Here is a 72,089-nt window from a genome sequence, read left to right as displayed (position 1 = left end):
GGCATGATAGCTCATTTATTTTTAGTGCTGCCGAAGAATACCTCATTATCTGGATGAACCCCATTTTGTTTGTTATTCACCTACTGAAGGACATCTTGGTTGTTTCTAAGTTTTGGCAATTATGAATAAAGTTGTTATAAACACCCTTATGCAGTTTTATGTAAAGGCTGTTTTCAACTCCTTTGAGTAAATACCAAGGATCAATAGCTGGATCATGTTAACAGGATGTTTAGCTTCATAAAAAACCCTCTAAACCAGGGGTCCCCAAACTACGACCCATGGGCCACATGCGGCCCCCTGAGGCCATTTATCTGGCCTCCTCCGCACTTCCATAAGGAGCACCTCTTTCATTGGTGGTCAGTGAAAGGAGCACAGGATGCATCCGTGTCCTGTGCTTCTGGAGTACTGTCGCTCACGTACAGTACTACTTCTGGTGACGCGGGACGCATGTGTCAGGGCTCTGGAAGCGTCATATCACTTGTTACAGCTAGCAGTGACAAATATGGAACTGGACATTGACCATCTCTTAGCCAAAAGCAGGCCCATAGTTCCCATTGAAATACTGGTCAGTTTGTTGATTTAAATTTACTTGTTCTTTATTTTAAATATTGTATTTGTTTCCGTTTTGTTTTTTTACTTTAAAATAAGATATGTGCAGTGTGAATAGGGATTTGTTCATAGTTTTTTCTATAGTCCAGCCCTCCAATGGTCTGAGGGACAGTGAACTGGCCCCCTGTGTAAAAAGTTTGGGGACCCCTGCTCTAAACTGTCTACTGAAGTGACCGTGCCATTTTGTATTCCCATCAGCAAATGAATTCGAGTTCCAATTGCTCCACATCCTCTCCAGCATGTGGTGGTGTCAGTGTTCCAGACTTCGGCCATGCTAATAAGTGTGACATCTTGATGTTTTAATTTACATTTCTTCAATGATTTAAGATGTAGAGTATCTTTATATAAGCTCACTTGCCATCTATATATCTTCTTCGATGAGGTATCTTTTGAGATCTTGACTCATCTTTTCATTGAGTCACTAATTTTCTTACAGTTGAGTTTTAAGAGTTTTCTGCATATTTTGGAAAAGAGTTGCAAAAATTTTTTGCCTCCTCTGTGGCTTTTCTCTTACCAGTGTCTTCGTGAGGTGAACTTTACATTTTAACACAGTCTAGTTTACCAACTATTTTTTGCATGGCTTGTGCCTTTGGTGTTGTGTCTAAAAAGTCATCACTATTCCCAAGGTCATCTAGGTTTCCTCCTATGTTATCTTCTAAAAATATTATGATTTTGCACTATAAATTTAGGTCTGTGACTCACTTTGAGTTAATGTTTGTGCAGGGTAAGGTCTCTGCCTAGGTTCAATTTTTTGCATGTGGATGTCCAATTGTTCCAGCTCTATTTAAACTAAAAACTTCTTTGTTCATTTTATTGCCTTTGCTCCTTGGTCAACTATAGAATTTTAATAATATTGTATTAATATTGGTTCATCAATTGAAACAAATGTCCCACATTAATGTCAATAACAGGGATAAGTGTGGGAAAGAGTAATGTGGGAATTGTCTCTACTTTCAACTAATTTTTTCTATAAAATTAAAATTGATCTAAAAGATTCTTAACTAGCTGCAACATTCCATCTTTCCATTTTCTATATGATCATATAAAGTACTGAGAGTAAGAATTGACTTGTATTCAAAGATGAAAATAATGATAAAAAAGTGGGAGTAAGTTTAAGTCACATGGTCTAATTTTTATTACTGTTTGAGGGACTAAATTGTACAGGAGATTAAAAGTTTAGGCTTTATCCACACGTTTTTTTTTGTTGTTGTTTTTTTTGTTTTGTTTTGTTTTGTTGTTTTTTTTTTTTCTTTACAGAGACAGAGAGAGAGAGTCAGAGAGAGGGATAGACAGGGACAGACAGGAACGGAGAGATGAGAAGCATCAATCATTAGTTTTTCATTCCGCGTTGCAACACCTTAGTTGATCATTGATTGCTTTCTCATATGTGCCTTGACCGCGGGCCTCCAGCAGACCGAGTAACCCCTTGTTCGAGCCAGCGACCTTGGGCTCAAGCTGGTGAGCTTTTGCTCCAACCAGATGAGTCCACACTCAAGCTGGTGACCTCGGGGTCTCGAACCTGGGTCTTCCGCATCCCAGTCTGACGCTCCATCCACTGCGCCACCGCCTGGTCAGGCCACACATGTTTTAAATACAGAAAACATTTTCTTTTCCTGGGACATAAATGATAATCTGGAAAATAATAAAAAGATATAGCATTTCAAATATTCTGTGGTTGGGCACAAGGTATATTTGAATTGGCACAAGCCTTTGAGAAAAGCTTTATAAGAACTGACTTTCTACAGTTTGAATCTACAATATTCCTCTCTTCCTCATTATTATAATCCATGTGAAACATCGGCCTCTGCTACAAAAAATAAAATAGGAAATGACACCTATGTCGTTGACTTAAAAGTGTTAAAGAGTTAGTAAGCATATTAATTTGTCATCTTCAACCAAAGGAGTAATTAAGCTCCAGAGGAAATCTGATTCATAATTGGCAATGAGTAATGAGCAAGTAAGATGTGAACAAAAGTCAGTAAGTGTAGTCATTAAGACAGGAAGTGAATTTAACAAGAGGACATAATGTCAAGTGTTTGTCACCTACAGCACAGTAATGTTGTGTATCTCTGGAGTGGATGGAAAGTGTAGAAGAAGACACACATTATGGATCATGGTTAAAATTTTATCAGGAAGGAACAATGCTGCTTTGATGCATAGGTGACAGGCGCTTGGGGCACCAATCACACTTAGTCCTGGAGTACAATAGAACGCTCTCACCACCAGCAACGAGGCATTTGTTAAAAATTACATGCAGCTAACTACACCAGCAAACTGTATTAAGGTATCTTATTTGAGAATACTGACTAGAGCCTGCTAAAGTTTTCATCAGACTTACAAAGAAGGCCAATGTCATAAAATTAAATCTGGAGTTCCTGAAATTTTAACCAGATTTGACATGTCTGAAGATGAAAATACATGTCTGTGTCTTTTCATCAATTCATGTCAATTTAGCAAGATATTGATAGCATAGTCTATTCACAACACTGTATAAGAATCTTGCAATTTTAATAAAATAAAATAAAAAGGGAGAAGTAATTGGGGTAAATTAAAAGATAAAAGTAAATAACGCACCAAAATAGTAAGTAGGTAATATATTAATTGCCAAGAAACGGCAGTTTGGATTATTGAGGATTATTTGGATAAATTTCTTGAACAAGAGGTGAATATAGAGATGCTTTGAGGGATGGGGCAATAAAATTACAATATACAAAGCTGATTTAATAGGAGCAGGTGCACATAGATAGCAGTAAGGGCTGTCATTTTCTGTGAACAAGACTAGTATGGATTCAGGTGTGAGCATTTTCAGGTGGAACAGGAAAAGGAAGCACAGACCTAAGAATGGGATATCCCCTTGAATTGACAGAAAGAAGCAATTCCATCTTAAATTCACTATTGTTTTGTTACAGATCTTTACTTAATGGCAGCCAGAACATAACTTGTCTATCTTAGTTAATTGATTTCTGATTGCATTATGACCAGTTACCTAATTAATGCAGAGATGAAAAAATATCTGATAAATTATTCCATTTTCTCTGTTGATCAGTTATATGTGACTTTTTCATCCCAACATTTCTGTTCTGCTCATCTGGAACAAATTGTTGGCACCAGGGAACTAGCGACATGCTATTTTTTTTCTCCAGTTATGACTTTGGGATGCAGCACAGGGACTAATCCCCTTTATCACATGATAACTTTGACCTCCCATCTCATAGGCTCTCCTTTTCTGAGTTCTTTGTTTGGAACTTGTCTCATGTTTTAAACAGTCTTACGTTATTCATTTTATTCAATAGTTTAAATTTTTATTTGTTATTTATTGCTTTATGCTTTTAAAAAATGTATATTTTAAATAATTTTTTCTGTTAGAATTGCTTTAGATATATAGAAATTTACAATGATATTACAGAATCACCCTTTAACCTATAACCACTTTTCCTTGTTTTTAACATCTTTTATTATTATTATTATTATTGTTGTTGTTGTTGTTATTATTATTATTATTTTTTTTTTTTTATATAATTTTATTTTTTTAATGGGGTGACATCAATAAATCAGGATACATATATTCAAAGATAACAAGTCCAGGTTATCTTGTCGTTCAATTATGTTGCATACCCACCACCCAAAGTCAGATTGTCCTCTGTCACCTTCTATCTTGTTTTCTTTGCCCCTCCCCACCCCCTATCCCTCTCCCATTCCCCCCTCCCCCCCCCGTAACCACCACACTCTTATAAATGTCTCTTAGTTTCACTATTATGTCCCACCTACGTATGGAATAATACAGTTCCTGTTTTTTTCTGATTTACTTATTTCGCTTCGTATCATGTTATCAAGATCCCACCATTTTGCTTATTATTAAATGAGAGGAGAGGAAGCAGAGAGACAGACTTCTGCAAACACCAGGACCAGGATCCACCCTGCGAGCCCCCTACTTGGCAACCTAGCTATCTTTAGTGCCTGATGAGAAGGCCACAGAGCTATCCTCAGCACCTGAGGCCAACCTGCTGGAAACAATTGAGCTATGGCTGCAAAAGTGTGTGTGTGTGTGTGTGTGTGTGAGAGAGAGAGAGAGAGAGAGAGAGAGAGAGAAGGTGGAGGGGAGGGGTGGAGAAGCAGATGGGTGCTCTCCTGAGTGCCTTGACCGAGAATTGAACCCAGTACTTACACATGCTGGCTGACGCTCTACCACTGAGCTAACTGGCTAGAGCTGTTATCAACATCTTACACGAGCATTGTACATTTGTCACAATTGATGAGACAATGTTGAATATTATTGTCAACTGAAGTTCATAGTTTATCAGATTTTACCTTCTCTCCTATTTCGGTCCCAAGATCTCACCCAGGACACCATATTACACTTAGTGGCCATGTCTATGTAGGGTCCTCTTGGCTGTCACCTTGAAAATTTTGCAGAATACTAAGGTATTTTTTACAATATATCCAGTTGATATTTGGTGAGCTTTCTCATGATCCATCTGTAGTCCTAGGTTTTGGGCAGAAGATAACAGAGGTGAATTCTCATTTTCATCACATTTTATCAACACGAAATATTATTGTTGGTGTCAACCTTGATCACCAGCTGAGTGTGTTTGTCAGCTTTCTTTACTGTAAAATTACTCCCTCCAACCCTTAATACTGTAGGTTTTGGCAAGAAGGAAGTCTGCTCAGCCCACACTAGATGAGTGAGGAATTAGGCTCCATATTCTTGCTAGTCAACTATCTACATAAATTATTTAGTCTTATTCTGAACACAGTTTTTTAGTCTCTGCCATTTATTTACTAGATTACTGATTATCAACCTGGGCACAAGGGTATTTATTTTTTATTTTGGAAAACAATCCAATACTACTACTTTATTTAGTTGTGCTTCAAATTATTCCAACCTTGGCTATTGAAAGCATATGTCAGCTCCTATGGTTTTTTTAACATATCATTATCATTGTTTTTTCCATTTAGTTTTTTTTTAAATTTCTTACTTTCTGGAACTACAAGATACTCCAAGATTGTCTTCTGTATTAAACAATAATATTATTAACTAGTGTCCAGGGTTTATTCAGATTTCCTTTGTTTACACAAATACATACATAATATCCTCTTTTCTGGCCCAGGATCCTCACCAGAACAACAGGTAAATGTGCATTTTCTTTTGCTTTTAGCTGTAAAGACTCCAATCATTTCCAAAATTACCTAAGCAACACTTTTTGCCATCATCCTCTTCAGTGAGGTTGCTTCATGTATCTGTATTATAACTATACTATGTTGTCATAGTCTGTATTCTTGAAGTTATTCAACCTTCTAAACTTTTTTAAATTTGCATATATTAAGATTCACTTTTTGTGCTATAATCTTATAAGAGATTAACAAATGCATGATGCTGTGTATCCACCACTAAATTATTACACAGAATCATTTTACTGTCGTTTAAACCTCTGTCCTTCACCCCCATCCAATTCCACCAAATAACCAGTCATCGTTGAATATTTTATTGTTTCTCTTTTGCCTTTTTCATAATGCCACATAGTTGGTTTTATACACCCTACAGTCTTTTCAGACCAGCTTCTTTCACTCAGCAACATGCCTTTAAGGCTTCTCTCTGCCATTCCATGGGTTGGTAGTTCATTTATTTTTATCCCTGAATAATATTCCAACATGTGGATTCATCACAGTTTGTTTATTCAATCACATATGAAAGGACAACTCAGTTGTTTCCAGTTAAGGGGCTCATGAAAAAGGCACTGGTACCACATTTGAGTGTTTTTTGTGTGTGTGGACATACATTTTCATGTCAATCAGGTAAATACCAAAGAATGTTTTTTTGAATTTTGTGGTGAGGTACTGTTTAGTTTTGTAAGAAGCCTCCTTTCTGCTTTATCTGGTTATAATTGGTCGCTATATATAAATATAATTTTATTTCATCTCTACCTTATGATTTTATGAGCAAAGTATAATGAGCACCAGTCTGTTACTAGCTGTGTTCATGAAGTATTTCTAATAGAAAACTGCTTTATAATTCATTTCCTCTAAAGCTGCTTTTTTGTGTGTGTTTAGAAAATTCTTTGAAACATTCAGAAAAAAACTGTTCTGAAAATTTGCCTGTTTATAAAAAATAAACTGAAATTAACACACATAGAAATGCCCCAGCTTTAACATATATGGTAGCTCTAAATCACCTTTGTTTTTGTTGAAATAAAATAAAAACATAATTAGTAAATTAGGTGAGAGTAACAAAATAACGGTCTCCATCTTTAACTTAGTAATATCCAATAAGCCAGTTGTGAGTAAGAATCATAAAAGATTGATCTAAACACAAATGTAAATTCAGTAAGTGCTTAGTATATTAGATATGCTCAATTCGTGATCATTACAGCCTTGTTCCAGTTATTATTATTAGTGCATTAGTGCAAGGCAGATTTGTAATTTCCAATTATTTGCTGTTGGGGAAAATATTTTGAAGTGTGTTTTACTTTAAATTGTACATGTTTGTTGTTTTGATGCACTGAGAATAACACAGCATCACTTTTGTTAAAAATATGTGACCTCATTCTAATCGTGATGGTGTCTAAATCAAATACAGATTGAGGATATTTTTCAGAATAACTAGCTTATTCTCTTATAAACTACCATACTCACAATAGAAGTCAGGCTGGGTGGCTGCTCTGTATTAAAGGAAACTGAAGTGTCATGAACACTCTATGCAACATGAGGTCTTAGACTATTAAAACCTCTTTTTCTCTAAAAAAATTATTGTGCAATTGGCAAAATATAATTATGGTCTGTAAATTAGATAACAGCGTTATATTAAAGTTAATTTCCTGATTTAGCTCATTGCACAGTAACGCGCTTATTCTTAGGAAAAAGTATTTAGTAGGTAGGGGCAAAGGGACATAAGCTTGCAATTCATTTTTAATGATTCATAAAAATAATTTGAATATACAAGAAGAAAAATGATAAAGAAGATGTAGTGAGCAAAAATATTAACAATTGTGGGATCTGGGTAAAGTTATGTGAGGGTTCTTTTTACTATCTTGGAACTGTCTATAGTTCTGAAGTGATTTGAGTGTAAATAATAGTATAAAAATATATCCCAACACAAATGTGTTTTTTCTTGAATTCAGAAATAAAAAATCTTGGCATGAAGGTAGCAGAACATTTATTTCTCTATGTTCTGTAGCGATGTTTTCCTTTTGATGAGAACATTGGTCACCCCTGGGCTTCTGACCATTGCATATGTAAAAAAAGGGGCATTTTATGTAGCTCATGTTTAATAAGAAATATACCTTCAGAATTTTGCTAAGTTTGTTGACAATGTGATTGTGATTTGTCATAAATATAGATCAATGACTTATATTAAAACAGGTTGGCTCTGATGAGAACAAAATTTCTGTTTTTATGTAATTTACAATGGCATCCTTTAATTTTGCGTGATTTTGTCACATACCAGCTAGGTTACCTTGCCTTGGGTAAGATCCTTCCCTTCTCAAACTTTCACTTTATATATGTCTGGAGTCTGTAGATTCACTGTCAAGATTTAGGGAAACTTCCTCTGTATAGGTGAGAGGAGTGTGAGAAAAGATTCCCACAGATTACTATCACAGGCAAAGCAAAACAAACCTCATGGCTACAGAGAATCTTTGGAAACAAAACCAAAATAAAACACTTTTTCTTGGCTATAGGGCATAAGCTACTTTTAGGTAACCAAACTGTCCCAATTCTGAAATTGCAATAAATGAAGGTATTAAAAACACTTTATATAAATAATTCCTTAAAAGCAACAAGTTATCTACAAAGTCATTCCTAGTTTTAAAAGCTTATTTTTTCCTCTTTTTGTGTTTTGAACTATTTCACTGTAGCCTGACTAAAAGGTTACTGGAACTGATAAAAGTAAAATAAATGAAAAGGATAAGTAATGGAACCATGTGAAGAGCTGTATTCTACTTCATGAGACAGCCATGTCTACATAGATGACAATCGTATTCATGTAGAAAAGGTGGCCAGTATAAGATCTTCCAACCATTTAAACATAATAAACACATGGATTTTTATTTGAATTCCTAATGCTTAAATGGTAGAAACTTATTTTTAAACCTGTTTGCAATAGCAATTAAAACCAAAAAGAATAATAGTAAAGCTAATCTTTTCTATACTAATATTTTCTAAAGCTAATATTTTTTACTAATAATAGTAAAGCTAATAGTGATATAAAATTTCTAGAAAAAAGATCAGATTTGTGGTTACCAGAGGCAGAGAGTGGGGAATGAGGAACTGGAGAAAGGTGGTTGAAAGGTACAAACTTCAGTTATAAGATAAGTAAGTAGGACTAGGGATACAAAGCACAGCCTGATGACTAGCGCTAACACTGATGTAGGATATACAGGAAAGTTGATAAGAGAGTTTTTCTTAAGAGTTCTTTCTCATCACAAAGAGAAACGCTTCTTTTTTCCCTTTCTTTTTTGTTTTATTTTTAGTGTGCCTACATGAAAAGTAGGATGTTATCTAAACCTTTGGTGGTAAGCAGTTCACAACATATGTAAACTGAACCATAATGCTGTAGCCTTAAACATATATAATGATATATGTCATTTATTTTTTAATAAGACTGAGGGAAAAGAATACTTATATTAAAGATGTTTCTATAAAAGTAAAAAATAATTTTGGAACTTATTTGAAAAATATTCCTGACCATATAATAAAAATTGAAAAGCTTTTCTAAACAATACTTAAGAGAGTTATGTATACAGGCATGAATACAAAGCTATCATTTCCTTAAAGTTGTCATTCACAAATTGACATGTGGACTTACTACATTTCTAATCCTTACCCAGCTAAATCTAGTCTATATATATGTATGTCATGGTCCGTGTACACGTTTGTATAAAATTTAATGGATTGTTCCTTAAATTTATATAAAAAGCCAAGAAGTCAAGAAAAGCAAGATTCTTTCCCCAAAAAATGAATAAAAAGTCTGACTTTAAAAACAATTAGACATTAAGATAGCATAGTATCAGTAGCACAAGGATAGACATAATTTATAGACTGTGGAGCCCAGAAATATATCTGAAACTTGAATATATGACAGCAAAATCAGGATAAATTACTGAGGAACAGAAGTTGTTTAAAATTGGAGATGGAAAAAGTAATTATCCATGTAGAAAAGTAAATACAAGATACATATATATATGTAGCATCATACATATACATTCTCACCAGAAAAAAATATTTTGAATGTGGAAAGCAAAAAAATTTAATTTTATAGACAAAATGTCATCTATACATTATATATACATGATATATATTCTATATATATTGTGATCTTTATTAATTTTTGTGACATGCATATGCAATTATTTCTTTAAGCATAAGTATATAAACATTAAGGAAAAGACTGATCAACACAAACCAATTATAATTAAAAACTTTTATCCATGAAATCACAAGTTAAGAGACAAGACAAAAAAAGTCAAAAGATAAGAAAGTATTTTCCACATGTCTAACTCACAAAAGATTAGTATGTAAAATATAAATAAGAAAAATAAAAACCAAGTAGAAAATGGTAAAAATCATGAATAGATATTTCACAAATGGAAACAGAGAACATAGGCTGTTATTTACACCTGTTTCATTGACAGAGTAACAAGTATGATAATATTATAGAGAAAATATGAATCAATTAAATCTCTTATACATTGTTCGTGATAGTAAACTTTTATGAAGGCATTCTGCAATAAAATATGGTGCTGTGTTTTGAAGTTAAATGTATGGCCAGGAAACCCATTCCTTGTAAAACACATAGAACATTTGTACTAGTGCTCTTTGTAATTGAAAAATGCTAAAAAAAAAATGCATTTGCAGAGAATGAATAAATAAAATATAATCAATTGTAGAATACACCAGAATATTTAAAGTAAATGATTTACAACTCCATGTTAAAATTTGTATAAACTTAGTAGCAGAATGTTGAATGAAAAAAGAAAATGTCTATTAATAATATATAATATTGCATCCTTTTTTAAAAGCTCAAACACTTGTATAATTTAATAATATATGTTATATTTATTGGTGAAGAGAAGGCTTCTTGGATTAGAAGAAGACCTGAAAGATGAGAAGAAACCAGTCATGTATAGAGTGAAGGAAAGAACATTGTAAATCAACACACACACACACACCATTAAGCATTTTGAAGGGATTGAAAAGAGACACAAATGGGCACATAATGTTTTAAAAAGTCTTGCTCTTACAGTAACCAACTTTAATACTTTTAGTTGCCTTCTTCTTTTGTGAATAACACTATTTTTCTTCTCTCTTAGATAAAAATGTAAATCTGATATATCTTGAGCTTTTATTTCTATGCATTGTGAAATTGTACAGGTATCCGGGGACCTGTTAAACCAATAACTTCCACACTTTAGGATAGTACAATCATGGAGGGAGAGATCAGAAAAGAAATCCCTAATGTTTTGGGAAGCCAGAAGTCGCAACCAGCCCAGCATCTGCTCACCCCTCTGGGGAAGAGGCTATGGGGGTGGGGGGAATGTGCAGCCCCAGAAAGCCTTTTGGGTGTGGCATCAAAACAGCATGTACATCTCTGAAAATATCAACAGAAGCTCCATCATACATCTCTGTGTGCCTCAGCCTCTGATTGATAGAAAGACAAATCCTCCCAGATTTTTGCTCTACACAGTATTTTGGAAGTAAGTCCCCAAAATGCTAATAAAAATTATCTGGGAATATTACTATTAACTCCAACTCTGGACCCTTGACATTTTCTCTACTTGCAGTCATAGCTGGGATCTGGCTTTCTGCTGAGAACAGCACTTCCTTGCATTGTCTTATGTCAAGGCCACATTTTCCTCATATAGACTGAATAGTCAGATAGCTCCTAGACCTGGTCATGTCCACACCCTCTGTGCAAAGTACCATGGTAGCAATGGATTTATCTGCTCTTTTTTTTAAAAAAAAAAATTGTTTTATTGATTTTATAGAGAAAGGAAGGGAGAAAGAGACAGAAACATCAATCTGTTCTTGTATGAGCCCTGACCAAGGATCGAACCCACAGCCTCTGTGCATTGGGTTCATGCTCTAACCAAGTGAGCTATCTGGCCAGAACTATCCACTCATGGGATAACAGTATCCACTGCCCTTTTAAGGAAATGTCTGTCTTCCAGCCATGTTATTGGAACAAAAAACCCTTCTCCTTTAAGACAGTTTTCTAGATTCTTTCACATAAAAATACTTTCTTTTTTCTCCACTTCATTTGGTAAATATAGGCATAATGTCTTTTTCAAAGTTGTGAATCTAAAATTTTTTTTATTTATTCATTTTAGAGAGGAGAGGGAGAGAGAGAGAGGAGAGACAGAGAGAGAGAAAGGGGGGAGAAGCTGGAAGCATCAACTCCCATATGTGCCTTGACCAGGCAAGCCCAGGGTTTCAAACCGGCGACCTCAGCATTTCCAGGTCGACGCTTTATCCACTGTGCCACCACAGGTCAGGCCTGAATCTAAAATTTTTTAGGAGAATCAGTTAAATGCCATGTTATCATTCATTATTATTTTACTCTTAACATTTTGAAAAGTATGATTTGAAATTGTCTAAAATTCTCTAGAAAATTGATAGTTCACAGGAACATTTTAATATATATATATATTATATATTATGTATATTATATATATAATTTCTAAAAAAATTATGGTGTTCACAATTTTGGCTCATATTTTTCATTTTCAACTTCACAGACCATAGCTTTTTTGACATTGATGCTAAGAAATAACCTCAGAAGTAGAAAATTGAAAAATAGTGTATTCTAATTTTATTCTGTTACTTAATAAAAATATTTCTAACTGGTGATTGTTTTATTTCTCATGGTTATATTGCCATTCTAGGGCAAATATCAGGGATGAGGCCCTGGCCGGTTGGCTCAGCAGTAGAGCGTCGGCCTGGCATGCAGGAGTCCCGGGTTCGATTCCCGGCCAGGGCACACAGGAGAGGCACCCATCTGCTTCTCCACCCTCCCCCTCTCCTTCCTCTCTGTCTCTCTCTTCCCCTCCCGCAGCGAGGCTCCATTGGAGCAAAGATGGCCCAGGCGCTGAGGATGGCTCCTTGGCCTCTGCCCCAGGCGCTAGAGTGGCTCTGGTCCCGGCAGAGCGATGCCCCGAGGGGCAGAGCATCGCCCCCTGGTGGGCAGAGCATCGCCCCTGGTGGGCGTGCCAGGTGGATCCCAGTCGGGCGCATGCGGGAGTCTGTCTGACTGTCTCTCCCCGTTTCCAGCTTCTGAAAAATACAAAATAATAATAATAATAATAATATCAGGGATGAGTATGTATAGATACTTGACTCAGAGAGAGGAGCTTATATTCCAGAAGAAAGAGAACCACAAAGAATTACTTCCATCTCTTGAAACTTAATCATGGAACTCTCAACATGAGCCTAACTGGATTTCAGAACTGTTACAAATGCCAGTGTCTCCTTTTACTTTTTCTTTTCCCCTTCTTGACTTGACATCTCCATAGCTATTATTGCTCTTAACATATGCCTGGGCCATCATCATATGTTGGATGGGATGGGAAGATAACTTGTCTCTAGTTTCTCATAGTCACAAAAGAAGAGAATTGTGCCCCAGTAGTCATACTTAACAGGCTATACCTAGAAGCCTCCTCTACACTGAGACCTGACTTAAAAGACGAGATTTTGGAATCTGAGTTTGTGCTATAATGGGATGAAACTCTGAAGGTCTTGGGAGGAGAATAAATATACTTCCATGTGGGAAGGATGTGAGCCATTGGAGGCAGAGGGTGCACTGTGAGACAGACTGAAGGTTGTGCCCACAATCCCCACCTCTTGATGTTCACATCCTCGCATATCTTCTCCCCTAGAGTCTGGGAGCAGCCTGTGATTTGCTTTCAACCAATAGAACATGGCAAAGTTGATGAAGCATCACTACTATCATTAAGTCACATTATATGGCAAAAGTAATGAGTTGTCCCTGCCATAATTACATGATAATTTTATATAGAATTTTATGTTGCTAGCAGACTCGTTCTAGAGTCTTGCTCCCCATTCTTGCTCTGAAGAAGCAGGCAGCTATGGGTCCTTTAGATCTAAAAACATGAATTCTGCCAAAATGACTAAGTAAGCTTGGAAGGGGACCCTTCCACTCTTGAACTCCACATGAGTCCTGCCTGGCACCTTGACTGTGATCTTACAGCAGACACATCTAACTAAGTCTTGTCAGGACTCTTGGCCCAGAAAGACTGTGGGGTAGTAAATGTGTGTTGTTCTAAGCAACTACATTTACTGTAATCTGTTACAGAGCACTGAACACTGATATGATATTTGTGATGGTGCCAGAGTGAATAATACTGCCCACTGTTTCTTGCTTGTACTCAGGGGACATATGTTGCCTAAGGCTAACCACAGTTGAGCTAAGCACTATTTTGCTTCTAATAAGTTTTCTATATTCTTTAGAGAGAAAGTACTGTTCTGATTGATTTCTGCCTATGAGTTTGGGCTTAATATAAAAGAATCTCTAGGAAGTCATTGAAGCAATCAGCACATGCAAAATGGCGGCACAAACACATTAGATTAACAACTCATCTCCTTCAAGGATACTATCAGAGAAAACAGCTGTAAACATGGCATAAATTCAATTCAAGTTAAGCACAGCAATCTAGTTCAGGCTATTGATCTTGTCCCTAATAAATTAGTGGGTGAATGCCTGGCCAGGCAGAACAAAGGCTGCTGAAAACTCCTTACCTGTAAACACTCTTGGATGATTCCCAGCCCTGATTTTATAAAATAGAGCTCAGGACCTAATTCCTCATTATCCAGGCAAGAATTTGGTGTTAAACAAAGGAGTGTATTTAGCACCAATTAATGCCTGGTTTACAGGGTTCCGTCTGGTGTACACACTGATGGAAGAAATGAAATGCATAGATTAAAACAGAGATGAGATTAAGTGTAAGGCATAAGTAAGCACCACTTTTACTAAACGAATGTGTGCATACTTGTTTAAGCATTTTGAGGCAGGACACAATTTAAAATATATATAAAATATTTTTCTAGTTTATTTATTATAAAAATAGATTTGATAAACTATCACTAATGAGATTATCTGGTGAGTAGAAATATACCTCCTGGTCTATTAGATTCTTCTAGAAAATGGGCAAATGCTGCTGTAAATAACAGAACACTATATAAGCTTAGATGTACAGCAGTAGTTACTCTTCAAATGTGGCCTTCAGCAATTTATTGACTACTGAAAAAAACATATGACAGCAAGAAGCCAGCAAGCCGCAGATAATAGACTATCTTGAAAGAGGATCCTTTTATTCTATACGCAGCAGTAGGTGATAAATGGCTCTAATGTCAGAGCGTGCTATTCCCTTCTCTTCCTCCCACCCCCGCCTATCTCAGATCAGAGACTAATAGCCCCCCAGGAGAAGATATCTTGACACAACCCCTTCTCATGTGAGATAGCCACAGTTATCAAGTTTGCATCAGTAAATTCCAACAGGGACCGGGGGATAGCTTGATGTTTGTCTACAAAATCACTGGGTATTTCCAGCTATAAAACAGAAGAAAGGAACATAATGTAATTTACTTCTCTAAATGGGAGAGGTTTTATGGTCCTGGAGCCAGAGTTCAGCCAAAGGCCTTCCCAGTTCTACCTATTTCTCTGAACGCATACACTAAATGCTGATGTCACCATAAAGGTTTCCCACAGTGAATGGGAAACTCCTATTGAAACTACCTCACAGCAAGGCTTATTCCAATCTGGTGCTTTGAAAAACAAAAACAACACTAATTTTGCTATGATGTTGCATCATATGAAATTTCTAGTGTACAGGCATGCTGTGTCTGAGTATAAGCATTTAGCATAAACAGCTTTTAATGTCATTTTGACACAGTTGCCTGAAAGTTTTCACCAGTCTATGCATGTCAGCCTAATGGCAAATGGACACACCTCGTATGGGCTGAAAATGGGTGTAAAGCCAGTAGCCACGGCCAGCATCACAGCCACCTGGCCCGTGCAGGTTCATATTAGATTCAGACAGACGGTAATGAAACAATGGAGCCAAGAACTGGTGGGCCTTTAGCTTTAATCCTAGCTTGCACTCAGTGGGCAGGAAATACACAAAGTGGGAAAAACACTTCCCTTTCCATTCAGGGCTCCCAAAGCCACTGATTTGTCCAAGTTTCCAAGTATCAAAGGTTTCTAACCTCACTAGTCTTATTCACCTCTGTTCCCTATCTCCTTCTCTCTACACAAACTCTGCACAAACTGGCTTCTTTCTCACACTCCGCCATCTTGGCTGCTTTTTCTAGCCTCCTCCACGTGGCCTTTCTCTGCTCTCCTCTCTAATGCTAATCTTAGGAACCGAGAGAGAGCACGCTCCTGGTCTGCCCCATTTATAGTGTAGAAATCAAAACCTTTAATCCAATATACAAACAAGGAAGTCTCTGATACAAAGTTACTTAGGGTGGGAAAGGCTTAGTCTTAAAACTAAGCCTTAGAGTATAATGACCCTGCCTGCTTACAGCCTGTCCCCCACACCCAACACAAACTATAAGCGAGCAAACCTATATATCATATTTACAAACTTATTTGACCAACAATGGGCTTCCTTTCAAGGCTACTGCCAAAGTCTCACAAATACTAAATTTCCCCTTGTTAAGAAAATATTATAACCAACACTTGTTTGCCTGTCATTAAGAATAGAGTTTCTTTAAGAACTTGATGATAAGAGGTAGAAACTTCCAGTTATAAAATAAAAAAGTCATGGAGATGTGATGTAGAGAATAGGGAATATACAATAGTATCATAAGAATTTTGTACATGACAGATGATTCCTTGCTTTATCACGGTGATCACTTTGTAAGGTATATAAACATTGAATAACCATGTTGCACACCTGTATCTCATACAATTCTGTATGTCAACTATAGTTCAGTAAAAAAATAAAAAGTAAATTTTAGAAAAGAAGAGAAAGGGGATCTCTTTCCTTATTTGAAGAGGAAGAATAAAACCTCTTTTTTAAATTTGTATTTGTTCCCGGGTTCTATTCCTGATCAAGGGCACACTGAAGAGGTGCCCATCTGCTTCTCCACCCCTCCCCCTCTTGCTTCTCTCTCTCTCTCTTCCCCTCCTGTAGCCATGGATCAGCTGGAGTGAGGATGGCTGCATGGCCTCCACCTCAGGTGCTAAGAAGAGCTTGGTTGCAAGCATGGCCCCAGATGGGCAGAGTATCACCCCCTATTGGGCTTGCCGGGTGGATTCCAGTTGGAGTGCACACAAAAGTCTGTCTCTCTGCCTCTCCTCCTCTCACTAAATAAAATAAGTAAAATAAAAATAAATTTTATTTGTTTTTTTTTTAATTTTTAAATTTATTTATTCATTTTAGAGAGGAGAGAGAAAGAGAGACAGAGAGAGAGAGGAGAGAGAGACAGGGGGGAGGAGCTGGAAGCATCACCTCCCATATGTGCCTTGACCAGGCAAGCCCAGGGTTTCGAACCAGCAACCTCAGCATTTCCAGGTTGATGCTTTATCCACTGTGCCACCACAGGTCAGGCAGTTCTTAACACTTTATAATAAAAAATGCCTTCTAAAATTTTTCTACAGGCTTAAAATGTGCACTTAAAATTATAATTATTGCACTATAAAATTAGTTATTTCTCTTAAAAACACAAGAATGACTATTTAAAAATTATTAATCAATGTCACCCCAATAAATTTAATAATAAATTAATTAATATATAAGATGTGGCACATATACACTATGGAATACTACTCAGCCATAAGAAATGATGACATCGGATCATTTACAGCAAAATGGTGGGATCTTGATAACATTATACGAAGAGAAATAAGTAAATCAGAAAAAACCAGGAACTGCATTATTCCATACGTAGGTGGGACTTAAAAGTGAAACTAAGAGACATTGATAAGAGTGTGGTGGTTATGGGGGGGGGGGGGGGGAGAAAAGGGGGAGGGGGAGGAGCACAAAGAAAACTAGATAGAAGGTGACAGAGGACAATCTGACTTTGGGTGATGGGTATGCAACATAAGTGAACAAGATAACCTGGAGTTGTTATCTTTGAATATATGTATCCTGATTTATTGATGTCGCCCCATTAAAAATAAAATTATTTAAAAAAAAAATTAAAAGAATTTAAAATAAGGGGCCAATTCCTTGAAAGGTGCTGAGAGTTGTTTAGAGAGAAGTTGTGAAACCATTTTGACAAAGTGGTTTAAGAACCATAATGATAACAGATAGCAATTAGGGCACATGAGTCATTTAATAAAGAGAAGAGATTAAGGAAGGCTACCAACCTTCGGGGGGAAAAGTGGAGAGTGGTGTGTTTGGTAATTAGTGGCAGCTACCCTGCTCTGAGGTCGAAGTGGATAAATACTGCCCAGGTTCATCTGGAGGAGCAATGGACTTATTATCACCCCACAGCTGGGGATAATACCAGCACAGGCTTCAGCTGTCCGGCCCTAGGAGGGTCTCCAAGCTAAAGAGTTAGTAGGGAGGTGCCTTTTTGGGGGGTGTGCATTCAGATATAGGTCAGCAGGGAAAGGAAAGCCTGGCCCTTTGCTCCAACTGTCATGTTGTGTGAAAGGTTCTTTTCTGCTCCAGAAAGTCCCACTGGCCTGGCTGAAGATTCCACTGACTCCTCATTGCAGAGACAATAATCAAAGGGCCATAACGGGCCCAAGGATGTGTCTGGGAGCATTCTGCCACAAACTTGCTGGATCTAATGGATGGAGCCCCCTGACCTCAGGAGGTGGAGGGCAGTGAACCACAGCCACTCTGACCCCCGGAGCTCCCGGCTCCCAGCCTTCTCTAGAAGTCTCTCTTGTTGGTTGTACAGAAAGTTGTCCCAGGTAGAAGCAGCCTCTGTACAGGCTCTGGGTGGGGGCATTTTGGGGAATCTTCTTGGCTTATTGCAGGCACTTTGGGAGCCTGGGGCAAAAGCAGGCTCTTCTAGAACATGGGCCTGGGGCACTAGCTTGCAACCCGAAGCCGTTCCTGGCAGGCAGAGCAGGCGTGCGGAATGATACCCAGTTCTTCCTGATTCCTTTGTGCAGAGGCCAAAGGCTCCAGCCAATGTACCCAAGACTGAGCTGCAGTGATCCTCCACAAAGGCCAAAACCCCAAACAGAGGACAGGACTGCCCTCTGGAGGTGGAAGGGACCTCACAACGGTGCGCAGGGCTCCTCTGGCCAGACAGCTCTTACAGCTTCTCAGGGCTCTGGTGGCATTTCAGCCACTCTGTTCAGTCTTTCTTTTGTTGTCCGAAGTTGTTCATCTGGTGCTCAGTTGTTTGGCAGGAGTAATTGCTCTCTGTAGATGTGTGTTTGATTTTGCTCACAGCGGGCCATCGTCCCCCAACACTGCCGCCATCTTGGACCTCCACAGAGTAATCTGGAATTTATCAATTGGCGAATACATCCCCAAGGAAAGAAGAGAAATGTTGATTTTTTGACATGTCCTTTTCATAGTTCTTGTTTTCTTTTTTCATTCTTGGAATAATGACCTCAAGCGTAAACTGTGTGGTGCCCTACAGTTCAGCACCTGTTATGCCAGAATCACCATGTGGTATTTAAAATATGACACGTTTCACTTCTCGGAAATGTCTAACACTGTTGATAGCCCAAAGTGAGGAAATGGGTAAACACTGACATCCAGCTCGGCAGGCTTGACTCGCCCTGGGGCATCTGCCAGGCTTTCTGTTCTCAACTGGAAAGGAACTAAAGAAATAGTTTGGGGCTGTAAGATCTCACTGTCAGAGGGAGGACACATGTCAGAGATTTTTCTTTTTCGAAGCTTAGTCATACTGTGTGAACTTGAACTGACTCACCATCAACTTAAAGATGTCCGTATACTGACTAGAAAAAAATGTGTGTGTGTATGTGTGTGTTACAGATTTGGTGTGAGTCACAAATGTTTGTTCTCTAAGTCATTTCAAATTTATTCCCCCGCTTTATTCCTTCAATGACTTTGAATAAAGTAGTTACAATTTGGAGCACTTAAATATATGGTAAATTTTTTAAAAAGTCAAAGAATCATGGAATGGCTATATTTGGTTGCAATCATTTCATTCAATTTATAAATAAGAATATTCATCAGCCATTTGCTGCCTCTTAGATATGCACTATGTTAGATATTTGAAACATAAAGGAAATATTGAGGTCTCTTCACTTGAATTTACATAATAATGAGCAAGGTTCTTATAGTACATAGAACAATATTATAAGGCAATGATTTTCAAACTTTTACATTTTGTGCCACACATAAACTAATTTCTAAAATTCTGTGGCACTCCAAAAAATATATATTTTGCTGATCTGACAAAAAAAATAGGTATAGTTTTAATTCATTCACACCGGATGGATATTTTTGTATTGGCTGTTGTCATTTTTTCACTTGACAATCTAAAGAAAAAGAGGTCAGTGCCCTGACTAAATAGGTATTGCATGTTTTAAAAATTCTTGCGCAAATCAGCATGCCTTTTGCAGCACACCAGTTGAAAATCACTGTTTTATGGTAAAAAAAAAAAAAAATGGATAGGCAAAATGCCAGGGGCAGTCACATACTCAGTGTGACACTCTCAATTGCTATGATCACAAAAGTAAAATAATTCACAATTCCATCATTGAGTCATCATCCTTAAATGGACATAGGCTTATTCAGAAATGACTCGGGGAAACCTAGATGTCCATAGATAGACAAATGAACAAAGAAGATGTGGTACATTTATATAATAGAAAATTACTTAGCCATAAAAAAAGAAAAAAGATCTTGCTATTTGCAACAACATGGATAGACCCACAGGGTATTATGTTAAGTGAAATAAGTCAGACAGGAAAAGACAAATACCATATGGTTTTACTTATATGTAGAATCTAAAAATGAACAATATAAATAAATAAAAAGAAAACAGACACAGGCATATAGATATTTAGAAAAAGAGAACAAGGTTCTGATAGCCAAAAAGGAATGGGTGGAGAATGGGAATATAAACAAAAAAAGGGGTAGAGAGACAGAGTCTTCACACACACATACACAAAATAAGAGAATAGAAATGACTTGGGCCATGTTTTGTGTAAATACTCTGCCTTCAGGGGAAGGCACCTCGGACATCCATAGCTCTCCTGCAGACCTCCTGTTTTCTTTGGTGACATGAGCTCAAATCTGCTAGAGGAGAACAAATGTTTCCTTTTTTCTCTTTTTTCTTTTTTTCTCCCAGTAAGAAGAATGGTCACCCAAAGCCCTCCCTTCTCTCTGAGGGACACAATTATGCCACATACTTTCTGATGTGTGTTAAATGAAGCTTGCAAATTGGTGGATGCTTGTTTTGCTTGTGGCCCTTCTGCTTGCTGAGTCAGCAGTGACCCCTCTCCATTCAGTATCCTCATTTGAGCAGTTGTCAGGGCCATACCTCTGTGATAAGTGTGTGCTTCCATGTGGAACGTCTTTCCCCTTGAGTTGTGGATCCACTCCAATCAAGATGCTGTCTAGGGTACCTCACGCTACCTTTACACTTACACAGTGAAAGTGAATTGAGGTGAACATTAAATACTTCTCATTTTATGTAAGAAGCGTGTGATGGGTCATAATTGGGCCAATGGTCACATGACTCATGGCTTGTAAGGCCATTTAGCAAGGCCAGCCACCTGGAAATTGCGAATGAGGCTCCACTAACTGGGTGGACGCTAAAGATAAGTGGTGTTTATTCCTTCCAGAGGTGACACATAGTATGCTGAATACATGCAACCTTTTCTCATATGTCTCTTGTTTTTAAGAAGAGTGTCTAATTTCCTGTGACACAACAGGAGGAAAAAGGCTACTTCAAGCAGGTACTATAAATATACTGTTTAGATGAAAAAGCTTATGCTTATGAAATAGTCATTTAATATGAAGGACCCCTGTGACATGTTCTCTCATATTTTTACATCTCAGTAAAAGGCAGATGCTGCCACTCTTTTTTTTATTTCTTCCTCTGTCTCCATAACCCCCCAGTTTCCCCTGTGTTCTGTTAAACAAAAATCTTAACTTCCTTGGCTGAAAGCCTTTTTCAAAGAAAGGTATTACTTAGCCAAAATGCTAGCCAGAGAGAGGACTGGTCTTGGGGCATGAGGTCTAAACCACCAGCAGCATGACTAGTGGAAAAGACATACATGTCCACTGTCTCAGAGTCCGCAAGCATTATTATGTACCAGCTGTACCAGGCCACGCATTGCTGTGGCTCAGTCTGGTTAAATGGAAAAGAGAAAAGAGAAAGCGCATGTTTCTAATATGTTTAATTTCACAATGCTTGTGGGGATCAATATTTTTTGTTGTTCCATTGTCTGTGCAGATATAGAAATTTGCCGACTCTAGAACACGCATCATATAACTGTCCATGTGAGAAGCAATCTGTGTCTAGATCTAAACCGCACAATTCTAAAGACTGGCCCTGACCTTTGTTGATGGTGATTGCAAATGCCAATTGAATTGGGAACTGCAATCTCTTAAATTGAAATGGCATATCCGTTGGAATCATAGGAATGCGAGGATTGAGGACATCTTCACCTTTGAAAGGTCCTGTCAAGATTGTTGCTTCTACGACATTGCTCATTAATTTTTTTACTGCAATCCGTGTGTTGTTGCAAAGCTTTTGCTGGTTGATATTTCGCAACATGATAATTGGCAAGCCGATTTTCAATTGCAGTACTTGCGATGGCATCCCTGGCAGATCGAGTGAATTCAAAAATTCTGTTGGATAATTAACTACTTCATCTGCTTCCACAAGTGTCAACAGACTTATATGTGACTGCCTCGCTTTGAGTGTTAGACTGAATAATATTGTTAAGTTCGTAGACGTCTTTGTTCTTGGCCCAAGAATAGCTCATTCACTCAGCCAATCATGATTCTTATAATTGGTTTGAATATTGGGAAATACTTTTTCAATCAATTCTTCTTTTGACTTCACTAAATTGCAGAAGTTATGAGGCAGTGAAATTTGTCCTGAGGTCAGATGAACCGGCACCTTTCCGTTCCCAATTTCCAGCAATTGATATGAGAATATCTCAGCTGTTCGATTGTTTTGCAGCTGGACACACATATTTGTAGTTAATTTTAACATCTTTATATGTCGCCACAAAGTAGAGTATTTCAGGCAAGCATTTATTTCATCCACTGGTGTCGATCGAGAAATTACAGGTAATATTTGCCTGAAATCTCCTGCAAGCAATATTAATGCGTTCCCAAATGGTCTGATGTTTCCACGCAAATCTTGCCACTATCAATCAAGAGACTTGAGTGATTCTTTTGTGCGCCATTGTGCATTCATCCCAAACCATAAGTTTGCATTTCTGCAATGCTTTTCCCATGCTGGATGCTTTGGAAATGTTGCACGTGGGAGTTTCAATGAATTGCATGTTCAATGGCAATTTCAAAGCAGAATGAGCAGTTCTTCCACCTGGTAGCAATGTCGCAGCTATTCTGGACGATGCTAAGGCTATGTCATTTTGGGATCTAATTGCTGCCAGAATCAATCTAAGTAGGAACGTTTTACCAGTTCCTCCTGGAGCATCTAAGAAGATTTCTCCAACCCTGTTATGGACAGTTTGCATTATTTGATCATAAATGCCTTTTTGCTCAAGCATTAGCTTAGGAATATTTGATTGCACATATGACAAAAGATCACCCATGTTGTAATTTTGTTCACGGCGCAATTCTACATCGAACGAAACAGTGGCAGATTGATTCGGAGATGGCATTCCCAATTGATTGAGAACTTTGTTCGTGATTTTTAAGCACAAATCTTCAATCATTATCAACAACACTTCATTGTAGATTTCTGCTGTGAAATTCATGTTCATATTTGAATTTCCTTGCGTATTTGACAGAAAATATCTTCAGCCTGTGCGATTTATATTTCTTCCATAACATTGAAATGGAATCATAAAATATTTAGTGTAGCGTGTTGCTTTTATGTCCAACAGATGGCGCTGTTTTTCATAAAAAGAATGTTTTACCTGTCACAGGTGTGACATCTATATAATAGTAGGTATATAAAAACATAAAAACACATGTATTCAAGATTTCAAAGCAATCGGTGAAGAACTTTTGGAGATTTAAGATTTTGAACAAATGAACATTTACATTTTTATTTATATAGACTATACATCACGTTAGGGCAAGGGAGTGAAAGATGTAAGCCATCTGAAAGAATATATATTAGCTGTAGGCAAAGGGATTGGAGGAAGGGAGCTGGGCACTCTGAGATAGTGCTGTGAACAGCAGTCTTGAAAGCCCACATGTTATCAGGAATCCAAGGCTCCTGGAGTGCGATGGGGACTAACATAACCTTTGGAAATGGCCACCTTGAAATTATTCCCAAGTTCCAGAAGACACAGAAGGAATGCCAGGAGTCTTGTCAGGTGGCCTGAAGCCATCAACATACTAACAGGTCTGTCTCTTTCTCTCACTCTCTAGATCTTGTAATTTAATTTAGAACATCTCAGGATTGTCTCCTTGTCAATTCCTTTATGTCCTCTCCACTTTCCAATTTCTGGAGATGTGTTGTGGTCTCTGTTTTTTTACTGTATGGATCAACCATTCTGCTTTTTTCCAGCTGTCTACTTTATCTGCTATTATGATCAATATGAAAGAAGTTGAAATATTGTCAGGTGGATCCAAGTAGGTTTTTTGCATATATATATAATTGTAATATGTAACATTCAAATACTTGATTATTGTGCATTGCCTCAAATAAATGCCAAATCTATTTGTGTAAATATTATTCTGTCTTGTATACATACAAGACGGGGAACTAAAATATATATATATAAAGACTGCTAGCCAGGAACAACATAATTGTAAGTTGCAAACTCAAGATATAAACACACCACATTTGATTCTGATGTTTTCTGATTCTGGATTCTGGAAATCAACTTGTAAGATTCATTTCTGCTGGGGTAGTGTTATTATATGATCACATGTAAAGTAATCATTAAGTTCCAAAATAAATGCTAATCAGCCAATTACAGAGCAATGTATTCATAGTGGTGGTATATTTTCTAAACTTTGGGGCAATTACAATGTTTGGATATAGCAAGATTTTGTTTGCATTCTTAAATAAGCACTTTTGGACCATAGCAGATTGTTTAAATTATTTTATAAAATAGAAATGTTTTACTACTGAATCAAAATATGATGTGTGTATTTTGATACTCTTGCCTTTTAAGAAGAAAATCTAATATATTTGAATCTTAGTTTTAGTCTGTAGTTTTTTAGATTAAGAAAAGTTTTTTAAATAAGCATTTTAAATTAAAACATTTTTAACTTTACAGAAAAAATGCACAAATAGTACAGAGAGCTCCCATGTATACTACAGGCTTGGTTTCTTCTATTAATAACCTTACATTGATAAAGTACATTTGTTACAATGGACCAATATCAATATAGTATGATTAACTAAGGCCCATCCTATATTCTGATATCTTTAGTTTTGCCTGGAATCTTTCTTGTGGTAGGGTCCCAGCCAAGACTCCACATCACATTTAATTTTTATGTCTCCTTAGGCAACTCTTGGCTGAGACAGTTTTTCACACTTTACTTGTTTTTCATGACATTGAATAAGGTTGTTAAATACCTAGAAACTCAATTACCAGATAAGACTGCATTTACCTTTGTAAAACATTTATAAAGCTTTCCTCCAAAGTAGCCCTTGCCATTCTGCAATTCCAGCTGTAGAGAATATTTCTTGTTTTTCTACATTACTCTTACCTTTTGGTGGTGTCAGGGGAAATTTAGGCATTCTGGTAGGTATGTTGTGGTATCTCATTGTTATTTAATTATTGTCCTTTAATGCAGTGGTCCCCAACCCCCGGGCCATGGACCGGTAGTGGTCCGTGGGCCATTTGGTACTGGTCCACAGAGAAAGAATAAATAACTTACATTATTTCCATTTTATTTATATTTAAGTCTGAACAATGTTTTATTTTTTAAAAAATGACCAGATTCCCTCTGTTACATCCGTCTAAGACTCATTCTTGACACTTGTCTCGATCACGCGATACATTTATCCGTCCCACCCTAAAGGCCAGTCCGTGAAAATATTTTCTGACATTAAACCAGTCCATGGCCCAAAAAAGGTTGGGGACCACTGCTCTAATGACAATTGATGTTGACCATTTTTTCATATGTTTATTTTCTTATCTTTTCTGCTGAAGTATCTGATAGGATTTTTTTTTTGTTCACTTCTGTATTTACTGAGTTATTTGCTTTCTTATTGGTGGCTTAAATTTATTTTATATATTTATAAACAAGTACTTTAACAGATATATACCTGTTTTGCAAATATTTTCTTTACTTTTTAGTTTATCTTTTTAGTCTCTTAACTGTCTTTCACAAAGCAAATGTTTTTAATTTTAGTAAAGTCCATTTTACCAATTTTGCACTGACATAGATTATGTTTCTGATGATCTTTCTAAAAAATCATCTAGACTCTAATTTTTTCCCACATTTTATTCCAGTAGTTCCTTTTACATTTAGATCTAAGATCCATTTCAGTTCATTTCTATGAAAGGTGTAAGTGATAGATAAAATGACCACTCAGCCACCATGTTTCTTAAGAACAATGCACGCTTGAAGGAGGAAGAAGTATTTGCCTACTCAGTAATCCAGCTCAGACATCCCTTGCAGCTGGATGCTGATAAGGGATGATTGGATCAGGGTACAGACAGTTTTGAAGAATTGTGAGGCCACTCCCAACCACAAACAGAGAAAGTTATTTTGCAGCTGCCTTTGCCCAAGACTCTGACAAATCCATATAATCCTTGCCCCAATCCTTCCTTGGAGCTGACACCCTCTGCTGATCGCAGCCTGCCTGCACCCAGGCACTTTTAAAATAATTTTTTTTTTTTTTTTTTTTGGAACACACTAGCCTTTCAGAAATGTCTTTCAGTAAGGTCTGTGACTTAGGTCATTTTTTCCTTTCCTTTAATTTTGTTGTGAACCTGAAACAGCCCAAAAAACAGTCTTATTTATTTATTTATTTATTTATTTATTTATTTATTTATTTATTTATTTATTTCTTTCTTTCTCTTTCTTTCTTTCTTTCTTTCTTTCTTTCTCTTTCCTTCCTTCCTTCCTTCCTTCCTTCCTTCCTTCCTTCCTTCCTTCCTTCCTTCCTTCCTTCCTTCCTTCCTTCCTTCCTTCCTTTCTTCCTTCCTTCCTTCCTTCCTTCCTTCCTTCCTTCCTTCCTTCCTTCCTTTCTTTCTTTTTTTTTTTCCTTCTTTATTTTTTTCTTTCCTTCTTTCTTTTTTTTTTTCAAATAAGGGAATTCTGTCCTGCCCCAGTGTACACAAGGATAATACTGAAGGACAAAGTCCCCAGGCAAAGACTTGCTGATACAGAGTCTTGTAGCCTGGCATGTACTGAAACATTTGACGTGTATGCAAACTATCATCAGCTCTGAGAACAGGGAAATAACTGTTGAGAAGGTGGCATAGCTTTAACCACATCTACAATATTGTATTTATTTAAAATTATGGAGCCAAGATGACCAACCAACATTTGCTAAACATCTCTCAAAGTTGATCAGGGTTATTTTATATCTTTCATAGCTCTACTTGTTCAACCTTTTCTCTGGATTCTTTCATAGTTATAGAAACTATTTTAATGGTCTTATTAATTAATTCTATCTGTCATTTCTGGATTAGTTTTGAGTGATTAATTTTTTTTTTTCATAATGGGTTCTAGCCTTTTTGCATGTCTAGTAAATTTTAAGGGCATACCAGACATTGTGAATTTTACCCTGTGGGATATTAAATATGTTGCTATTCTTAAAAATATTCTACAGATTTTTTCTGAGATGCAGTTAACTGATTTAGAAACTGTTCAGCCCTCTCAGGTTCTGCCTTTAAATTCTGCCAGTTGGAAACAAAGCAGAATTTAGTCTAAGGCTAATTTTCTCCACTGCTTAGGTAAGACCCTTTTGGGGTCCCTACTCCAACCTTTCTGAAATATAAGATTTTCCAGTTTTGCTGGTAGAATGTGATTCTAGGCTGTTGTTTCTTACACTCTTTTCAAGAAATTCTTTTCCCCATGTAGCTGTTGTCTCCTACATACACCAATCCATCCCCAGGTGCATACTCCAACAAGAGAGTCTGCAGATCACCAAGGCTCTCTGTGCACTCTGTCTCTCCTTCAGGACTCTGCTCTGTGAACTCTGTCAGCCTTGGTCTCCTGACCCCCCTCACTGAACATGGTCTGTAAATTTTCTCCATTCATAGAGCTTGGACATGAATGGGTTCACCTCATTTTTTTCTCATGCTTCACAGTCTACTGCCCCTTTACTACCCGATGCTCAATAACTTAAATTCTACTGCTTTATACATTTCACCCATTGTTTCTTACTATTTTCAGGCAAAAGAGTAAATCCAGCCCCTTCTGCCTCATTTTAGCTGGTGGACTACCACTTGGGTATTTTAGTGGTAGAACATTTAAAACACAGAAAACATGACTGGAATAGAAAGCACTATTTTATTTAAAATAAGAATAATATTTTAGATTCTGAATAAAGGTTTAAAAAGGTTATTTCTTTCAAATACATAACCAAAAATTAATCTAGTTGTATTTATAATATAAATAAATATTGTTTAAATTCTCTAGACTTTATATATTAATGCTCTAATCTTTAATGAATAACTTCTACTCACCCTATACAATTCTAGGCTTATTTATAAAAATACAGAGAATACACAAATGCATTTTTACTTAAACCTCATTTAAAAGATGCAAATTTTGCTATTATTCCAAAATGAAGAAGGAGAAAAATATAACTTGGAAAAAAAAATGGCTTAATTAAATGGTTACATACTGAGCAAATCATCTAAGATTATTAATCTATCAGTCTGATATTTGAATATACTTTTGCTAAAATGTTATGCTTTAAACATACTTATATATTTTTATAAATTTGTTTTAAAATAAAAATACATTTGAATAATGAAAATGTTACCTTCTCCACTAATGTTTTATATTAAATCTAAAAAGTGAATCTTGAGTTATTTTATTTTATTTTATTTCTCAAATAAAAGCATTAACAACCTTATGATATAATTACAAATCATACCTATAAAGCCTCATTGATGGAACCACAAAGGGAACATTTAAATTAATAACCCATGGTTAGTATTTGAAAGAGAAACTATTTAAGATTCAAGCTTGATGATAAAGCAAGCCTGTTTCAGTAGAATGTCGAAGAGAAAATTATGAGTCCAAACTCCTAAGGAGATTACACTGCTATAGATTGGAACATAAATGTTCAAGAAGACAGATGATGAATATCCTTTAAAGTTCGTGAATCTTTAAATGCAAGCTGAAAAGATAATGCTGCATTGAATTTTTATAATAGTCTATGGCTACTGGATAAAAAGAAAGCACAAAATCGATATTTTCACACAGCATCCAGTTATTATTGTAATTTCTAGTTAGAACGTGATAATTAAATAAATATAAGTGCTTCTAAGCCATTTGTTAAAATTATTTTTAAAAATCTATGTAGATATGAACTTAGATGAATAGTATTATACACTCAATTCTTTATAATATGTCATTAGTTTTTGCATTTGCAAAATAAAAAGGACTAAGATGAATACTAATTTGGAAATATTTGGTGGAATACAATTCTTTCCTCCATTGAGATATGATTAATAATTATAACATGTAATGTCTAAACACTGTTTAATGAGCCTGAAAACACTAAGTTAAACAAACCTATTAACCTTGTAGCATGAGTTAGCGTTAGTGTTCTATGGACCCAGACATTTTACCATGACATTTTCAATATTAATGGAATCTCATGCCTGGGCTAAGACAAAGACTTTTTTTCTGCTTTTTCTGTTTCTTTCAACAGTGGCTACTAAGGCACATTCATTTTTTTTTTTTTTTTAGTTTAACAAAAACTATTTCATTCTGCAAAGAAAAATATGACAATTTATGGTAGAGCATTTCATAGCTGAGGACCATTTTGACTGTTGACCTGCAAGACCATTCAGAAAAAGAATCAAAAGGGAAGTAAAAGTTTTCAGAGCTCCTTTATATCTTGGTCTAAGGTTGTTTTAAGCCAAGTCTCATTCTTTAAACAAGATATTCTTTTTTTAATGGTTGTGTTCTTTTTCATCTCAAAGAGGTTTGTAAATAATTCTCTTTGGCATGGAGTAACCAGTCTACCAAAATGGTCACTTTTCATTTTCATTTTGCTACCTGCACAGGGAAACCATATGGAGAAGAGGGTGGAGTAAGCCAGGCTGATCTGCTGTTACATTTAATTCAGCCAGTTTTCATATGTGAATTGGCCTTGTATCTCTGATCACTATCAGCTCACTGGCTTTTAGTTTTGAGGTACATTACAATTTAAATGCTGATAAAATATATGCACTTATCTGTGTGTATGGTTTAAGTTGTCCATATCATTCAATAGAAAGTAATAAATACAATCAAAGTGTATTCAATCAAATACCAACCATATTCTATGGTCACAGTATGGCATAGAGTAAAAAAATAAATACATATTTTTTGCCATTGTTCCTTTATAATTGTCAATATAAGAAATATCCAAACTTGTAAAGAATTTGTATGAGTTTATTTGAGTCAAACTGACAATTTCTAGAAAGCAAAATCTAAACAGATTGAGAAAATTCTCCAGAGAATAGCAGTTTTGCAGTTTATTTTAACTAAAGGAGGAGGTGTAAAGAGGATTACATGAATTTTATAGGTGGTAGAATAGAAAGGCAGGAGAAAGCAAAGTGGGGAAATCTCTGAAATTGGATTAAGAGTAAAATGAAGTGACCAATACTTCTCTTACGTTGGTTGGTACAGTTGGTTAACAATGAATACTTACAGCACATAGAGATGGGATGTGGGGAACAAAATGACAGAGTTTCTGTAGTCCCTGTTCTGGTGGGAGGAATCTGGAAAAAGGAGATCACTCTGGCATTTCAAATGTATGTTTTTATAGATACAAAAAGACAATAGATGCAGTTAAGGTAACAATTGACCTTTGTCAAGGAAGATGCTGGCTTAGGACATGACTGCCTATGACTCACTTTTTATTTTGTCTTTAGTTAGATTAGTTTATTAAACTCACCAAAACCTTATTTTTTATTTTTTTGGTTAATAAAACTGTATAGGTTTCAAGTCTACAACTCAATAAAATATCATTTGTATATTGCATTGTGCACTCATCACCAAAGTCAAGTCTCTTTCTGTCCCCATTTATCTCACCCTTGCCCACTTACACCTACCCCACACCCATCACCATACTGTTGTCTGTGTCTATGTGTCATATATATATTCCTTTTTTGCTTAATCTCTTTATGTTTTATCACCCAGCCTTCAACCCTCCTCCCCTCTGATAGCTGTCAGTTTGTTCTATGCTTCTGTTTCTATTTTATTTTTATATAAGTGCTGGCGATGATGTGGAGAAAAGGGAACCCTCCTGCTCTGCTGATAGGAATGCAGACTGGTGCAGCCTCTGTGGAAAACAGTATGGAGATTCCTCAAAAAATTAAAAATGGAAATGCCTTTTGACCCAGCTATCCTACTATTAAGAATATATCCTAAGAATACCAAACCACTGATTCAAAAGAAGAAATGCACCCCCATGTTTATGGCAGCTTTGTTTACAATGGCCAAGATCTGGAAACAGCCCAAGTGTCCATCAGTGGATGCATGGATTAAAAAACTGTGGTACATATACACAATGAAATACTACATGGCCATGAAGAAGAAGGAAATCTTACCTTTTGTGACAACATGGATGGACCTGGAGACTATTATACTAAGTGAAATAAGTCAGACAGAGAAAGAAAAATATCATTTGACCTCACTCATATGAAGAATTTAATGAACAATGTGAACTGAGGAACAGAATAGAGATAGAAGTGGGATCAAAGAGACCAGAGGAAAAGTGCTCAGAGGGAAAGGGGATGAGAGGATAGGATAAGAGAAGGGAAAGAGATTGGTGAAATTACATATACATAACACAGCATTATAGAGAGCAGGACAGCAAATCCTGATGGGAAGGGGGGAAGGTGTGGGGGAGGGGTCAAAGGAGGTATCAAGGGGAACACTGGGGTGAGAGGAGGGAGATATATTGGTGGGACACTTGAATATATGTAAGCACAATAAATTAAAATCAATAAAAAATTTAAAAAGAAAAAAATTATTTTGTTAATTAGATTCCATATAAACATGAGACCATATTGTATTTGTCCTTCTCTAACTGGCTCATTTTACTTAGCTTAATAATTTTCAGGATCATCCATGCTGTTGCAAAAGATAAGATTTTCTCTTTCACCGCTGAGCGGTATTCCACTGTGTAAATGTACCACTGCTTTTCATCCACTCATTTACTGATACACACTTGGGCTGTTTCCAGATCTTGGCTATATGACTCATTTTTATTTAGAAAGTTTAATTTCAGCCATCTAATATGGTTACTTTTGATCTCTGAGTGTGCTGGCCTCCCTGAGTTTGTCAGGTTTAGTATGTGAATCATTTTTGTCCATATAATCTAGTGAAGAAGACAGACATGCATACAGTCAACAATAATGTAAGGCAAACCATGATTAGTTGTTATATCTATCTTCTCCTTACTATCCTTGCTGTCACAATTACATATAGTTGATTGTTTTCATCATCCCTCACTGAGAATATTGCAATAACTTACAAGTGGATCTCTCTTTGCCTGAATCTGTGCTTCCATAAAATCACCTGCAAGAATTATCTGCTTAAATCACAAACTCCATCTTGTTGTTAAATTATCTGCTTAAAACACAAACTCCATCCTGATGTTAAACTTCAAATGTCTCTCCATGTTTCAATATAATGCACAGGTGAGTAGGCACATCACAACCTCTTTATCTATACCTGCACCATCCTCATTTCCTGCCATGTCTATGAATCAACATGTTTTCAAGTCACACTAAGCTTCTTACCTTTCTCAGTAGTCATAATTTCAGCGCGCGCGCACACACACACAGACACACACACAGACACACACACACACCCCTCATTATGGATATCCCTGATTTTGAGGAGATTGACTCATTTAATTATGTGTTTCAACATATCATTCACCTTTGTAAACTTTCCACTGTCCAGAATATTGTCTGGGGGAAGTAAGTGTTCACTAGTTTATTATATAAGTAATTTTCCTAATAAAAATGTAAACTGTTACAGAGGTCCATAAAACATATATTTATACCTGGAGTTAAAGAAAACTTTATTAAAGATAATGGTATATTAATTTTACCTTAAAAAAAGAGTAAGTTCCTTAAAGATAAAGATAAAAAGATGAAATTAAATAAGTGTTTGCTAATGAAAGGAGACTGATGTCACATTTCCTCCCTTGGTTAGCTCTTCTTTCAGACCAGGTGATACACTTGACATGCATAAGTACAACTAATAGTCTGTGTTAGAATTCCTCTGTTGTATCCTGTAGAAGACTTCATCTGCATTCTGGTGAAAATCTATTCTCCTCTTTTCCTTACTTACAGTCAAACACAGTCCTTGAGTAATGGATTTTGCTATAGATTAAGCAAAGAAAATAATGTAATACTGTATATTACTGATTGTGCTGACAGACTACTCAGAGATGCAAGCAGAAACTTGTAGTATTACTAATAGTTTTGTGACTACTGTCTTAGGGGCCCATCCATCAGCTACTAATAGATGTAAAATATGCAGACATGACAATGATTGATTTTGGCCCCAACATCAAACTAATGACATATGAAAAACAGAGTATTAACAGAGCTAATCATGAATGCCTTCCTGCCCAAATTTATAAGATATTGTATCACTGTAGACTTTGGACAGCCCTTCTGTGAATGGATGGATCAATATAGAATTATAAAAAACATGGGTTAAATATAAGCCAACTAACTAGATATCTCAATTTTATGGAATATACTTTTGAAGAAAATAAAAATATTACAATTATGAGAATTATGATATTTATTTTTAATAGAAAAAGCATGAAAATTATAAAAAATCTAAGAGATAATTCAAGGTTGAAAAATCCTTATTTTCAAATTTTACATTGAATTATTAAAGCCAACATTAACATTACAATATGAATTTCTCTTCCTGACACAACCTTAAGAGCCACCACTCTTTAACTCTCTCGAATATCCTCTGGATAACCATTGGTGAGGGTTGATTGTTTTATTTTCTTGGTGAAATTCTTTAATTTGAATTAATCAAATTTTATTTTGGTAAAGTTTTTATTGCTGGATTATGGTCATTAAATCTGTAGTATAATTAATTTCAATATAATAGTGTACCAAAGTAGCAGCAAATAAAAATGCATAGACTTTACATGGATTCATTCAAAGTCACCATTTTCTTACTGTCAATGAAGAAGAACCATCAATGCCTTACTGAGTTTTTCCCGGATAAGCATCCATAAATTGTGCTCATTTAGGAATGAGAAGACACAGTGAAAATGGCATTGTATCATCTATGTAGATGGTTAAATAGTTAGAATTCAGGGCATGCCCTTTAATCTTATGGCTGTTCCTCTGGACTCTGTTTCCCTTATTTGGCTTAAGACCAGTTTCTCAAGAGCTGGGCTTGAAATGGAGATTCTTATGTAAATTCTATATTGAGTAAGTACCCTCAGGAGTAATCTGTAAAGAGTCAGGAAATCTGAAAATAGCAAGGGAAGAAAAGAATCTCAATGCATTTAGATTGCCTTCTAGTCCCTGTATAAGCCCACAGGAGCTCTAGTGTGTGCATGGAGCTGTCCCACTCTGAGGCAGGGGGCTTGTATACCTTCACATCAACCATTAAGATGCCCCTAATTGCAAGGGTAGATAATTTATGAGGCATTTCAGAGGAGGCAGCCCAATCCTGGGTTTGGATGAAAAAGGGTGTTGCTATGAGCTGTTAGCACCCAACATTTATTGCATCTGAGGGCTAAGGTTATGGGCTCTTTAAAGGAGATTAAAACAGGTCACCAATGCCATCTATTCTGGAATTTATTGTGTGTTAATTTTGAAGAGATAGCACATGTTAATTTGGTCTAAAAGTTAAAAGAACTTAAAAGAGATGAAACAATACCTTGTCTGACTGGTGGTGTTGCAGTGGATAGAACATTGACCTGGGATGCTGAGGTCCCAGGTTAAAAACCCTTAGGTTGCCAGCTTGAGCATGGGCTCATCTGACTTGAGTGCAGGCTCACCAGCTAGAGCACAGGGTTGCCCGCTTGAGCATGAGATCATACTCATGACCCCATGGTCACTGGCTTGAGCCAAAAAAGGTCATTGGCTTGAAGCCCAAGGTCACTGGCTTGAGCCCAAGATGGCTGGCTTGAGGCCAGGGTGGGTGGTTTGAGAAAGGGATCACTGCCTTGGCTGGAGCACCCTCATAGCCAAAGCATATATGCAAAGCAATTAATGAACAACTGAAGTGCTGCAACTATAAATTGATGCTTCTCATCTCTCTCACTTCTTATCTCTTTCTCAGTCTCTCTCTCTCACACACACACACAAAAAGAACCAATGTCTCACTTATTTATCTTTTCTCATTCACTCTATTTTTAGGTTTGACACATCTATTTTACAGAGTTTTTTTCTTTAAGATTTCTTTGTGTAGCTATAAGGAAATACAAATATCTATTAATTGATATGTTGCTCTTTACATATGTGCATGATATACAACAGTGTATAATGCAATAATTTAATATTCACTATGCTATACTTTGCTTTCCTCACCAATATATACTAAATTTCTCTCCATATTAGTACATATAGACCATTCTCATTCTTTCAGTTGGAAAGGAATCCATGTGCTGATGAAATATAATTTATTTAAACAGTCCTCTCTTATTAGGCACTCACTGGCGAGAGAATAGCTAATTCATGTTGGTAGAACTCTATTCTTTCAGATAAGTCACTAAATTCATGCTGCTCTACTAGAGAAATGGTGTTAGTGAGGCAGCCAATGCATGGGAAAAGCTTACAACATATGTGAGGTGTTAACAATTTGACCATCTGGATCTGTGTTGTGAAAGTCAGATGCATGTGATTTAGACATAACTGTGAAGATTTTCATTTTAGATTTATTTCTTAATACAACAAATAATGTCTATAAATTTATACAATTCAAAAATAGTAGAACAGATGGCCCATGAAACAAAGGGATAAAAATAACTCCAAATCATAAAATATCTTCATGTCCTTCTTTACTATGAATTATAACAAAAATTCCAAAACACTGTAACATGCTTGTTTCATTTTTTAAAAATCTATTTACATCAATTTAAAGCAATAGTTGTATGATTGACCTGCATCACATTATATTAAGCTTAATTTGTATCTATTTCAGACCTCTAATAAATCAGCTCTTAGCAAAAGCTTAAAGATTAAGAGCTCCTTTATGATATGTCATAATAGAACAGTTGATTTCATTGGTTTCTTGTTGTGTAAGCATAAATCAGATTCCTAGTAATGAATAGTACCAGTAAAATTTTATTGCAAATGTTCATCCTATATTCTGTGATAAATAAGAAATTTGACCTCTGAAAGAAACAAAAATGATTACTTTGTATTTTTTATCAGAAACTGCTATATAGAATAGAAACAGTAATAATAATAAGCAATATGCATGTCTTCTTAAGTTGACACAAAATATATCTAAATGAGAAATTTCTTGAATCACAAATACAAATCAAAATGACCACTTATTGTTTGGACTATTACAATCTTTCAAGACCTTATGATAATGAAACTTAATACTACTCAGCCTCCTTTATGACCTCAACCAAGGAAACCTTCTTGTATGCTTTTCTTGACCAACTACATTAATGAATTCAGGATATAATAGGTCCCTGAAGTGATTTTAATATATTGATTAAATATTATGAATGAAATGTTATAGGTTAAATTGCTAGAGACACAGGAAATGGAGAAAGCATAATTGTAGCTATTGTTTAAATAAGTTACTTGGCAATTCTTTTTAACATATGATTTTATTCATATTTACCTCAATGGTTAAGTAAGTAAGTAGTTAAATTACACTCTACAAGTGCCAGTGTTCTGATGGACTCTAACACTGTATGGCTCTGAAAATTTCATCATTATCTTAATAGAACTATATAACAAAGGGTCTTTGGTTGTATGATTAAAGAACATTTAATAAAAAGCAAATACTTCAAAAAGGACATGGGTGCTGATGTTTACAAACAAAACTCAACCTTAATTCAAAGACTTTGTTGTGGACAAGTTCAACAATGTTGACAGAATATGGAGTAGAATGAATGAAAAAGACTCACACCATGCTTGAGAGAGCAACAGAAATGAGAAACTTGGACCACAATTAATTGTTGCTAAGTGCTTATATAATTTAAATTAAAACAATACATTTCCATAAGTTAAGGTAGAGAATAGAGTTACATTAAAGTTCACAAGGGTCCCAGAACCTGCCTGCCTTATGCCTATCTACACAGTCCTGTAGAGTGATTCTTTTATGTGGCTAGTATAGGGTAGGGTCCTGCCAGGCCAGAAGAGATCTAGATCCTCTGATTCATGCATTTATGCCAGTAACTTGGGAAGCCACACCAGTTACTTCCTAGTGCCGATACATGTCTTACCCCAATGTACATCTATCCACCCTGTGGCAGCCACCACCTACAGTCTTAATTTCTAGTTTCTTGTTTAGTTAAAAATGTTTGATGACCTAGGACTTCTGAATAATATATGTACGTGTATATATGGGGTGAGAAAAAGTAGGTTTATAGTTGTTTGTATGGAAAAATGTATAATACAAGAATAAACTGTTTTTGGGTACTCACAACCATAAACCTAATTTTGCCCACATATACATATACATATACATATACATATACATATACATATACATATACATATACATATACATATACATGTATATATATGAGGAAATTTTTAGCTGAGGGCTAAGCCTCGGACCTGATCATGGACTAATACACCAAGACATATGATTTAAGATTTTATAAGACCACATATAAATGAAAAGGCCATAAAAGAGTCCAAGAAGACAGAAAGAAAGCTTTGAACAAAGAAAAAGAAAATCAGTAGAAGAATAGAAACCTGGTATCATACTTCTATCAGCAATAGTTGTGCCATAAGATGATATAAAAATGCATTTGAGTTTTATAGAAAAACTATTCTGAACCTGGAATTCAGTATAAAAGAGTTTCCTGAATTCTAATCAGGATTAGTGAAGAAAAAAATTCCCTAGCCAGATGGAGCCCAAGGCCTCTGTTGTTTGATGTGTTGCCAAATGGGAAATCAGAACATATTTAAGTGGTATAAAGACAGGAACTGTGAAGAATCTGAAGTTTTTGCCCTGTTTGCAATCTAATGTTAACCTGCAAGAATTTTATACATGATAGAATGGCTGGCCATCTGTAACCCTGAAGAGAGTGCTCAGCAGAACTTGTTCATTGTGGCATGATGATGTCAGATTTCCAGCCTGTGGATCTCAAGATGTAAGGAAGAGGTAAGGGGGCTTTCTGGAGTCTCTTTTATAAGTGCACTAATCCCACTAGGAGGGCTCCATGTTCATACCCTACCAGAGACCCCAACCACTGATATCATCACAATGGCAGTTACATTTGAAAACGTGAATTCTGGAGGGATGAAAACAAACCACAGAGGACAAGAGACCCTTGGGTTTTTATTATCATGATATAGCAGGTAGCCGGAGTTTCACATTAAATATGTGTCTTTTGCTCCCCAAGTCTGATGTGAGCCCTGAGGAATGACCAAGGGGTTACTGCACACACAGTGGGTCTATAACACACAGTGGGTCTGTGGCACCACCAGGACCTCAAGGTTAGGAAAACCCCATTCTCCAAGCAAACCTAACCAAGCTCTGGTCAGGAAACAAGTCTGTCCTCTTCCCTGGAGAGATACTACCTCTGTCCTCCCAGGCTTTTTGTTCTATAGGCATCCTTAGAAGATATTCTAGCACCAAAGCTGTCACATAACATGTGGAAATGCCATGACGAATTATCTGCCAATAAATGATATCAACTGTTTGCTTTACATGAAAGGAGGAGCCATTTTAGCCAGTTAGGGAAAAGGCATTTCATAGAAACATGGACCAGGGTCACAGTAACCCATGTTACTGTGAATGCTTAGAAAATGCTTTATGTACATCCAAGCTTAGAAAATTCAATTTTTAAAAACTTTATTTCAGCAAAATGAGTTTGAAAACCAAGAAACATCAGTAATAGATCCAGAAAACAGTTACTCCAACTGAAAAATACCAGAAAGTAAAATTCTATAATAACAGTGTCTCATAGGCCTAGAGAACAACCAACCCTGAGTAACATGAGAAAGAAGACATCCAGAAGTAAGTCTAAAATAATTATGTGGCTTCACAAAAATTTAGTGTAGTTCAATCCTTAAAAGCAAAAATAAGAGCATTGTAACACATATAATGAAGCATGAAAAAGTCATGTAAAATTTAAATAATGTTATTAAAAATTATAGTCCAACCAAACATGACATATCTAATCCAAAGTAGAAGGAGCCAATGGATTTCAACCTAAAATGCAAAATAGTCATGGTGATGGAGAGAATGAATAAAAAATCATTAATTTTTTTTTACTTTTTACACATTGAGTAAAAACATATTAGCTCTAGAGAAGAAGGCATATGATGTACAATTATTCACACAATAAGAAGATATAAGTAATCAGAACTCAAAGAAAAGGAATGTTTTTTCAAGAGTTATGGTTCAAATATGAAGTAATCTGAAATGTGGCTTGAGTTTGAGTTATGAGTATTTTTCAAAAAGAAGAGCGATTTGAAATCTCAATTATTTACCAAAGTTTATATAGTCATCATGTAAAGATTGTCCACTGTTCTAAAATATTCGTTTGAAATTCATCTGCAGATGAAACAATCTTTTTTGGTTATAAAACTAATACCAATATTATTTATCCTGTGCAATTAAAAGAGAAAATAATGTCAGACAGTTGAAAGCTAGGAGGAAGGAAGAGTTGGAAGGAGGGGCTATATTGATAAGATTCTCATTTTATTAAGTTAGGCATCTAAAGTTATTGATAAAGTTTATAAAATAAGACTAGAGGTTTGAGAATATATTATAAATTATAAACAAATTAAATGTGAATTAAAAGTAATTATGCAGTTATAGTGTGAGGAATAGAAAAGAAAAAGAAATGGAAGGGGAGAGGTAGAGATAAATTATATTTTTACCAATCAGAGAAAGAAGTCTATACATAAAATTGATGAATTAAACAATAACTACAAATACATGAGATGGTAACCTGCTTGTGAAATGCAAAATGAGATGGTTGAATGGACTGGTGTGGAGGAAATGGGGACAGAATGTGCCTTTTTTTTTTTTTTTTAGTGTATTCATTTTTAGAGAGAAGAGAGAGGGAGAGAGAGAGAGAGGAGAGAGAGACAGGGGGGAGGAGCTGGAAGCATCAACTCCCATATGTGCCTTGACCAGGCAAGCCCAGGGTTTCGAACCGGCAACCTCAGCATTTCCAGGTCGACGCTTTATCCACTGCGCCACCACAGGTCAGGCCAGAATGTGCCTTTTAGGACATACTCTCTATCATTTGCTATTCTGATATTTTTTATTTTTTTTATTGATTTGAGAGAGAGATAAAAACAATGATTTGTTGTTCCACTTGTTTCTGTATTCATTGGTTGATTTTTGTGTATGTACTGACCGAGATCAAACTTATAACCTTGGTGTATTGGGACAACACTCTAACCAACTGAGTCACCCTGCCATGTCTTATTCTGATTTGTTTTCAGTTACAGCTATAGATGAGAGTTTCTGAATTGTATGCAGCTAATTATTTAGGCACTGGAGAATGGGCTAGAAATGGGGGAGGGGCTCAAACTCTGGTCAGACTTTGTCCATCAGAATCGTTCACAGAACCTATTACACAGAGTCTGAGGAATCCCTGGCCAGACTTTCTCATTTCCTCTTCAGCAGGTCTGCGATTCTGTGTGAGACTATGCAGTTTAACACATTTGGAGATGATTTGCTGCACAAGTCATTATAGTAAACATACCAAATACCCACAGCTCTAACTGGACTAAAACTAGTTTACCAGTCAGTGAGATAGTTGACAGCTTACCTTTTAAAACCACCATGTGACTTAAAATGGAGCATAATGATTGATTTGACTAATATTCTTGGAAATACCATCAAAAAGAGTCAATCTCTTCTATTTTGTATGATAGAGATAACATCTGAGAATAAACAGAAGTGTCAGGTAGTGGGGTGACATCTTTTTCACTCCTGGGATGTGTGGTTTCTACTTTTTACTCCATTGTTGCTCCTCAGTTCACAGTATTAATTATCAATGACATTCACAAAAATAATCAAACAGATGTGAATGTAATCCATACTAATTTGTGCCATATGGATAATCTTTTTACAGGAGCCATAGATGACTATACCATTTAGAGGAAGTGTTGGTAGTCAGATTTCATAGCTGCACAAAGGCAAAAAAGTGATGAATGTTTCCCAAAAGGTTTTGACTACACAATGAATTTTCCCACTTCAAGCTGGGGGTGCAGAGAGGAAGCAGCTTTCTCACTGCTCTAAGTTTTCTTTTTCCTCTTCTGCTTTTTCCTTTTTTTAAATCTTTCCAGCACCAACCTTCATATCCCCGAGGTTCAAGGTTCGAAGTTTGGTCCTATCTCCTGCTAGTATTTTGTTCTTACCCTTGTTTCTTGACCTGAGAACTGTTGCATAGTTGGTTATATTGAGTTTCCTGGATGATTTTCAACTGTGATAAATAATGACTCCTTTACTGATATATAATATTTCAAGGTAAAAATCAACAAATGGAATTTTAATGGCTCAAAGGAAAAGGATAATTGCAAAGAAAGTCATGAAAGTGTTCATTTCTGCCCAGTTGAAAGAGAGAATGAAAAAGGACACTCTCCCTTAGGGCTTCTGTTCCATCCTGTTGTGTATTGAAATGTAAGCTGCAACCAACAGTCTGGTTAATAACAATTCATGCTGCTGTCAATCTTTCTGACCAATGTCATCAATATTTTAACACCGCAAAACAACAACAATTAAGAATCAGGAGCAGGAGAAGCACTTGGGGCAAAAGTGTTTCTAACATGATAATGAAATCGACCCTACAGAGCCAGAATTTCCAATAGACAGTCTAAAAAAGGTTTTTTTTAAACTATGTTTTTCTTTTCCAAGCAGTATGGACCACCGCTCTTCATTAAAAAGAACACTGATCACACAAGAGAAATTGTAATTCCAGCCTGTAACATTCAGATAAAAGTTATTTGAGAACAAGTAATAACATTAACAGAAGTTCAAAGTTATTTCTCATTTATCATGACTTAGGAATTGTTCTAATTATATGATGAATTCAAAGCTATATAGTAATCTAAAATAAAAACAAATAACAAATATTGGCAAATTTTTACCTAATAGGCAAGCTAGTTTTCAAAGCATACTGGAAACAATCAAATCTCCTTTTATTTTTCCTCCTAATTAAATTTTTGTAATTTTTAAGAATGGTGACATTGATCTTTGTTTTATTTATCTGACTTGCTAGTGAAAATGAAACAAGAAGGCATCAAATTCAGAAGTCCATTTTATATATTATTTAAGCTTGAGTTGAGCATATTTTAAATCACTCTAGGTCAAGATTTTAAGCATCAGTTTTGAAGTTTATCAACCAGAAACCACCAAAAATACAGCTATAGTCATAGTCCAAAGCAAGGATCATTTAGCTCCTGGCAGCCAAGGACCCCTGGCAATAAGAGGGTGTTAGTAAGGGGGATTTAGAGTGGGATTTCTTACAAAATGACATTTAAAAGGGGCTGGGAAGGTGGGACATTATGAGCTGAGTGCACTCACTGTAGGGCGATTGATGATTGTGCATCTCAATATTTTGACCATGGGTTAGGAAGGTTACACAAGGCTAGAATTGTGTTGGTAAAGAAACACTGATCACTCAACAAAGGATGTATCAATTGTTTTTGCAGTTGTAGTTCTATCTTGTCTACATTCTGATAAAAGCACTGTTTCTGCTAAAAAAAAAAAAAAAGATTAATCAGGTCTGTTTTTCTTGCGTGGGTCCCTTGTCAAAGTTGTTCTAAGACATGAAACAATTAGATAAGAAAGATACAATTGATGAAAAAGACTTGAGAAGATGATTGTCTAATAGTTTAATTGTTAAATTATTTAATATAAAACACCTTATTCTCCAAAATCATGTTTTATTAATGTGCAGATGATATATCACCTAATAGTTTGTCAAGCAAATCTTACCATGTGTTTATTTATTTACAAATAAAATTAATTTTTATTGCTATCTTCTAGAAGAGAAGATATGATTTTCAAGTAATCTTCTAATTATTTTGGCACCTACAGGTAGGACCCAAGTGTTTTTACTTTCTATTAGGTTATGCACCACTTGGTTAAAATTTTGCATGTCGGCCCTGGCCAGTTGGCTCGGTGGTAGAGTGTCAGCCTGGCATGCAGGAGTCCTGGGTTTGATTCCCGGCCAGGGCACACAGGAGAAGTGCCCATCTGCTTCTCCACCTCTCCCCCTCTCCTGCCTCTCTGTCTCTCTCTTCCCCTCCTGCAGCCGAGGCTCCATTGGAGCAAAGTTGGCCTGGGCGCTGAGGATGGCTCTAGGGCCTCTGCCTCAGGTGCTAGAATGGCTCTGGTTGCAACAGAGCAACACCCCAGATGGGCAGAGCATCGCCCCCTGGTGGGCATGCCAGGTGGATCCTGGTTGGGCACATGCGGGAGTCTGTCTGACTGCCTCCCCGTATCCAACTTCAGAAAAAATACACACACAAAAAAATTTGCATGTCATAGTATGTGTATGCATATGTATTACATTATTAATAGCGTAGTAAAAATATGGTACAAAATGAACTCAGCTGTTTTTATTTCACTTAGGTGATCACATTGCGAAAAAGCTCTCAAATTTAGCTTCACTGATGAGAAAAGAATGACTGAAAGACAGAGCAATATAGGCTGCCCTATTCATCCCTTTCCTTCATTGTCATCATTTTCAGCTTAAGTGGTCAGCTATACAGGGTGGTGACTGGAGCAAGAAGAGATGTGAATGGTTTCTGGGCTGTTTGTGCTTCTTGGCATGTGGCTGTATTACTTCTGCAGTCAGAGCCAGCTCTGCTCTAAAGGAGAATATGGCCTCTGGCGCTGCCTAACAGCCACCCAAATTAGTCATAGACATGACGTATTTACTCTGTTCACCCTTCAAATAGTGCAGAGGGTCCAGGTGTTGTGGATCCACTTGGATTCTGTGCATCTGGGCACCATGAACACTGAATGGGATGAGAAGGCAAAAGAGAGCGGCAGAAACACCCAAGAGCATGTATCTCCTCAGGTCACAAATATGTCCCATCATCACTTCCAAAACACAGATTTAAAAGGAAAATTATTAACATTTCATGACAACATCATCACCAGGCCCTGTGTGCATGTTCATGAAGCTGATCCTGCTCAGTAGAGTATAAACACATTCTTGCTATTACTTCACACACATGAGGAAAAAAAAGAAACAAACAAAAAAATCCTTACACTTCACTTCCCTTCCAGCTACTGCTCAGTTTCTCATCTTCTCTTATAACAAAATTCTTTGAAAAGATTCCTCTACGTCTAACCTCTGGTTTCTCTCCCCCCCCCCCCCCCATTTTCTATTAAGTCTGCTGACATCAGAATTTAGTTCAAATCACAGTATTAAGTTTGCTCTTCTTAGGGTCACAAATATGCTTTCTATGGCTACATCCAATGGATAGTGCCCTGTCCTTGTCTTGACACATGAGCATATCCTTGAAATAATTTTGTTACTCGGTTTCCTAGATACCATACTTAATAATTTTCCTCTATGTCTCTGGTTTTTCCTTTTATTCTTCTACAGTAGTTGCATCTTCAACTGCCCTCAAACTTATTAAGTGCTCTTAGCAACTTTTTGATGTGATCAGAATATCTCCTTGAAGTAATGGATGGAGGGCAGAATACACCCTCCTTTATTCCTCTAAAATTCTGTTGTATATGAAGAATGGAATGTAACTGATGAAGATTTATCAGTCATGTTGGTTCATGAAGGCCTCTCAGCAAAATACTAGATATAATGATATGGTGCTCAGGGAAAACCCTTAATACATCGTTGCACTGTCATTCTCTTTTTTTTTTTTTAAAGGTTTTTTTTATATTTTATTTTATTTATTCATTTTAGAGAGGAGAGAGAGAGAGAGAGAGAGAGAGAGAGAGAGAGAGAAGAGAGAGAAGGGGGAGGAGCCAGAAGCATCAACTCCCATATGTGCCTTGACCAGGCAAGCCCAGGGTTTCGAACCGGCAACCTCAGCATTTCCAGGTCGACGCTTTATCCACTGCGCCACCACAGGTCAGGCACTGTCATTCTCTTTAGGCTAGTCTTCTTGACTTCTCATATGGGAGAGATAATCCTGGTGCTTTGGGTTCTCTGTAACATGCTGCTGAATCCTATGATAATGTACATCCTAAGAAATTACCCTTACCTGCTGTCATTTTGTAAAATGTAAAACTTGTTCTAAAAAAGTGCACACAATTTACAATATAAAAATGCCTTAGACTGGGAGGGTCAGTATACATACTCATGACAAGTGACACCTACGCCTTTATTTCTTGAGACAATAGGAGTTAAGTTTATGTTTGAGCACAGAAGGACTCTTGTATAGAAGCATAACTTGTTGAGAAAACAATAAAGAATTGAAACATGTACCTTTATTTACAACTTAAGTGAAAGATGCCTGCATTCTTTATCTCTAAGAAACTAAATGAGAAACACTTCAATCTTGTCAGTGATTCTTACTGCTAATAAGAAAAAAGATTATTTTGTATAGACAAAATAAACAAAAAATTTCATTTGTATAGACAAAAATTATCTCATTTTGGTCTCACAAATGTTTTTCAAGGCTGAAATCACTTACATTAACAATGATAAACAAGGCCAAGAATTCTAAATCAGTTGATGAATATGTAATGTTGAAGTTGGGTCTTAAACGTAGATAGCCTGAGTCCAAATCCAGGGTTCTTTTATATAAAAATTAACTTCTTGAATAATGCATATTTGCATCTCAACTCAGAACAGAGTGTGAGCCTAATATTGTTCGACATTAGAATTCCATGTTTGTTGATTTTTATTGGTCATCAATGTGACCTGGATCATATTCAATATTAAGAACAAATCAGACCTTTCGAGTCATTACTAAATATATAACATTAATAGAAAACATTTATTACTACCCAATGGATGACTCTCCCCTGTTCCTAGAAAAAGCTGATGGTTACATAATGACGACATCAACTTGGTTTTAAAATTTAGTCTTACTTAGATAGAGCGAGTTAAATCCACTTGCAACAGTGAGAGTTACTTATCCATTGCCATGAATGCCTTGACTTATTGGAACCCATGGGCAAAAACCACCGTATTCTGCTAGAATATGATATTTTTTACCACAGTCAAGCAGAATATGCTGCTAGGTATGAGAACTGAACATATCAGAATTCCTATTTTTTATGGTTGAGGCTAAGGAAAAGTGGAAGAATACATCAATTTTCTGACCCAGTAAAATGACTTAATATCATTTCAAAAATTGTAGACATTATAAATGTAATCCTTTTTCAACTTTTTTACACTAGGTATAATGTACAAAATATAATATTTTATTTGGGAGCTCACAAAAGAATCATATTTTCAGTTATTATGTTAAAAAATTAGCATGTTTTAAAATGAAAATACTAATTTTAATAAATAAAGGTTACTGGTTACAATAATTCACTCTTGTTATAGTCATAAAACTAAATTTGTTATAATACATACATTTATGACCATTTTGATGAGAAATAATGCTGAACTGTAGTGAGGAAAAGAAATGGGAATAGTATTTAGAATGAATACTTTTTATAAGGATTTTAAACATCTATTTGGAGATAGCTTAGAGAACGTACATAAAATGTAGGATCAGGACTCAGAAAACTGCATTCTGACCTCTGGCTTTTTGCTAATCACACAAACTCTTCTGAAATAGCATTATTATTAGGAATTTTTATTATAGCATATATGTATATATGCTATACATATTTATATTTACACATGTATATATGGTGTGTGTGTATATATATTCAATATAAAAAAATCTTGATTTTAAAGAAAATTTACTATTTAGAATTTACAATTTTGTTGAGAAAAAAATGTATGTGATAAGATTGTCAGTTTTCTTAATCAAAATCCTGAGTTGTGTACATACAGCAATCTTGCCTGAAACATGATATACATATCTATGCTATACTCAACTTATTAGAATCCAGGTTTTGGGAAATAGCATTTGTGGGTAATTTCTTAAAGCGTTTGAAGTTAATATATTTGTCTAAATCAAGGCTAGTCATTGGAGCACAAATTCCCACAAAGCAATTGGAATCAAATGTCAACTTTAACCCAGAACCACAGTCCCCTGAAATAAATTTAGAGCATATTGAATTGCCCCTTGTCTCGGAAGACACATTATGGCTTTCACAAGTCTTCAATTCTAGAAACATGTAGATGACATCATTTGGCCTCATCAAGTCCCTTTACAAAATTATATGTTGTATTTTATTTTCACATTAACTTTAAGTGCCAAATTCTTCATGAAATGATCATACCAATGTAACCATTCTATTTACTATAGGGATTTTGTTTCAAGTAGTGTTCCATTATGCAACTGTAAAGGAAAATTGTGTTTCTTTTTCTTTTCTTTTTATTCAGTGAGAGGAGGGGAGGCAGAGAGAGACTCCTGCATGTGCCTTGATTGAGATCCACCTGGCAAGTCCACTAGGGGGTGATACTCTGCCCATCTTGAGTGTTGCTCTGCTGCTCAGCCATGAGTTCTTAGTGCCTGAGGTGGAGGCCAAGAAGTCATCCTTAGCACTGGGGCCAACTTGCTTCAATTGAGCCATGACTGCAGGAGGAGAAGAAAGAGAGAAAGAGAAGTGAGAGGGGGAGGGCTGAAGAAGCAGGTGGGTGCTTCTCCTGGGTGCCCTGACTGGGAGTCTGAATGGGGACATCCACACACACTGGCCGATGCTCTACCATTGAGCCAACTGGCGAGGACCAGAACTGTTTCATACTGAAGTACCAGGGACATCTGTGAAGTTGTCCTTCCCCTGACAACTGTGTTCCTATTGTCTCATAGACAGTCTTTCAACATGTCCTTATTGGAAGCAGATGGTGGCAGAATTTTCTAGGGCTGGATATCTTGTCCTCAACAAAATAGACAAAAACACTCTTCTTTCCAGAGCTTTCATTTTAGTAACTTCATGAACTTTTACATTCCAAGGATGGGCATTTGTGCACCTGGGATGTTAGGCCTTAACATAGCATTGTACCTGTAGACATTGCCTTGTGCAGAGAAGCTAGGTCTAGGGAACTCACTGTTGATGGAAGCATATTCATTCATTCATTCATTCATTTTAGAGAAGCGGGGGAGAGATAGAGAGAAAAGAAGGGGGAGGAGCAGGAAGCATCAACTTTCATATGTGCCTTGACCAGGCAAAGCCAGGGTTTTGAAGCAGCAACTTCAGTGCTCCAGGTTGATGCTTTATCCACTGCGCCACACAGATTAGGGTAGGCACTTCTCAGGATAACATTTTTATGTCTTACGCTCTTTAATTATAGATGTTAAGTCTCCAGATAAATCTGTGTCTCCTTCTTTTGGTCTTTTGAAAGTCTTAATTCTGAACCCACGTGGCATTCTATGCATTTTACAATTTACTTTTTTATGGAATTAGATAATCTGCATACACACTCCCACAAGATCAAGTTTCATAACTACGACAGTTATCCTCACTATAAGGACTTTTGAAGCACAAGTAAATAATAATGCTAATCAGTACTCCATGGATAATTGTCCAAAATCCAAAACAAGAACTTAACAGGCATGACTTTATGTATAATTTGTGTGCCTGATTTTTTAATTTGATAGTGCTTGTCAGTTTTCTTGACATTCATAGAGGGTACTTTTCTCTTTCTCCTGTGAATAAATTTTCATAATCCTTAATTGATGTTAAGTATGAGTAACCTGAGAGTGATTGCCCATCACTTCCAGCTCCCACTGAAGCATTATTAGGATTCCTGTTTATGCTCACTATAAGGAAATAGGTGAAAAATACAAGCAGTGGGCTAAAAGCATTGAAAAACAATAGAGCTTCATCCCGATGAATAAAGATTATGGGTTTGATCCCTGGTCAGAGCACATACAGAAACAGATTGATGTTTCTCTCTCTCTGTCTTGTTCTCCTCATCCCCTCTCTCTAAAATTAAAATAAAAATGGAAAAATAAAATAAATATTTGCATTGTGTCAAATTGCCAATCTTTGAACAAGCTAATTAATTTCTCCTCATAACCGTGAATGCTACAAATTTTGTGGCATACACTGCAATATTGTTTAAAAGACATTATAGCCTGCAATCTTAGTTCATTTGGTGCTAGTCTGGAAATGGCCATCTTTCATATCAAAAATGCCTATCTAAGTACTGATCAGTGGGTTAATATTATAGAAAGAGCACCCTAGGGGAGCATAAAGAAATGGCTGGATTTTAGTACCTGGTAATATAGTTCTCTACTCCAAAATGGGAACAGTTAAATCAACAAAATGGCTTAGAATAAATATGCCCTCATTTGGTGTTTCAGTATATTTGAGTGATACTTCACACCAAAATCTTACAATTCTTTATCATCTACTGTTGTTTGTTTCAGATATTAATTTTTAAAGTTATACTGTTCTCTATAAACATAGTTTGATATATACACATCCTGCCATAAGAATGAATAAAATAAAATTTATTGAAATATTTTTGCAAATATTTAAAACCCCATAAACATTTCCATTATATAAATAATAGAAATAGTTTCCATAATAAGAGTCTATTGTGGGATAAGATGGTGGTCACTGCCTTAGATGTCATCTGGGGATGAAAATCCCCTCTTTTCTGAGGTTATGATAACTCCCTTAATATAACTGTGATAAGGTTAAAGAAAACACTTGTATATCAAATGCCTGTGCATTGTCTGTCACAGGTAGCGTTTTCTTGTGGTCATCATTCCAGTGAACAAAGAGAGGGAATGCTGCCGTCCTATCCGCTGTGTGTCACCCGCACAATGCCAGAGGGACAAGTATCATTATTCTCATCTACAATCAAATGACTTTTAGGCTCCAAAGACCAAGTGAGATTTCAATAATTTATAGCATCCTATTATAAATTTCTGTAAAAGACTATGCTCATTAAATATTCTAGTTAAGCTAATACATGCTGCTAGAAATATTTTCTATTTTGTCTGAAGTTGTTCACAGCAAAAGGTTCCCAATCATGGAGGCTAAGAGTTAATAGCATGTGGGTTAACAGTGTTTCAAATTGTTTCAATGTATAAATATTAGAGATAGGAAACTACATTTCTGATTATCTGTAATTTAACTCACAAGGAGAGATCAAATATAAGGAACTGATATAAACTCTGCCTTCTCCATAGTATGTTAGAGCCAGAAATATTTTTCTCTTGAGTGGTGATTTTTCTTCATTTGAGGTTTTCTGGTGTTTATTGATTGGGCTGAGCAGGTGATGGGTGATTTCACATCCCCTGGGTACACAAAGGCGTCCATCTCTTCACCTTGGCACTGCTTCACCTTTCTGAATAGTCGATTGCCTTCCTTTATTCTTTTATTTCACTTTCTCACTCATTTGCAGCCAAAAGCAGCTCAGGAGGAAACCCTTCCTTTGGAATGAAATATTGGCAGGGTGGAGGAGAGCTTGCACATTATTACCAAATTAAATATCTGTGTCTGAGACTCAGGGACAAGCATCTTGCTGTGTTGCATATTAAATTCAGGGGAAACTTTGTAAGAAAGAAAAGCCCATGTTAAAAATTGATTTATGATCTCTAGGCCATGGAAGAGAGGTTCTCAATGATCTCATTGTCTTTTTATTATTTTCTTTCTCCTCCTGCCCCTCTTCTTCTAACACATTTGTAAAAATTTAATAAAAATACACAGTACCCTCTTGGAAAGCCAGTATACACAGCCACCATCACAGCCACCTGGCCCATGCAGGTTTGCATTAGATTCGGACAGACGGTAATGAAACGATGGAGCCAAGAACTGGTAGGCCATTACCTTTAATCCTAGCTTGCACCCGTGGGCAAGTAAAAACACTCACTGGGCTCCAAAACCCACTCATTCAGTGCTCACAAAGCTACTGACTTATCCTTGTTTCCTAGAATCAAAGGTTTCTAGCTCACCAGACTTATTCACCTCTGTTATCCATCTCCTTCTCTCTGCACAAACTGTGCACAAACTGGCTTCTCCTTTAGCACTGCACCATCTTGGCTGCTTTTCCTCTCCATGTGGCCTCTCTCTGCTCTCCTCTCTACTCTTTCCTCTAATGCTAATCTCAGGAACCGAGAGAGCAAGCTCCCGTTCAGCCCCACTTTATAGTGCAGAAATCAAAACCTTTAATCCAATATACAAAATAGGGAAGTCTCTAATACAAAGTCACTTATCTGAGACATGATGGGATTGTACCACCCCACATCAAAAAGGGTGGGAAAGGCTTAGTCCTAAAACCAAGCCCCAGGCTACAAGGATCCTGCCTGCCCACAGCCCGCCCCCAACACACATTAATATCACCTGGGTGATGGGCTTCCATGTGGGTAGCGCCATCTTTAACAAAGTGAGCATAATATATTTTATCTGCCCAACACCTCTGCACATGTAGATGTATACAGATACCTACAGAAAGGCTCAGGTTGGCACTTTAACTCCACATCTTTGGTTCCTGGTTCTCAATCTTGGGTTCTATAACAAAGTACCATAGATGGGTTGGTGGGGATGGAGGGGACCTTATACACAACAGACATTCATTTCTCATGGTTCTGGAAGCTGGTAATTTATACAGTAATTGTAAATTCATGTATGGTTGAAGAAGTTTTCTTTCCTAATACCTGTAAAGGAATTGCTTTCATAATTAGGCACACAGCTTGTAACCACTTAGGCCATGTTCCTTGGGGTGTGGTATAGTGCGATCCACAATTGGGGGTATCCTGCAGACTTCTCCTTTAGGGGAGATGAGACAGTATAAAATGAAACACAACATTTCTAAAGTGATGTTACGGCTGATGAATACTTAGTAAGAAAAATAACATAGTCCATTCTTATGATCCTAAGTGTTTTGGGATGCAGAGAATTTTAGAATCTGAGCCATCTACCTTCAATACCCTGGTACACTGGGAATTAAGCAGAACAGAGAAAAAATTGGGGCAGCTTGGGGAGAGAGGAAAACAGAAAAGGAGGAAGAATCTGGTTCTTATGTAGGGGAACTTCAGTTAATAGATAGCTCAAGGGGAAGGTACACAAATGTTTCATCTGTTCCTCAGGACTCTGCTACACACAACCTGGGGTGAGTGACACTGTCTTCCTGCTGATGGTCAGAACCTCCATGCCTTCTCAGGTGGCATGAACACAGAGTCAGGTGGCTCCAACTGCCCTGTTCTGTAGTCCTCTATGGTGTGCAAAACTCTTTCAAATACACGATCTTATTTGATCTCTACAATGTCAGTGAGGCTTGTCTACACCACAGCCTGTGGTAAAGCTGAGCTTCAAGCACAAGTTTCCCTTTCCCAATGTCCATGCTATAAAACATGCTGGAGAAGCAGTGCTTTGATATACACAGCAAGAACTATACAAACTCATATCCTGTCAAGAATCCTACAGTCTGTATTCCATTGGCAGGGATCTGCAAAGTCACCTTAAGAATAAAGTATGCCTTTACCAAAACCCAGTTGACAATAATCTGATTAAAAGGATTAACATATCAGAAGAAAGATAATATGTCAATAAGAATTAGCGTATGTAAACTGAGTCTATTCAAGTGGTCTGGGTTCCACCTTGCAAAGAAACTAAGGGTTTCTGTAAAACATATTTAACCAGAGTGAAGAAGAAATCAGCCTAAGAAAACCTCATGCTATTAAAACTTCAAACCACAAAATTAACTCCCTTTGCTCTGATATCATGCTTAGGAAGAAATCATCCTATAATTTGACTTTCTATGTAGCTTTTCTCCAAGGACAGGGCATGCATGTTCACATGCTATCCCTAAGAGAATTATATTTCACATTGTAAATGAGCAAATTATCTCTGTTGTTTTTCTACTTCATACTCTGATCAAATTCACCACGATCTATCAGCTTCTCCAAGTCTAATTGTTCAAGATGCAGGCTCTCTCCACCCCTCAAAGATAAAATTTTAAGAGAGAAATTATGTTGCTAGAGGCCAGGAAGCTGGGCATGGATGGTAAAGACTTTGAATTACCTCATTTTACCAGAAGTTGAAAGAGGTGCTGTGAAAGAGAAATGGAAAAAGGTGCCAGTTAAAAGCAGTAAAGGCAGATTTTATTCAATTCTATTGCAATAGGGGAAAAGTTTTGGGTATAAAACTGAATTCCTTGCTTGACCAGGCAGTGCCACAGTGAATAGATTGTTGGCCCGGGATGCTGAGGACTCAGGTTTGAAACTTCGAGGTCACCGGCTTGAGTGCAGGCTCATCTGGCTTAAGAGCAGGCTCACTGGTTTGAGCATGGGGTCACGGGTTTGAGTGTGGGATCAAAGACATGAATCCATGGTCGCTGGCTTGAGCCTAATGGTCACTGATTTGAAGCCCAAGGTCGCTGGCTTGAGCAAGGGGTCATTGGCTCAGCTGGAGCTGCCTGGTCAAAGCACATATGAGAAAGTAATCAATAAACAACTAAAGTGACACAACAAGTTGATGCTTCTTATCTCTCTTCTTTTCTGTCTATCTATCCCTGTCTGTTCTCTCTCTTTCTCCTTTACAAAAATAAAACATAAAAAAAGTCAACCAAACAAACAAAATAACTGAACTCCTTTCCAAATACAGAAAAGAGGACTGGATATTTTTAACCAGGGGGCAGAGAGTAGTCCCCGGATGGAAAATTACTAAGAGGAGACATCAAATTGGAGAGGGGGCAGGCAAAGAAGAGCTGCTAGACTAGTCTAACAGTATTTTTGTTCAAAGTGGGCAATGTCATGATGAGACATCATGGGTAAGAGATGAGGACCTTGATCATATATGGACAGTGATCATATGTCAAGGGTTCAGATTCTCCTTGAACTTACTTCGAAGAATTTTTTCTAAAACTAGTGTGTATGAAAAAGGGTCCACGTGCTGAACCTGACAGGGAAGGCCTGCATGGTGGCCTCACAGACTCAGATACTTAAAGTAACCACATAGGATGGTCTGAAATTAAAACTTTCTAACAAAAGCAGTTCATGGTGGGTAATCATGTCCTAGAGCAGTATTTTTTTTTCTAACAAAGGTCAATGCTTAACTTGATCAAGTCTGTCTGTTGTGTTTTCATCTACAATAATTTACCTGATAACATACCTGTGAAATATAAATATTTCTCCTGCCTCCTTAGGGGCAGCCACCCCACCAAAGCAAAAAACACCAATCCCCTCATTGTTATTTCCATGTTAATTGTTAACTGTTAACTATCTTATACCTGCCTGTGTAAAAAAGTATGTATCTATGCATTTTGCTTTTTATCCAATCCCAAAGATTTCCCTGCTTTGCTTTCTCCCACCTCCCTAATCTCTCAACAGTGGATTTCATGTAGTCCTCCCCTTTGATTGTGATGTATAACATAAGTGGTGAAACTACCATTTTCTGGAGCATTTTCTCAATACATTGAAACTTTGCTTCCTGGAAAATATTGATAGTTTGGCTCAAAAAAACTCAGAGTTCTTACAGGTTTGGATGTTTCTTATGTTGACACTGGCTAGGAAGGCCCAGATCAGGGCCTCAGTCAGAGATATACTCAAAAAAAGGGCTTAGAGGTGCCTGACCAGAATTTGGCTTTTGAAGTACACAATACAACGAAGGTACTCTAAGATCTGTATTTCTTTCATGTCTTCTAATTCATTCCAATTGTTTCCACTATTCCATACCACCTTGATTTTTACCCATTTCAAAAATTATTATTTTAGCCCTGGCTGGTTGGCTCAGCAGTAGAACATTGGCCTGGTAGGTGGAAGTCCCAGGTTTGATTCCTAGTCAGGGCACACAGCAAAAGCGACCATATGCTTCTCCACCTCTCCCCTTTCTCTCCTTTTCTCTCTCTCTCTCTTCCTCCCGCAGCCATGGCTCAAATGGTTTGAGAAAAGTTGGCCCCGTATGCTAAGGATGGCTCCATTGTCTTGCCTTAGGCACTAAAATAGTTTGGTTGCCAAGCAATGAAACAGCAGTCCCAGATGAACAGAGCATCGCTTCAGTAAAGGGCTTGCTGTGTGGATCCTGGTTGGGTGCATGCAGGAGTCTGCCTCTCTGCCTTTCCACCTCTCACTTAATAAAACAATAAATAAATAAATAAGTAAATAAGCAAATAGAAATTATAATTTTGCTTCAGTCTTCATATGTTTAATTTTGTACTTGCAAAATATGCCACTGAGTTGATAAAATTCACTCAACTATTTTCTCTCCAAGTACACATAACTGCCCCAGGTTTCTGCTTTTATAATAAATATAAGAACACACTATTACTTTTTGTATGTATCTTTATGTATGAGATATTCTTTTTATGAATGAAAAAGAAAAAAGTGTTTTATGGAAAGTAACCACACAGGATGATCTGATTATAAATTTCTAACTGGCAAGTCATGGGAGGAAGTTACAGCCCTGACATATAACTTCTTTAGTGAAAGGCTTATCTTTGCCTTAAGCAAGCCCTGCCCATTGTTTCCATGCATTCAAGTTAACACACTTTTAACATAAGTGTAACCATGCTCAAGAGCACATTATCTTATTAACTATCCTGAATTTTATCCTCCCTTTCTCTCACTGTCATGTAAACTTCCTCATTTTCTCTCCTTAAGTCCAAATGCAGAACTATCACTCTGAAAAGCACTTGAGACCTTGCTTCCCATCACAACAGTCAGTGTCCTCAGTTAAGGCTCAGTTAAACTAAAAAATTCTCTACAGCTTTGGACAGTTCTTATGTGAACACTGATTTAGAAAGCTTTCTATACTTGAGGAATATAATTCAATACCCCCTTAATCTGCCATCTTTGTATGTTGTAATTTAAAATAGTAATTTAGCCAATATAAACATTTGCCACAGGTTTATTTTCACTTGCATTTTTGTGATTACCGTGGATGGTTCAGTTTTGTTTCACCTTGTATGGGTATTCAGTAACTTTTTAAAAGAGTCAAATTATTTATTTTATTAAATGTTAGAGGAGTGGCATGAGGGACTCTCCCAATCTCTTCCCTTGAAATTTCAACAAATTTAACAACTAAACACAGAGAAAAAAAAAACCTTAGGAAGACATGAAATTTACACACACCAGTGTAAAGCCAGTGGCCACGGCCAAGGCCACCATGAGGGCAGCCAGGCCCATGCAGGTTCGCATTGGATTTGGACAGTCGGTAAAGAAATAGCGGAGCCAAAAGCTGATGGGCCATAGTCTTTAATTCTAGTTTGCACCCGGCGGGCAAATAAAAATACACACTGGGCTCCAAAACCCAGTCACATTCAGTGCTCACAAAGCCACTGACTTATCTGAGTTTCCTAGAATCAAAGGTTTCTAGCTCACCAGACTTATTCACCTCTGTTCCCCATCACCTCCTTCCTTATCCCAAATACAAACTCTACACAAACAGGCATCTCACTCAGCACTCCACCATCTTGGCTGCTTCTCCTGGCCTCCTCCACGTGGCCTTTCTCTGCTCTCCTCCGCTCTCTCTTCTAATGATAATCTCAGGAACCAAGAGTGCCCCCATTTTATATTGTAGCTTCACAACCTCTAATCCAATATACAAAGTAGGGAAGTCTCTAATACAAACTCACTTCTCTGAGGCATGATTGGATTGTACCGCCCTACATCAAAAAGGGTGGGAAAGGCTTAATCCCAAAACCAAGCCCCAGGCTACAAGGATTCTGCCTGCCTTTAGCCCACCCCCACACACATTAATTTCACCTGGGCGACGGCCTCCCCGCGGGCAGTGTAATCTTTAACAAAGTGAGCATAATATATTTTATCTGCCCAACACACCAGTCAAAGGTATGATTGGGTGAAAATGTGGCTAAATATATAAGACAGAGGACGGGGCATTTCACTTTCTGTGCTGATCTGAGGTAGTGGCACTTTTGTTTGGAGGTGGGCAAAGAGGAGAGGCTGAACTAGTGGGGATGGAGATGAGTTAGGGCGGGTGCCCAAACAAAGGAAAGGACACACCCGCTCTGCCTGAGGTCGTGAACACTGGGTGCGTACACAGGCAGTGGGATCCACCTAAAATTACCAGTACAGGATGTCCGCATGAGCTGGTGCCAGCATCTTTGTGTATTTCTAGCTCTATGATCAATGGCACAGTGCTAGCAGCTTCACCTAGCATCACCAGCACAGGGAACCAGTGGGCTTGTGTGTAGGCCAAGGTGCTTTGCCTGAGATTAACAATGCTGGGCATCTGCGTGAGCACCAGCATTTTGGGGCACTCCCGGCTCCATGATCCTCAACACTGGACACCTGCAGGGGCACCAGTGTCTTTGGGAATTCCTGGCCCCATGATCTCTAGCACCAGACATGCACATGGGCCAAGACCTTTGGCCTGAGAATGCCCAGGCTGAGCACCTGAACGGTGCTGCAACTGTCTGTTTGCAGTCGTGGGAGCTGGACACATGTGGCCTGTCGCAGGCTACCAAGCAGAGCAAACGGAAAAGCCTGTAGAGATTAAAACTGTGGTGCACTGAGGCATGCCAGATAAGCCCACCAGCCCATAGAATTTTGCCTGTGTGTAACATAAAGAAACTTGGCCCTTGGTCTATACCCTGCCCACCCTGCTCATGTTGGTGGCTCTAGTTCCTACTGCCTTCCCCAGAACTGTAGTTTGAGAGGCACTGGAGGGGGTTCTGGTTGTACATAGATTCCCTTGCTGCGAGAACATTAGTTGAGTTGGACCCCACAACTAAGTCTCCAGGCTGCTAGCTCCAGTGGAGGGGATGTGCAGAGAGGCACCTAGAAAACTGAGACTCCCTTTACTAGAGCCAGATAAGTTCAAAGCCCTAACAAGCCCCACCTGCCAGTGGGACTGAGGCCCAGCCTATGTCATGGCCACAGCACACACCAGCAGACCTCTGCCCAAGAGCCCAACAAAGGCAAAACTCATAGTACAGTGCTACCTACTGAAAGAAAGGAAGAAGCTATCTCTCAAAACCAGAAAAAATTATACTTTTTAAATGTTTTTGTCATTTTTACTTCTTTCCTTCTTTATTTAACTTTTTTTTATTATTTTCCTTTTGAACTACATTATCGATAGTTGTTTCATTCTTTTTTGGGAGGAGGGCTTCATTTCAGATACCTTTACTTCTGTTTTTTTTTCTTTCTCTTTGTTTTGTATTTTATTTTTGTCCTTTCTCTTTATTCTCCCTTCTCATTTAATCTCCTTTATCTTCTTTTTATTTTGCTCTCATCTGATTGTCATTTATCATCAAATTTTTATATTTTGGACTCATATTGTTTGTTGTGACATTTTACTTGTTTTTACTTCATTTTTTCTCTTTTTTTTATCTCTCTTCAGTTTCTACTCTTTGTTCTCTGTAGTTTTTGTTCCACTTATCATTATAAAATTCTCATTTTTTCACTGTATTTATTCCTTTTATTTTACATTTTAATTATCTCTTATTAGTGTTATTAACAGTATCACTCTCAAATGCCATTAAGAAAAAAATAAATCAAATATCATGGATACAAAAGACAGAGATGTAGCTCAGATAGATGTAAAAAAATCTCTAGAAAAAAATTTAATTACATGGAAACCTTGGAGTTAAATGACAGGAAATTCAAAATTGAAGTTCTAAAAATACTCAGTGAAATACAGGAAAGCTCTAAAAGGCAATTTAGTGAGCTCAAAAAACATAAAGAATGCTTCATCAAGGAAATTGAACTTAAAAAGAGAACCAAATAGAGATGAAAATCTCAATACTAAACTAAAAAATGAGGTGAAAAGCTTAGCTATTAGAATAGGCCAGATAGAAGAGAGAATTAGTGATACAGAAGACAGGCAACTAGAGATACTACAGAGAGAAGAAGAGAGAGACTCATGAATTAAAAAAAATGAGAAAGCCCTAAAAAAATTGTCTGACTCCATCAGAAAGGGAAATATAAAAGTAATGGGTATATCAGAAGGAGAAGAGAGAGAAAAAAAAATGGAGAACATATTCAAACAAATAATTGATGAGAATTTCCCAAGCCTGTGGACAGAATTAGAGCCTTGAATCCAAGAAGCAAACACAACACCAAGTTATCTTTACTCAAACAGACCTACTCTAAGGCACATTATAATGAAAATATCACAAACTAATGCCAAAGAAAAAATCCTCAAGGCAGCCAGTTAAAAGAAGACAACAACATATAAAGGAAGGCCCACTAGGTTATCATCAGATTTCTTAGCAGAAACTCTGCAAGCTAGAAGAGAGTGGACCTCAATATTTAAAGTACTGAAAGAGAGGAGCTTCCAAACAAGATTACTATATCTATCAAAGCTATCCACCAAAATAAAGGGGGAATAAAAACATTCACACATATAGAAAAGATGAAAGATTTTATCACCAGAAAACCCCAACTTCAGAAAATACTAAAGGGGTTATACAGCCAGATCCAAAGAACAAAACAAAACAAAATCACAAGTAAAAGTTCCAACAAGGGCACAATAAAAACAAGAATTATTTGTGACAACAAAAACAAAAAAAGAGAGAAGACAAAAATTTGCAGTAACAAAGGAGCATGGAGTGCAGAATCACTCATGAGATAATGGACTACAATGAATATGATATATATTCTTTCAAGTACTTAATGGTAACCACCCTTGAAAATACCACTACTGAAACACATGGCTTAAAAAAAGAAGAAACATAGGAAGGAAGTATGGAATACAACCAAGTAAAAACAAATGACAGAAAAACAAAAGAGAAAAAAACAATTAAGAAATAAAGCTATTAGAAAGCATTATATAACATGGCAATAGGAAAGCCTCAGTGTCAATAATTACATTAAATGTAAATGGATTGAACTCACCAATAAAAAGACACACAGTAGCAGATTGGATTGAAAAAGAAAATACAACTATATGCTGCCTTCAAAAAACACACCTAAGCTACAAGGATAAAAATAGACTCAAAGTGAAAGGCTGGAAAACTATTCTCCAAGGAAATATCCAAAGAAAAGCAGGTGTAGCCATACTGATATCTAACAATGCTGACTACAAGACAGCAAAGGTAATCAGAGACAAAAATGATCATTTCATGATAAAAGGGACATTGAATCAAGAAGATATAACACTTCTTAATATATATGCACCAAAACAAGGAGCACCAAAATATATAAGATATCTACAAACTGATCTAAAAATAAAAACCTACAAATATACAATCATACTTGGAGCCCTCAATACACCACTGACTGTTCTAGATCATTCATCCAAACAGAAAACTAATAAAAAAATTTGGGCCTTAAATGAAACAGTAGAACAATTGGATATGATAGACATCTACAGGACGTTTTATCCCAAAAGGCCATAATATACATTTTTCTCCAGTATACATAATACATTCTCAAGAATTGACCATATGTTTGGCCACAAAACTAATGTCACCGATTCAGAAAAATTGAAATTATAACAAGTATATTCTCTGACCATAAAGCTTTGAAACTAGAATTCAACTAAAAAAAAAGTAAACAAACTCACAAAAATGTAGAAATTAAACAACATACTTCTAAAATGGACTGGGTCAAAGAAGAAATAAAAGCAGAGATCAAAAGATATATACAGACAAATGGAAATGACAACACGACATATCAGAATCTCTGGGATGCAGCAAAAGCAGTAAGAAGAGAAAAGTTCATATCATTACAGGTTTATATGAACAAACAAGAGAGAGCCCAAGTAAATAATATCAAATCTTAAGAAAATAGAAGAAGAAGAACAAAGATAACCCAAAACAAGCAGAAGAAAGGAAATAATAAAAATCAAAGCAGAAATAAATGAAATAGAGAGCAGAAAAACTGTAGAAAGAATCAATAAAACAAGGAGCTGGTTCTTTGAAAAAATCAACAAAATTGACAAACTCTTGGCAAGACTCACTAAGGAAATAAGAGAAGGAACTCATATAAACAAAATCCAAAATAAAAGAAGAGAAATTATCACAGATATCATATATCCACAAATGATTATTGTAGAATAATATGAAAAACTATATGCCACCAAATTTAACAATCTAGAAGAAATAGATAAATTCAATATAATCTTCTGAAACTGAATCATGAAGTAGAAAGCCTAAACAGACCCATAAGCTGTTTAGAAACAACTATCAAAAACCTCCCCCAAAATACAAAGTCCAGGGCCAGATGGCTATACTAGTGAATTCTATCAAACATTCAAAGAAGATTTGGTTCTTATCCTACTCAAAGTTTTCCAAAAAATTGGAGAAGAAGCAATACTTTCATACACATTCTATAAGGCTAATATAACCCTCATACCAAAACCTGTCAAGGGCAACACAAAAAAAGAAAACTACAGACCAATATCTCTAATAAATACAGATGCATAAATTCTAAACAAAATACTAACAAACCAAATACAACAACAATACATTAAAAAATAATTCACCATAATCAAATGGGATTCATCTCAGAATCACAAGGATGGTTCAACATATGTAAAACAATTAATGTAATATACCATATAAACAAAACAAAGAACAAAAAATCATATGACACTATTAATAGATGCAGAAAAGACATTTGATAAAACAACATCATTTTATGTTCAAAACACTAAACAAAATGGATATAGAAGAAAAATATCTCAACATAATGAAGGCCATTTATGACAAACGATCAGCTATCATCATATTATATGGCAAAAAACTGAAACCTTTTCCTCAAAAATCAGGAACAAGATAAGGTTGTTCACTCTCTCCACTCTTATTCAATGTAGTGTTGGAAGTTCTAACCAGAGCAATTAGACAAGAGAAAGAAATAAAAGGCATTCCTATTGGGAAAGAAGAAGTAAAGGTTTCACTTTTTTGCAGATGATATGATCCTGTATATAGAAAACCCCAAAGACTCCACAGAAAGACTATTAGAAACAATAAACCAATACAGTAAGCTTACAGGATATAGAATTAACATACAGAAGTCAATTGCTTTCTTATATGCCAACAATAAAACTTCAGAAAATGAACTAAAAAAAATAATCCCTTTAACGGGAGCAACAACAACAACAAAAATACCTAGGAATAAACATAACAAAGAATGTAAAGGACCTATACACTGAAAACTACAGAACATTATTAAGGGAAATAGAAAAGGACACAATGAAATGGAAAAATATTCCTTGTTCTTGGATAGGAAGAATAAAAATAGTTAAAATGGTCATATTACCCAAAGCAATATATAAATTTAATGCAATTCCAATCAAAATTCCAATGCTATTTTTTAAGAAATGAATTAAAAAATCATCAGGTTTATATGAAACCATAAAAAACCCTGAATAGCCAAAGTAATCCTAAGGAAAAAAGTGAAGCTGGGGACATTACAATACCTGACTTCAAATTATACTACAGAGCCACACTAATCAGAACAGCATGGTATTGGCAGAAAAACAGACACTCAGACCAATGGAACAGAGTAGATAGCCCAGAAATAAAACCACATATATATGGTCAAATCATTTTTGATAAAGGAGCCACAAAACACAGAATGGAGAAAAGAAAGCCTCTTAAATAAATGGTGCTATGAAAACTGGAAAGCCATGTGCAAAAGAATAAAACTCAACTACGGTTTGTCTCCTTGTATAAAAATTAATTCAAAATGGATCAAAGACCTAAATATTAAATCTAAAACAATAAAATACATAGAAGAAAACATAGTTACTAAACTCATGGACCTTGGCCATAGAGAACAATTTATTCATTTGACCCCAAAGGCAAGGGAAGTAAAGGCAAAGATAAATGAATGGGACTACATCAGACTAAGAAGCTTTTGCACAGCAAAAGAAAGTGACAACAAAACAAATAGCCAACTAAATGAGAATAATATTTTCAAACAACAGCTCAAATAAGGGGCTAATATCCAAAATATATAAAGAACTCACAAAACTCAACAACAAATAATCAAACAATCCAATAAAAAAAAATGGGAAAGGACATGAACAGACACTTCTCCCAAGAAGAAATACAAATGGCCAATAGATATATGAAACAATGCTCATCTTCACTGGCTATTGAAGAAATACAAATCAAAACTATAATGAGATACCACCTCACACCTGTTAGATTAGCTATTTTCAACAAGGCAGGTAACAAGTGTTAGAGAGGCTGTGGAGAAAAAGGAACCCTCATTCACTGTTGGTGGGAATGTAAAGTAGTACAACCAGTATGGAGGAAAGTATGGTGGTTCCTCAAAAAATTAAGAATAGAACTACCATATGACCCAGCAATCCTTCTACTGGGTATATATCCCCAAAACTCAAAATCATTGGTATGTAAAGACACATGCAGCCCCATGTTCATTGCAGCATTGTTCACAGTGGCCAAGACATGGAAACAACCAAAAAGCCCTTCAATAGATAAATGGATAAAGAAGATGTGGTACATATATACTATGGAATACTACTCAGCTATAAGAAATGATGACATCGGATAATTTACAACAACATGGATATAACTTGATAACATTATAATGAGTGAAATAAGTAAATCACAAAAAACTAAGAACTGTATGATTCCATACATAGGTGGGACACAAAATTGAGACTCATGGACATAGATAGATAAGAGTGCAGTGGTTACCAGGGGGAAGGGAAGAGAGGAGAAGGAGGCGGTTGGAGGAGGGGAGGGGCATAAAGAAAACCAAATGACTTTGGGTGACGGGTATACAACATAATTGAATGTCAAAATGATCTGGATGTGTTTTCTCTAAATCTGTGTTTTCTAGTTGACCAATGTCACCCCGTTAAAATTGTCTAAATAAAACTATTAAAATAAAAAAATAAATAAATGTTAGAGTACATAGATATAAAAATGACCTGAAACAGAAATGATGTGGTCGCTACAAAACAACATGTGGTTTAAGAACTTTCCTGAAACCCTTAAAATCTTTTCCTGATCACAAATTTAAGTATTTGGAAGATCTGTGTGTAAATATTTTACAATATTATTTAAGACCTTTTCTGTAATGTTTCACAAAAATGATCCTAATTCAAAGCAGATTAAGCAAGATAACCAAAAAAAAAGCTAATATGAAGTAAAAAATACTAATAATATTATATGCACTTTTATTCATATTTTATTAAGTTAATTTATTTCTTGTAATTTTGTGGAAGTTACTTTCTTGTTATATCTAAATGTCTTATTTATCTAATTCACTTGACAATTACTCCTTTGGAAATTAATAATAAATTGTCGCTATTTATTTTGTACTTAATCTATGAAATCTTTAGTCATATTATTTACTTTTAGGAGGTTTTACATAATCTGAATCAAGACAAGCTATATTTTCTGAAGATTTAGAAAAATGACCAGAACTTAGAACTATATACTCAGACATAAATACAATATCTTTTTATAAATTAGACAGAAAATTATTTTCTTTTTCACATTTTTGGCTAATTTTTTAAAAAAGATTTTATTTATTCATTTTAGGGAGGGGGGGAAGAGAGAGAAAGAGAAGGGGGAGGAGCAAGAAGCATCAACTCCCATATATGCCTTGACTGGGCAAGTCCAGGGTTTTGAATTGGCAACCTCAGCATTCCAGGTCAATGCTTTATCCACTGAACCACCACAGGTCAGGTTTTTTGGCTACTTTTTTATAATGAAAATTCAAGTCAATAACTTTAACCACTTATTTGAGTATACTGGAGTTCTTGGGAATGTTAGAGAGTTGAACTTCATGCCTTGTAAATGATGACTTTCAGAGAGTGGGCTCAACCCTCCCCTGGGCTATGTGCTGCCTGACCTCTCTCATAATTGTCCACCCACCCACCAGATACAGTTTTCTATCTTCTTGGTAAGGGTTTTTTTGTGAAATATGGTGAAAAGTTTTTGTCGAGCACATATAGATTGCCTCTATTGTCTCTCTCCTGTCTAAAATTCTGGCACTCCATTATGAAAGAAAATTAAATGACTTGGCATTGTGTGTCCCTCACAAAGCACATCTTACTGTCCTCTGCCACCCTGTTCTCATCCTTGTGATTGCAAATTGATCACTTGACAGTTTTTTCCAATTTCCTCTCATCTAGTAAAATTTTAAGCTGACTAGTTAGTGATTATAAAGATAAAACTTTTGTTTTCATTTGAAAGATAAGCAGTGTTATTAGTCCTTCCCGTAATTTTAAGAACTCTTTATGGTTGCCATCTGTTGTCACAAATATCTACTGATGACTTCAAAGAATGTCATGTTGGCCTCCTGGCCTGGCTTTTTCCCTGGAGAGGAGATGAGAGTGAGTAACCCTCTCTTATCACTTTTTCCATATCACAATTTACCCCACTCTAGCAAATGCCCCTCAGTTTTCTAGATTTTCTTTTTTATTTTATTTTATTTTATTTATTTATTTTATTTTATTTTTTTGTATTTTTCTGAAGCTGGAAATGGGGAGAGACAGTCAGACAGACTCTCACATGTGCCCGACCGTGATCCACTCGGCACGCCCACCAGGGGTGACGCTCTGCCCACCAGGGGGCGATGCTCTGCCCCTCCGGGAGGTCGCTCTGCTGCCACCAGAGCCACTCTAGCGCCTGGGGCAGAGGCCAAGGACCCATCCCCAGCACCCGGGCCATCTTTGCTCCAATGGAGCCTTGGCTGCGGGAGGGGAAGAGAGAGACAGAGAGGAAGGAGGGGGTGGGGATGGAGAAGCAAATGGGCGCTTCTCCTATGTGCCCTGGCTGGGAATCGAACCCGGGTCCCCCGCATGCCAGGCCGACACTCTACCACTGAGCCAACCGGCCAGGGCAGATTTTCTTTTTTATGTTGAATTTATTGATGTTTCTATGTAAAAATGAATCATTTATCTTATATAAAAGGGTGGGGTTGTTGGGGAAATATAGCTGAAATTCTATATATTTCTGAAGTGAATATATTCACATAAGAATATTCCATATTTTTTCCAGTACTACTTAACTTCCCAGATGACTGTTTAATTGACTACATATGTTGAGATTCAAATCAGCAAGTAATTATTCATAGATTGTAAGAAAAAGACTTGCAAGCTTTCATATAATATGTGATGAGAGTGATGATAGGATTTTAGTTGTATAATAATGCATTCTGTTAAAGAACAAGGGGATCCGCCCACTCAATTCACAGCAAAGACAAACACTGAACACCAAGTTTTACAGTGGACTTATTTTTGGCAGGGCATCAAGTCAGGAGAACACTGGAAGCTATTGCTTTAAACCCTAACTTTCAGATGGCTTTTGATCAAGCACTTTTAAAGGCTAAGATTGAGGGTTAGAGGTTAGGGGGTTGAATCTCAGGCTGACAGTTTAGTTCTGTGTAAGCTTCAGTGGTTTTCTTTAGTATGATTAATCCAGTTCCTTATGTCATCTTGCTTGATGCCTTTATCACTGTGATCAGGTGATTTAACCAAGTTGAAGAACTAAGTTTCTGCAAGTCATCTCATGACATTATCCTTAAAGCAAAAAGGCAGAAAGTAAACCTCTGCAACCGGCCAGTGTTATTGTTTAAGCTATCATTGTTTTGTGCTTAACCAGCTATAGTTTTCTATTAGCTAAAGCTAAATGTACTTTAAAACATTCTTCCTAGAACTTGCTTTACAGGAGGACCTCCAGGATATGACTAACATACATTCTAATCTTTGACTACATGACTACTGAAGCAATTCAAACATTTAGTTAAAGCCTATACCTACATCTCTAGACTCTGTGATTTAAGATCTGAACATGTTCACTGTTAGCTGTCAGCTTCAATTCTACTGTAAACAAATAGGCTTCAAAGTATTACGTAAATATTTCTGACAAAGAAGTTTTTCTTGCATTTTTTAATTAGGGACATTAGGGAACTGCATTAGTTCTTCCAGTCAGTCTTTTGTCATTCAGTGTCTGCACCAATAATAATTTGCTAAATAGCATGCTTGCTTCCTGGAAGAAGTTAAGCAAATTACCAAAGCACAAGATGCTTTGCCAAGCTCTGCAGGAAGTGTAGGAAATGCTGACACGCTCTACAGCCAACACTAGCACAAGTTGCTGAGTTGGTTTCAAAGCAGCACACCATTGGTAGACCAAATGACTTTCATTGACTTATTAATATTTTTCATATATGAGACATGCTTTTTGTATTATATCACAGAAGTCCCCGCCAAATCTAAGGTCACAAAAGTTTTATCTTACATTTTCTTTTCAAAGTTTTAAAAGTTTATTGCTCTTTCTGATTTTTAATGCTGTAGAAGATGTGAGAAGATATGAATTCACTTGTTTTGCGTATGGTTGTTCAGTTGTTCCACATCATTTGTTGAAAACAATATCTTTTTTGATTAAGTTGCTATGTTGTAAATCAATTAAGTAAATGTATAAACACACACATTTAGCCATTTTTAGTTTATCTTTGTGTCTCTGCTTTTGTTGATAGCACAATATTCTACTTTCTTAATGACTGTGTCTTAAATATTGAGTCTTGAAATAAAGTACTAACTGTTCTACACCTTTCTCTTGTTTTTCAAAATTCTTGTCTATTTTATTGATTTTTTATATACATTTTAGAATCAGCCTGTTAACATGTAGTCAACAATTTTGATGATATTTTTATTGGTATTGGTATTTTTTGAACGAACAAAATAATCTAGGCAGAATTAACATTTTAAGAATATTGAATCTTTTTTTTTTTTTTTTTTTTTTTTTTCACTTTTCTGAAGCTGGAAACGGGGAGAGACAGTCAGACAGACTCCCGCATGCGCCCGACCGGGATCCACCCGGCACGCCCACCATGGGGCGACGCTCTGCCCATCAGGGGGCGATGCTCTGCCCATCCTGGGCGTCGCCATATTGCGACCAGAGCCACTCTAGCGCCTGGGGCAGAGGCCACAGAGCCATCCCCAGCGCCCGGGCCATCTTTGCTCCAATGGAGCCTTGGCTGCGGGAGGGGAAGAGAGAGACAGAGAGGAAAGTGCGGCGGAGGGGTGGAGAAGCAAATGGGCGCCTCTCCTGTGTGCCCTGGCCAGGAATCGAACCCGGGTCCTCCGCACGCTAGGCCGACGCTCTACCGCTGAGCCAACCGGCCAGGGCAAGAATATTGAATCTTTTAATTCATGAACATGACATCTTTCCAAGTAGTCAATTCTCAATATAGAGGTCATATGCATGCTTTGTGGAATAATTACCTGAGTTTCAGACATTTTAATTCTGCTGTAAATGGTATTGTTTTATTTTTTAATTGCTTATTGTTTGCATATGGAAAAGATTGCTTTTTATATTGACCTTTTCTATGACTTCATAAACTTACTTATTAGTTCTAAAGAGTTCGTAGATACTTTAGAATGTACTATGTGGTCAATTTTGTTGTTTGAGATATTTTTGTTACTTTCTCTGCAAACTATTTGACTTTGGTATATTTTTCTTGCCTTCTTGCACTAGGTTGAGCAAGGATCTCAACTACAATATTGAGTAAGAGTAATAATAGCAGACATCCTAGACTTGTTTGTGATGTACATGTGTTTTTTTTGTTTTTGTTTTTTTTAATAAATAAATTTTTATTTTAATGGGGTGACATCAATAAATCAGGGTACATACATTCAAAGAAAACATTTCCAGGTTATCTTGTCATTTAGTTCTGTTGCATACCCATCACCCGAAGAGAGATCGTCCTCCGCCACCCTCCATCCATTCTCTCTGTACCCCTCCACCTCCCCCTCTCCCTCCTTCCCTCCCCCCACCCCCCGTAACCACCACACTCCCGTCCATGCCTCTTAGTCTCGCTTTTATGTCCCACCAATGTATGGAATCCTGCAGTTCCTGTTTTGTTCTGATTCGCTTACCTCACCCCGCACAATGCTACCAAGACTCCACCATTCCGCTCTAAGTGATCCGATGTCATCATTTCTCCTAGCTGAATAGTATACCATGGTGCATATGTGCCCCATCTTCTTCATCCAGTCCTCTATTTTTTTTTACAGTGATTAAAAGCCTTTAAGCAAACTCTTGGCCAATACAGCAAGAATCCATAAAAGAGTAGTGTCCTTAATATGTTCACCAAGTCCAAGTTGGCCCCATCACCATGCAAAATCCCTGAAAAATGCAACCCAACCACAGTTCAGTCTGTTAGGAGCTGTCACAGGGAGCAGGAGTCCAGGAAAGTTCCCCACAGGAAAAGTCCGCATGGCACTGGAATTGTTATTTTTATCCAACACAAAATTTATAAAATATATCTTTTCTTGCATCTTCTTTGCCTATGGGTTGGTTATTCAGAATTATATTTTTAAATTTCCAAGTATTTGTAAACTTCTCAGATACCTTCTCTTTTATTTCTTAATTTGTCAGAAAATACTTTGCATTATTTCAATTATTTTAAATTTGCTATGGTTGTCCTGTGGCTTATAATATGGCCTAATTTGGTCAAGGTTGTGTGTTCTCATGAAAATAATGTATATTTTGCTCTTTGTAGGCTGTATTATAAATGCCAATTATGTCAAGTTGGTAGACATGATTGTTCAGATATTCTAAATCCTTGCTGATTTTCCATCTACTATGACTTTGATTCCTGGGAGAGGAATTTAAGTAAAATGATAGATTTGTCTACTTAGCCTTTCAGATGTTATAGTTCTTATTTAAAATAAGTAATTTGGGAATACATATTTATTTTATTCCTTCGATTATTAAATGAAAATACTGTCCTGATGTAGAACCTGGTTCATACCCACAGTTTTTTTCTATGAAACCTTAGGAGTCAGATGACTTACAAAGCTCAAAATTTTGGAAGTTTTAAAATAATGACACAGTGCCTGAGACAGATAACATGTAAGGACTCAGAAAGGTCTAAGTGGGTAGCATAGAAGCAAACACATTAATATCTCTGCAGGGAAATATGCTAACACTGGGACTCAGTGGGTACAGAAAGATTTTCACAAACAGGCTCATTTAGTTCATCTCATTAGTGTTTGCAGTGAAGTACAACAAACTTTCAGTTGTCAAAGACACTGGATTGGGAAATTAAAGATCAGGGAGTGTGGGCCTGTAGCAGCCTGGTATTTGTGGGTATTAATAATATAAATTACTACAAATTTGATTGTCATTTCAATTTATTAAGTATACCAAGGAAAGCAAAAAATATCAATAATAAAATAAATACATTAAAGTAGATGATGGAAAACACTTTTGGGGCTGTCACAAACCCATTTACTTGTATCCATTCAAGAGCGAAATATATAGCTATCTATCTATTTATCAACATGCTTATGTTTTTGTTTAAAACTGAGTATCTAATAATTATATTTGGTCAATACTAAATTCAGATCAGTATTTAAATCATCAGAAATACCTTTTAAGGTACTAGATGTCCTAGGGTAAAACTTAAGCACTTTTGCAAATGAATTATTCTTTTGAAAACACCAATAAAATAATTTTTAAAATAAGTTTATTCATTTATTACTAAGATACAATATTTTTCTTTAATCCTATCTCATTAAAATCCACTTTTTTTCAGTATATGGACAATGAGAATCAGGACTTAGTCATGATATGTCACTCTCTTTAGATACTTGATGTACTGATTTTGCCTAACACCCTTCATTTACTGTCAGAGCCAAGACTGTCCACTTCTTGGCCTGGTCTACTGACCTTACGATTTGTGAGTCTATTTCTTTCCACATTTTTGTGACACTTGAAGAGTTGAAAGGAGAATGGAAGTGAACTGATCTCATTTAATATAATTAAGCATGTACAGACTCTGCTCTAAAGAAATTATAATGCCAAGTCAATCTTGTGCTACCTTTTAACCTGAATGCAGCGCCTTGGACCACTGAACCATCCTGACAACACGCTACCTTTTAACCTAAAAAGCAGTATTTCCTCAAATCTGAGCTTCAGTTAATCATTAGGATAGCCTGATAGACAAGATTTAATTCACTCATGAGCTTATTACCTACAAAATGCCTGGTCCACATGATATCATTCATGACATCTCAGAGGTTATTAATTAATTTAAAAGTTCTTAAGAATTAAAGAAAAAATTTACAATTTTTGTTCTTGTAGAAGCTAAACTACTCAGAAGTTCAGAAACTATTATTCTCACAACACAAACACACATACATGCACACACAAATGCACGCACCACCTGGTGGGGATTGACTTCTTCATGTTTGCTTTAAATATATCTTATATTCCTCTGAATATTTACACAAATAATTTAGAAAACAACTGAAACAATAGTTTTTTTTTTTGAAACAGTAGTTTTTGAGACTAAGAATCCCTGATGAGTTAAAACTTCTGAGATCCTCAGAAATGACTACAACTCTCATTATGCTTAAAACCTATGAATTGTCTTTAAAAATTTCAGAATATCAACTCCTGTGACATCTTAGCCAAGTAAATGTGAAATCAAAGTGCCAGAGCCCATTTATAGGGAAATATATTTAATTTTATTCTTTCAAAAATTATTTTATATTATTTTTTCACACATGTTCACTCTAATTTCTCCCTACAAATTTTTTTCTTATAATTTATTTGTGATAATAGATTGTCTCTGTCAAAACAGTTATTTGCCTCTGTCTTTTCAATGACTCCATTGTGAACAGTCTTTTTTTTCTTGACAAGAATGGGAGTAAGCTCAGTAACACATACGGCAAATAAAATACAGGTGTGGACCCAGGTAAGTGCACTATTGTAGACACCAGTTTTATTATTTATATTATTTTTAAATTTATTTATATATTTATAATATACAATTGCATCTTTGCTATGTAGGTGTAGCTAACCTTCCATGTCCTTCTTTCTCCCAAAGTTTTTTTCCATGCCTTTGCAAAAAAGCTAGTTTCATGACTAATCCACACCTGCAGCCTGAGGTTAGTGTGGGGGATGAGACTCTGAGACAGATTTTCCTTCCTCAGAGGCTAGAAAATTGAAGAACGACTCAAAGGAGTTGTAGATAGACCTCAAAGGGCAGAGACACATACCACATAAATTATAATCTGGGTACAGTTAGTCTCTTGGCCAGAAATCTCTGTAGCTTGTACAGTAGTTATATGGAAACTGGTGAGGAGGCAATTGCAGTAAGGAGTATAAGTGGAAGGAGTTTAGATATACTTAGAATGTGAATTATTTATACATTGGCAATATTGACCACATTTTATTCT

The sequence above is a fragment of the Saccopteryx leptura genome, chromosome 5, assembly GCF_036850995.1.
Source record: "Saccopteryx leptura isolate mSacLep1 chromosome 5, mSacLep1_pri_phased_curated, whole genome shotgun sequence".
Lineage (NCBI taxonomy): Eukaryota > Metazoa > Chordata > Mammalia > Chiroptera > Emballonuridae > Saccopteryx > Saccopteryx leptura.
This window is presented reverse-complemented; position numbering follows the sequence as displayed.